Raw genomic sequence first — 51488 nt, 5'->3', positions numbered from 1 at the left:
CTCCTTTTTCTAAATTACTCCGTCGGCCCTTCCCCAAAACATAATGCTCGTATTGGGAAAAACGGGCCCAATAGGACGGGGGGGCCCCCATGGCCGGTTTTTATCTTTGGCCCCCATCGCAGCTTTGCCCAGAGATAAACCCCCCCCCGCCCTAGCTACTCTCTGACTAGGTAAACCTACCAAACCAATTGGCCCCAGTTTCCCCCCTTTCGCCTCTAAGATCTAAAAGAAAAGCGCGTCCGAGACCAGGTCCATGGGTTAGGCCTGACCGCTTGGCCTCCCCCTTTTCCCCCTTTTCATACTCCCCCGAGGAACCCTGACGCTTGGAGACGTTCTCACCCTGGCTGCACATTAGAATCACCTGGGAATCTTTTTAAAACCTGATTCTGGGCCTCCTCTTCCGGAAATTCGTGTCTTTGTTACTAATGTTGTGGCCCCACCCCATAACAAAGAAACAGAATTCTGGAAGATGAGGCCCAGAAATCAGGATTTTAAGAAGATTCCCCAGGTGATTCTAATGTGCAGCCAAGGTTGAGAACCACTGGCTTAGGAGAAAGAGAGATGTACATCTGAGAAAGAAAGAGGGAAGAAGGGTGTGGGCATGCTCCAGGGAGAGCTTGCACTGGCATCCATTGTCTTGAGGGTTTTTACCTCTGTTCCGTGGGCAGGAATCTTAGGGGAGGTCTCATGGGAGGGTCTCAACAGAATATTTATCAGCTTCCCAGATGTGTTCTTCAATATGTTGATGTATCAAAATGAGCGGGAAAAGGGGACCAGGGTAATTTTATGGTCAGCTTTACCATTATCTTGGATTTGTTTGACTCTGATTGTTTTTTTGTTTGTTTTTATTCCCTGACTTCATCCCTTTGTGGATTTGGCTGGCACTAATTGGGTTTCTGTTATCCATCTCCGTGACCAGGGTGATTTAGGCTATTTACTCTCTAGTTAGGGAGGAAGGTGTAAACCATTTGCTCTCAAATGTCCTTGCTTAGGGAAGATGAGATCCTGTTATTTACTAGCTGGCTGTAAATTGCTCAAATTATTTGGCCACATTTGTCTAACCATCTGTCTCAGTTTCCTTTTTCTCACTTGTCAAAATTTCTCCTAACATTTAACTATCCTGCCTTAATAAGAACCAAATAAATGATATCTGGAACTTAGTTTTAAAAATGCCTCAGTTATTAGGCAAATACTGATCCCTTCAGCCATGCAAAGCATTAGAATTTAGCCTAGGCCTTGGTTCTGTATCAGCCTTGTTTCTTTAGTACACCCCAGCAGTCTTTGTCCCAGCAAACATTAGGTTCTTTATTTACAATTTCTCACCTGTGGGTCCCACCTGAGTAGGAAAATGTTTGTGCCTTTTGTCTAAGATAAGCAACTTTATAGTCTTTTTCCCTAGGGACTCCATTCAGAGCTTCATCTCCCTCCAGCTTCTAAAGAATACAACTTACTGTCAGTAAAATAATTTCATTTTTGTTCTATGTTGACTATGTATCAGATGCTATATTTGATGATTCAGAGATAAAGGAGACATTGTTGCTACTCTCATATAGATCACTGCCTAGATGACAAAAAAAAAAAATAGCATGTGTCACAGGTGGAATATCACAGGTAAGCACAGGATCTAAGGGGACACACAGAAAAGGAACCAAACTGATAGGAAGTATTCTGGAGAAAGGTTATGCCTAAACTTAATACTAAAAAATGAGTATGGATAGTTTCCTTTGCTAAAAAGCTTTTGCACAGCAAAGGAAACCATAACAAAATGAAAAGATAACCCGGTGAGTAGGAGAACATATTCACCAATGATATATCTCATAGGGCATTAATATCCAAACTTTATAAAGAACTTATAAAACTCAACACCAAAAAACACAAACAATCCAATTAAAAAATGGACAAATGACCGGAATATATACTTTCCCAAAGAGGACATAAAGATGGCCAATAGATATATAAAAAGATGCTCAAAATCACTAATCATCAGAGATGCAAATTAAAATCACAATGAGCTATCACCTCACACCTGTCAGAATGGCTGTCATCAATAAATCAACAAACAACAAGTGTTGGTGTGGATGTGGAGAAAAGGGAACTGTAGTGCACTGTTGGTGGGAATGCAGACTGGTGCAGCCATTGTGGAAAGCAGTATGGAGTTACGTCAAAAAATTTAAAGTGGAACTGCCTTATGGAAATATATCTAAAGAAACCCAAAACACTAATTTGAAAGAATATATGCACCCCTATGTTCATTGCAGTGTTACAATAGCCAAGATCTGGAAGGAGCCCAAGTGCCTGTCAGTAGGTGAGTGGATAAGAAAGCTGTGGTACATTTAAACAATGGGATATTACTTGGCCACCAAAAAGAAGGAAATCTTACCTTTTGTGACAGCCTGGATAGACCTGGAGAGCATTATGCTAAGCATGCTAAGTGAAATAAGCCAGTCAAAGAAAGACAAGTACCATATGATTTCACTTATCTGTGGAATACAATGAACAAAATAAGCTAACAAACAAAACAGAAACAGATTCATAAATACAGAGAACAGACTGACAGCTGTCAGAGGGGAGGGGTTTGGAGGGCTGGGTGTAAAAGGTGATGGGATTAATAAAAACCAAAAAAGAAAGAAAGAAAATAAAAAGAAAACTCATCAACAAACAACGGTATGGTGATTTCCAGCGGGAAATGTGGGTGTCGGAGAAGTAGAAGAGGGTATAGGGGGGTTAGGCAGTGATGGAAGGAGACTTGACTTGGAGTGGTGAACGAACAATACAATATTCAGATGACGTGTTATAGAATTGTACACCTAACACCTATATAATTTTAGTAACAAATGTCACCCCAATAAGTTCAATTAAAAGGGGGGAGCAACTCAGATTAGCCCCAACAGAACAATAAACCCTATTTGCAAGGGAAAATTGTATTATATTAGAAAATGGGTAAAGTTTCAAGATACTCCCAAGGCTGCAGTACAGACCATCAATTTTTAAAAAACAGCCCAGAAAACAAGCTGCTATGTGCAGGAAAAAATGTGATATAACAATATCTTGCAGTTTGCAACATTGCTAAAGCCCTAGCTCTTGGGAAAGCTGGAAAAATAGACAATAGATGATAGAAACAAGTTAGAAACAAAGAATACGCTTCTTACAAAGAGTAAGAAGCCACATAGCTCAAATACTAAGTTGGACTAGATGTAGGACTTGAAAATATTTAACCTTCCTATCTTTAGTCATTGCATTGTAACTAATAAATCATATGTTACATTAAAATGAGTATGGATTTGATAGAAGAGAAGGTTTTTAATGGAAAAGAGCAGCGTGTGAACATACTACATTTAGACAGAGGCCAGAATATAAGAGGCAGAGTGGAATGAGAGAGGACCGGTCATGTCAGAGAGTACCCTTTCTAACTCTGTTGTTCTCTGTGAAAACATTTCCATAAGTGAGAGGAAGATGAGTCCCAATTCTAAATATGGAAGGAATTCCTACTAGCTACCCCTGAATGATCTTGCTGTTTCCATGAGGATGGAGATCAACCTACAAGAATACTTCTTTCCTTTCTATTACTCAATGTCCTTTTCCATCTGGCATCCTTCCCATACCCTGTACTGTGAGACTGACGATAGCCTGATATCCTTGGAGTTCCTGGGCATTGGCAAAGCACTCTGGGAAATGCGCCAATGTTGGATAATCTTCTCTTGTGCTTTCGTCCTGGGTATAATGCCTGAGATATTTTCCTTTTGCCTTATAAACAAAGGAACCTTTTGATTCTAAGGAGGCTGCATCATGCAGCTATCGGGGCCCACCCTTCTCTCTGTAGAAAGAGTGCCTTCTGCAATGTGATCATTACTTTAGGCTTTAACAGGCATGCTTCGAGTGCAGGACAATGATCTCCCAATCCTCCAAGGTATGCCACTGTAATAACAACATGGGGCTGGAAGGCAAGGGGTGGATATGGAGGAGTTAAAACACTCATCCATCTATTAAAAAACAATGCACTTACCTACAGTTCCTTCTGTCTCTATTGGTTGAAAAATGTTCCATTTAAAGCCAGGTCTTCACTTTTTTGCTGATGAGTTTTATATACAAACTGTCAATTTTCCTGTTTTAAATCCCGATCCTGGCATTAGCCTGAGTGCATGGAAGAAGAAGGCTGAATAAATCATTTGCCTTTAATCAATCTCTTAATTGAAGGGCACAAGGTATAACCTTAGTTTCCAGTGGAGATGCTCCAGTATGTGAATTGGTTGATCCAGACATCAGGAGTCCAGCTAGCAGCAGCACCTGCTAGGGAAAATGGTGAGGAGATAAAACAATGAGTAAGAAAAACAAGGAGAGAAAATAATACTTAAAACACCCAGGGCAGCTTTGCAATTCAAAGTAAATTTCCCAGATTCCAGGCCTGATCATTTGAAAAGAAGGCTGACCCTTCATTCAACAAAGGATGACTAGGAATGTTTCAACTACCTTCATTTGTCAACTACCCCACGCCAGGCTCCTGTAAAAAAATTACTGGGGCAATAAAGTGTGGAATGGAGTTTGACCAGGTGTGGAAGGCCACAGTAAGCTCCCAACTTTCTCCTGCATGGCACTCAAAGGAAATGTTTATATCCCAAGTAACACAGACATGGTGTCTTCTCCCTGAAGACTTAAAATGATGTTGGGAATTCCTTCCCTGCCTTCTAGGTTGGAAAGTAATCGGAGCCCCAAGAGAATGATAAGATAGGGGAAGATTCTCTGCATCATCTCTGGTTTCTTCTGCTTCTAGTAATAGTATATACCGTACACACACCCAAAACTTAGTTTAGAATTATGAACCATTATTCACATTTTTCCATTTGTGTTCACTATATACCCCCTGACTAAAAACTTGACTAGATTCTATTCAAACTCAATTTACTCTGGCGCATATGAGTTCTTTTGAATAGCTTCCTCTGCCCACTTTGCAACCTGAACTGTTGCATGTTCTGCTGACCTCAGTCTCAACACTTAATCCACTGTATTATTACTCTGCATTTTCATCTGTGTCCTTTGCCAGACTCTGAACTCCTGGAGCAGGAACTATATTCTGGTCACTGTATTTCCAGCACAAAGCACAGTGTCTGGCACACAGTAGGTGTTTAATAAATTACTAGTATATGCACTAAAATGCTCTGAACCCTAGACTTAAGGAACAGTTGCTCTTGTGAGAGAAATATCAGTTGTCATGAGCTGAGAGGAAGAGTACACAGGTCCCCCTGGAACTCAGTTTGGCTGAATTCCATCTTTTCTAGACATACTCCTTTTTAAGAAAACAAAACACCTAAATGGAAGCAAGGATGAGGCATGAGAAGTGTCATTACTTTAGGTTCTGGGGAAGAAGTGGGAGCAAAGACTGGTAGAATTGGCTGAGCTAAGATGAAATAAATTAATCTATAAATTAAACTAGAAGCTCTTAGTTGTTGAGCTGTAGAAGGAAGAGTTCTAAGCAGAAAGAGAGGTCATGAAGTCTAGGATCTAGTAAATCTCACTTACATGTTTTTATTTTTACTTTTAAAAAATATGTTTTTATTGATTTTAGAGAGAGAGGAAGGGAAAGGAACACCAATTAGCTTCCTTGAGCCTATAACCCAGGCATGTGTCCTGACCAGGAATTGAACTGACAACCTTTTGGTGCATGGAACATTGCTCAACCAATTGAGTCACACCAGCCAGGGCAAAGCATACATGTTTTTAAACTTTAAAGCAAAATGCAACAAAAGCAGTGCTAAGAGGGAAGTTCATAAAGATTAATACCTATCTCAATGAACAAAAATATCTCAAATAAACCTAAAGGGTGTCCCAAAATTCACGCAAGGAGTAGTTTTGATAGAAAACACAAGTTTATAATTGAAAATTGTAATTTTTTTATTGATTCATAAAGTATACAATACAGGGTTATGTATGGAATAGCATATCAGGTAAACTGGATAATCAGGTCACGGTGGCGAGCACCATTAACTGTTATTGCCTGAGCAGCCTCATTTTCGAAGAAGAATGGTCCGATGATGCCTCCAGCCCCAAATCCACACCAAACAGTGACACGTTGTGGATGCATTTGTTTCTCAACAATCACTCGTGGATTTTCTGAACCCCAAATGCGACAATTTTGTTGATTAACCAAGCCATCAAGATGAAAATGAGCCTCATCGCTGAAGATAATTTTGTTCGAAAAATCAGCATCCACTTGTTCCATAATCCATTCAACGAACTCTATTCGCTGTGCATGGTCAGTAGGCTTCAGTTCTTGAGTCAATTGAACTTTGTACGCTGTAGAGAGCTTCTCGAAATGTCCAATTCTTTTTTTTTTTAAATATATTTTATTGATTTTTCACAGAGAGGAAGGGAGAGGAATAGAGAGTTAGAAACATCGATGAGAAACATCAATCAGCTGCCTCCTGCACGCCCCCTACTGGAAATGTGCCCGCAACCCAGGTACATGCCCTTGACTGGAATCGAACCTGGGACCCTTCAGTCTGCAGGCTGACGCTCTATCCACTGAGCCAAACCAGTCAGGGCAAAATGTCCAATTCTTGACCACGGTGCCGAATTGATGTCCCTGGACTCTCAGCAACACTCTCACGAACTGCTTCAATGTTTTGTGTTGAACGACTTGTTGAAGGACGGCCAGAGTGTTTAAGATCACTAATTGATCCAGTCTCCCTAAATTTTTTAATTAATCTCTTCACAGTTGATGAAGTTAAATCACTACTCTGACCATATTTTGCACGAAAATTGCAAACTGTAGCTGCCAAAACTTCATTATTTTTAAAATATTGCTCAACAATGAAAACGCGTTGTTCTTTCGTGTAGTGCTCCATTTTTTTTTCAGTTGTGTGAAACCCCACACTAAGAGCATGTAAATATCCTGTTACGTAATGAAATTTTGTAGCTTAGTAGAATTTTAACAGTGTTTAAAGATGAATTGTGATAGCAATTTCTAGAAAATATTGTCAGAATTCGCTGTGTGATTAGAAAATGAAGATGGCTGCAGAAAAAGAGCCTACTTAGCAGATATTTTTTTATCCCATGAATCAGTTGAAAAACTCTGAAGGCTCTAGAGAAAATATTTTTATTTCATAATAAAATATTTTTATTTCATAATATTTTTATTTCATAATAATTTTGAATTTAAAAGGAAACTGAATTTTTTGGAAAAATTGTGTTGTAAAGAAATCTTGAAATGTTTCCACCTCTGCTGGGACTTGAGATTGAGTAAGAATATCATCATTTATTGAAAACCATCAGGTTGAGCTGCAGAAAAAATTAAATGATTTTTCTTCTCTTTGTAATCAAGAGTTTGGATGATAGACACTTTCTCGGAATTTTCTGTTCAGTCTGAGAACTTCAAGTTGATGCATTGTCTGATTATACACACAAAATGAGATTTACTGCTCAGTCACTAGGGAAGCTCTGGATTTTTCATATTTAGAGGAAACTCATGAATATTTTATTTTACTTCTCAATTTCTTACATGTGTGAGCGAGCTTATTCAACTTTAACAAGGATAAACAGCAAGGACAAAAACCATCTCATTTCAGTTGAAAATGAGATTTATATATGCTTAACTGAAGTTGGATTCATAATTGTACCTATGCAGCAAACTCAAGTATAGGTTTCACATTAAAAAGTAAATTTCATTTCTTTATTTTTAATTTCAAAACTTACAAGTTGCAAAAACTAGCACTATATAGTAATTGTGTATTTGTGAGAGCTGTATTTTAACCTGATCATGTCAGTCAGTAAGAATTTTTTTCAAAGTAAACAAAATTGTGTCAGTTAAAAATGTATGAGTTAAGGGCTATAGAGTAGGTACCCTCTGTTTGTATTTAAATTAGCATATTTCCCTGTTGTTTTTAATTCAATTCTATCTGCTATTTTATGGTCCTCAAATTTTTTTTAGCTAAATATTTGGTAATGGCACTCTTTTGTTTTCCTATGTTGTGAGTATATACTTACCCTCTGTGTGTTTGTAGTATATTTTTCTACATTGCTCCAACTCCTTTTGGATCAGAAAGCAGGTGGTTGCTGAGAGGGCTGAATTCCTCTTGGAGTTGGTAGTTCATTACAGTTTTACTTTCCTGGCTTTGAGTAGCCCACCTGGTATTTGACATTCCCCAGTGGCTGGATAGTTAATTTTGTGGAATTAGAGTTGCCATCTTTAGGGAAGAATTCTCTTCATTAAATTGTGCTAAAGCAATTGTGTATTCCTAAAAATAGATACCTGATTGTCACTACATATTTCTGAGGCTTTTGCATTATGAAAAATTTCAAATATACTAAAAATAGAATAGTATAATGAATTGCCAATTCATACCCAAGCCAATTTGATCTGTACCCCCACTCACTCTATTTTGAATCAAATTTCAGATATCACCCCATTTTCTATAATTTATTTTACTTTCAAATTGATCACTAAATATTTGATGTGATTTCTACCATAATAGGATTTTTATTGATGGGGAATACTGATGTTAAAGAGATATCAAACAATTATTAAAGGTAAAATGTAATTCAAGAATGTTACAATCCATTCATTCAATGGATTTGTCAAGCTAGTAGTTTCCTTATTTTAAATGTTTTTCTTCTGCTGTCTATTTACAGACAGGGAAAGTTTTCCAGGGTATCCTGAAAGGAAGACACAAGGTGCAGAATAGCATAAAAAAAGACACATGTAAATAAGATTTATTTGACATTTGTTAATATATACACAAAAATCACAGGAAAGATGCATAATAAAATAATGAAAATGGTTAATTAGGCAAGGGGATGTGGTATGGATGGGGTAATCTATAACTGTTTCGAGCCATGCATGTTTTATACTTTAAAAAGAAATGAAATATTTTCTTCTAACATGCTCTATTTCATGCCCAAATTAGGATATTCCTATTTGAACGTATTATAAGTTGCATACCAAAACAATTGTCAGTTGGACAAATTGCTATGTAATTTTTACAAATCACCTGACTTTGATATCATCTCTTTCGTGCCTACAGCTACTCAGGGGATAGGGCCCCTCTCTGGGAGACCCTGAGGTTTATGTTCCAAAGAAAGGTCCCAAAAGCTTCTGGGCAGCAGGGACCAATCAAACCTGAAAGTCGCGGGAAATTGGGAGAGGAAGACTGCAGAGTTCAGTCTGGGCCAAGAGGAGGGAGCCAGTATTGATTGGTGCTGACTTTGGGTCTCAGGGAGCAAAAGAGAACTAGGAGACAAGACTTTCTTGGTTCTTTAACGCATGGCCTACACCTTCTGGAGACTCCAAGACTCTTCTCCCAGCTTCAGAACCGAAAAGTATGAAGCTCAAGACGTCGCAAAGAAACTTAAGTCGCAGCGAGGTGGCATCAGGGAAAGACAGCTTTGTTCTTCTTTATGGCACCACCATTCCGAACTCCAGCCATCTAACTCGGATTTCACTGGTCCGCTCCATGAAGAAATAAACGTAGGGCGCTTAGTGGGTGCCAGACAGAAGCTGAGGCGACCCCTGCCTTCTGGAAGCTGTTCCGTTCTACCTCCCAAGAGCTTTGCTTCAGGGGAGTTTAGTTTGTTTTTGAAGATCTTTCCTGGAGTGAGAGGAGCTTTTCAGGGTGGTTGCATGCAGGTTGAGACCTAGTAGAGCACAGGAGGGAGCCTATAACTTATTGTCCCTTGTTGATATTTAGAGTCAGGATTTGGAAAGGGGAGGGGTGTCCAGAGGACAATGCTTAAAAAGGGGGCAGGAAGATATAGCTAGTAATTATAACCTAACTTTTCTTGTCAATTTGGTACTGTGGCTGAGAGGTGTCAGATGCAGGATGTAAGCCCCAATTCCTTTGGATGTGAGGGTTCGAGTCCCAGCACTGCTAGAGTTTTGTTCCATGCAGGTGCCCTCACTCCAGATATACATTCTGTAAATCCATGCAGGGGGTACCCCACTACCTGAATTTTCTGAACACTGAGCTCTGGACTGGAGGAATGAGGTCAGTGAATGAACGATTCACAGCTTCTGGCCAGGGAGTTCACAGGTAAGCCTGATACTCAGACCATCAGAAGACCCACTCCTCCTGATGTCTGTTTGGAAGGGCTTTCACAAGGCCTTGCCCAAAGGATGACATTTAAACTGGGGCACTCAGCGTCGACCTATGAACCAGGAGTTTAGGGTTCAATTCCTGGTCAAGGCACATGCCAGGGTTGTGAGCTCCATCCCTAGTGTGGGACGTGCAGGAGTCAGTGGATCAATGATTCTCATCATTGATGTTTCTATTTCTCTTTCCCTCTCCCTTCCTCTATGAAATCAATTTTAAAAATATTTTTAAAAATATTTAATTAACTGGGGTGCTCAAGTTGAGAGAGGAGAGGTAGAGAGTCTTGGAACCTTAAAATGCAGGGTGTGTCCTGTAAAGTGGGGCATTGGAGAGGAGCAAGGAGTGAAGTGAGCCTTTGTCTCATCACTTGCTCCTAAAAACTCCGAAAAATTGAGGCACTCAATCACATAACCTAAGAAAAAATTTGGGCAGTTGCACACAGCACCGAAAATGTCCCTATGGTCCCTGCTGCTGACTATCTCACAGGCCCTCACTGCATTGCTCACAGGATGTTCTGTATTTCTCCACCTGCTGCTGGACTCCCTGCTACAAGGGCACCACTCCCTTCTTCACTCCTCTCTCTCTTTTCATCTTTCCTTCCGGGGCCACCATTAGGAGAGTAAAGGAGATGGTTAACCAGGAAGCTAATTATTCAGGGAAGCAACTGCTCACCAGCTCAGGAAAGTGACTCAACTTCCAGACTTGAGCCAGCCAAGGAAGGCCATTCTAAATACCACCCAGCCCAGAGTCCTAGGATGAATTCCAAGTCAGTATTTGAACTCTTGAAGGAACATTCTCACTTTCTGATTTGAGGGTAATGCCTTTCCTGCCCCTCAGACATGGTACCCAGAAAGTTCATTGGGCTCCACCACACCCAGATTTGCACCTTCCTCAAGGCTTTGTGAAGGAGTCACTGGTTAATTTTATTAGGTGGTGCTTTTAATAGGTGGTTAATTTTAATGGAACCTGATTGGCCCATGGCCTAAAAAGGTAAGAGAAAGCCTGTAACCAAGGGGTCTTAGTGGCACTGACCCTCATTCTCCCAGGGGGAGGGGTGTAGTTCTCCCAGTCAGGGGTGGTGACACACTCATTCAAGGTCTCTCACTGTGGGTGGGTGAGCCACCTTGCAGTGGCCGGCACACACCAGGTGTGATCTGAAACATTTATAAAGGATGTGGAGCCAGAATAAGGGGTCCTATTTGGACACCACTGTTCCTGTCCCCTCTCCATTTGTCTCCAGTGCCATTCCAGGAAGCCACAGAACCATGGGCTACTTCAGGAAGCATCCATCTCTGCCCAAGGAATCCAGGCAATTGGGCAGAGGAGGGGAGACAAGCCCCCAACTGCCACAAAAGCTAGGAACCTATGGGTGTGGTCTTCCTGCTTGGCCCAATATTTTTTCTCCATCACTTCCCAATAAGCCTCACTGTGCCTGAAAAGTGAGCCTAGGTCACAATATGCAGCAGGGCCAGGTGGGAGGCAGTGGGGGCACTTTAGAACCAGAGAAAGAGGGGAGCTAGGCTCTTAGATGCAGCGTTTTCTGGGGAGCCTACATCTTCCCCCGTGGTGCCTGCCTGATGTCCGTTCAGGTTGGTTCTCCTCCTTGCCTTTTCTCTGCAAGGCCTCCGGGATGGGACATACACATCCATTTCTCCAATGCCACCCTCCCCTCCCCCTCTTAACTGCTTTCTGTTCACCGATGCTGGCCGCCAGCCCCCATCCTCCCTCTGTGAAAAGGGGCACAGGGAGGAGAAATAAGGCAACAGGTGAGAGCCTAAGCCCAGGCATTTTGAAAGTCACTGACCTGGGCGGGACACTGGGCTATCCCCGAGCCCGGGCATGCGCAGAACTTCCTTCAAGGGAGGCTTCCATCATCCAGGCGTGTTGGGCCTAGGGTACTCCAGTGTCTCTACCTCTGTCACTTGCAGAAAAAGTCATGCCCCAGATTCAAGTGTGGATTCTTAGGTAACTTAGTTGGTAGCGTCAAGGATTCTTGACTTCCTTGGGTTGCTAGTTTGATTCCCGTCGAAGGAACTCCCTGCTGCTTTGCACATCCTCAGTAGCACAGGCGAAAGCCAGGGAAGCCCTACGTGTGTGGTCAACCTATGAGTGGGCTGGTGCCAGGAAACAAACCTCTCCTTCTTCCTGTAGCCACACACACATAGTTTTCGGTTGCTGTACCACCTTACCCACAGACCCAACCAGCCAGCCCCAACATCCTCTTCAAGTTTATTCACCCACAGCTCAGCTCCAGAGAGCTGGCTGTCACCACTACCACTTTGCTTACCATGGACAGATCACTGCCAAACAGGTGAGCAAGAGGAGCCCTGAACAGGGAGTCTTGAAGGCCCCCAAGCATATAGGCCATTACATGTGTCAGGAACAATCATGGCATCTTTCTTGTACACGTTTCAATCTGTTATTCTCTGTATCTATCAGCACCCTTCTCACTTTTTTTCTGTTTTTGTTTTATTCTGAATCTGACTCTGAAGCCACATTTGACCTGAAGAGACAGGATATGCTCAACCAGCCTGCTTAGCACAGTGTTTCTACAACATTGCCCTTTGAGCCTTTTAAGAAATTGGAAATTTTCTATTGCACTTTGGTTCACATTTGTAGGATGAAAATGTAGCTGTCTTGTAACTGTAGTTTGAGCGACGATTATATCTACTTAAGACGAAAGCAAATTACTTCGGGAATCTCAAACTACTGCTGTCTGAAAACTTGAAATTACAAAACTCACATTTTTTTTTAACAATCACGGGCCAAAGGCATTCAGATTTCACACATTAAAAAACTATGCTGTATGCCTTGGCTGATGTGGCTCAGTGGTAAGAGTGTTGGCCTACACACTGAAGGGTTGAGGATTTGATTCCCAGTCAAGAGCATGTACTTGGGTTGCAGGTTCACTTCCTGGCCCTGTTGGGGCACGTGTGGGAAGCAACCAACCCATGAGTCTCTCTCACCTCTCTCTCTCTCTCTCTCTCTCTCTCTCTCTCTCTCTCTCTCTCTTTCCTCCTTCTCCTCCCCCTCCCTCCCTCCCTTCCACTCTCTCTAAAAATCAATGGAAAGAATATCTTAGGTGAGGATTAAAAAAACAATAACCCTGCAGCTTTCAATGGCTCAAAAAGTCAATAAAATATCAATACTACTTCTACATAGTAAAAAATCAGAAGGAATTGCATGGTTTGCCACATAATTTCAGTTATATAAGGTCATTGAGTATCCATACATAATTCAAGTATGATATCATATCAAAAAGTACCCCTTTTTAATCCTCGTGCACTTTTGGTGGGAATTCAGAATGGTGCAACCACTATGGACAACAGTATGAAGTAAAAATGTAACTGCCTTATGACCCAGTGATTCCATTTCTGTAAATATATATGAAGATTCCCAAAACACTAACTTGAAAGAATATATGCATCCCTGTGTTTACTGCAGCATTATTTACAATAGTCAAGCTATGGAAGCAACCCAAATGCCCATCAATAGACGAGTAGATAAAAAAGCTGTGGTATGTATATACAATGAAATATTACTCAGCTGCAAAAAAGAACAAAATCTTATCATTTACAAAAGCATGGATGGACCTAGAAGGTGTTATGCGAAGTGAAATAAGTCAGTCAGAGAAAGACAAATACCAAGAGATTTCTCTTAAATGTAGAATCTAAAGGACAATATAAATGAACAGACAAAATAGACTGATAGACTGACAGAGAACACAGATGGTTGCCAGAGGGAAGGGAGGTTGGGGGACTGGGTGGAAAAGGTGAAGGGATTGAGAAGTGCAGATTGGTAGTGGCAAAATTGTCATAAAGATGTAAAGTACAGAATAGAAAATATAGTCAATAATCTATACTAATAAAAGGGTAATATGCTAATTAGACCGGGCATCTTCCGGATGTCCTTCCGGACAAAGCCACAGTGGCAGGGGCGAGGCAGAGGTGATTAGGGATGATCAGGCTGGCAGGGGAGAGCAGTTAGGGGGCGTTCAGGCTGGCAGGGGGTGATCAGGATGACAGGGGAGAGCAGTTAGGGGATGATCAGACCGGCAGCGGGGAGCAGTTGGGGAGTGATCAGGCCGGCAGGCAGAGGCAGTTAGTGGCGATCAGGCTGGCAGGGTAGCAGTTAGGGGGCGATTAGGCCGGCAGGCAGAGGTGGCTAGGGGCCATCAGGCTGGCAGACAGAGGTGGTTAGGGATGATCAGGCCAGCAGGAAGGTGAGCAGTTAGGAGCCAGTGGTCCCAGATTGTGAGAGGTATGCCCAACTGCTGGTTTGGGATTAGGCCTAAGCCAGCAGTCAGACATCCCCTGAGGGGTTCAGGATTGGAGAGGGTACAGGACAGGCTGAGGGACCCCCCACCCCATGCATGAATTTCATGTACTAGGCCTCTAGTCTATAATAATAAAAGCGTAATATGCTAATTAGACCTGATGTCCTTCCAGACAACCTTCTAGATGAAACCGGGGCTGCAGCCATGGGATCGAGGAAGCCACTGCGGCTGTGAGGGATCCAGGTAGCCGCAGTGGCTGCGAAGGCCTACTCTTACACAAATTTCACGCATCAGGCCTCTATGCCGGAAGCCAATTCCAGCATGTCATAATTGCAAAAGTTTCATCAAAAGGTTGATGGAACTTGGGGACTCAACAAGGGCTGAGTCACATATGTTGTCACCTGTTGGGAATGGCTGAGTGCATTTCCCCAAACCTGAAAAGGATGCATTAAATGATTGCTTGCTGCCAGACAGCTCAGGGCATCTTAATCTACATGTTATTGCCTCCTACTGGCCAAACACCTGAACAGCCATAGGCAAATTCTTCCAATCTGACAATGCATTGTGTACATGAAATCCTACCCTTTGATGTGTATATCTCCACCTTGCCTTAGAACAATTTGTGTTAATAAAAAGCAAGGGGTCCTGAGACAAGGAGAACTTAGTTCTTGTAGCTAAGTCTTCTCTGACTCCCTATAATGCCTTTCAAAATTATGTTTCGTTTCTGGACTCTTATTTAATTTATGCACAGTGCCTTCTCCAGATGTCTGAACCCTTCTAGATGCTGGATCAGAACCACCGACGTTAATTGGCCCCCGAACAGGGACAAATTTGGAGATGAAGTATTCACCTGAGTGGGTAAAACAGCACCAGTGATGGCGGTACGATTAACTGTGCGTAAAGCCCATGTCAGCTTTGGAAGCCTGTGGATCTGTAAGTGCGTGGGTGATACTTTTTGTTTAAGTCAGATTATAATGGGGAAGAATTTGATTAAAAGGCAAAATTATAAATAAATTGGAATATTAAAAGGTACTTTTTAAAATAAGGCTGAAAAAAAGAGTGCAGTGGTCATCTTTAATGTGGTTTCTTGTTCAAATCATAAAATACCTAATTTGTTTTGAGGATCGAAAATCTATAATTTCTAAAAGGCTGCCGGAGCCTCAGTTTCTGATCTCAAAAGCAGCTGGAGAGGGCGGAGCTATCAGCTTTCCGGCAAAAAGACTACCTAAAGCTTTGTTTAAGAATTATAGAAGAATGCCAAAACTGGTTTGGCTCACTGGATAGAGTGTTGGACTGCGAACTGAAAGGTCCCAGGTTCGATTCCGGTCAAGGGCATGTACCTGGGTTGCGGGCACATCCCCAGTGGGAGATGTGCAGGAGGCAGCTGATCGATGTTTCTCTCCCATTGATGTTTCTAACTCTCTATCTCTCTCCCTTCCTCTCTGTAAAAAATCAATAAAATATATTTTAAAAAAAAGAATTATAGAAGAACGCATTGGGAAAAGCAAAATTTGGCGAAAATCAACTTAAGTCTAGTCATTACTTTGAAAAGCGAAATAGGAAAAAATTTAAAATCTGTTTTTTTCTATTAAACATGCCTTTAATTGGGAAAAGAAACGTTGCTGAAATCTCCCCCAAAGCAAGCAGGATGTGGGGGAATGGAGACACGTGGCAATCCAATATGGACGCCCACTCCCTGAGAAAGCTATTTTAAAAAGTCTCATTCTCACCATGAACAGTTTTAAAAAATTTAGAAATGTGTCTGTAATTTCTGTACTCATAAAGAGAGAGGCTAGCTTAAGACAAAATGCGTGCACAGTCCGATTTCGGATTTTAAAAAGTTTTGAGCTAAACTCAACTCTCTATGGATGGTGTAGAAAAACCAAGACTGTTTTTTCCTCAGAAAGATGGCGGAAAGGAACCAAAAAGAAAGATGCAGGCTGGTTCTAGCAACAAGATTGGTATTTCTATAATAAAAGGTAATTTATTTAAATACTAATAAGGAATCACACTCAAAAGTTAACATTAAAGCCTCCAAGAAAATCAGTAAACTATCTCTGTTACAAAATTTGCCTAAGAAAATGCCTTAAAATAATGATAATTAGCTCTAGAATCTGAAAATTGTTGAAACATAGATAAATAATATATTAATTATAAAAATCTAAGTAGCCCAGGTAAAAACTGGCTATGCCCTTTGTTAATTAAGAAGGCTGGCTTTTCCCAAGACAATCTCTAAGAAAAGAATGTGGCCACCAATTTACATAAAAATAGACCAAGCTAGGCCAGACCTGTTTTGCTAGCCTGAAACGTGGTTTTCCAGAGCTGCTGGAAACTTAAAACATTAAAGTTTGCTAAATTAAATAAAAAACTTATTCAATAAACTAGGTATTTTGAAATGACAAAATATTAAAATATTAATCTGAGTATGCCTCATATGAAATCTAGAAGACAAAATTAAAGCTATTAATTGATTATGTCTTGTATTTTTGAAATTTATTCTTAAAAATATAAAGGTGTTACTAATCAAGAAATGCTAAATATTTAACTGCTAGCTAAAATTTAAGTCTTCTAAAAGAGTTTAAGGTTCAAATTAAATTGGGAGAAATTATGTAATTGTAGTAACAAAATGCATAAACTATAGAAATTTATTTTTAAGAAAATTATTCTTGTATTTTATCTAAAGAAATGAATAGTTTAAAATATATTAATATGCTAAGTATGGTAATATTTCAATCTAAAGCATAATATTTTATTGGTATAATTAAAAAAGAAGGATTGATTCTGTGATCCCAACCGAATTTTTTTTTCCTTTTTTTTTTATAATTAAATCTTTATTGTTCAGATTATTACATTTGTTCCTCTTTTTTCCCCCCATAACTCCCCTCCTCCCAGTTCCCACCCCACCCTCCGCCCTCACTCCCCACCCACTGTCCTCATCCATAGGTGCATGATTTTTGTCCAGTCTCTTCCCGCATCTCCCACACGCCTTTCCCCCCCAAGCATAGTCAGTCCATTCCCTTTCTATGTCCCTGATTCTATTATAATCACCAGTTCATTCTGTACATCAGATTATTTATTCACTTGATTCTTAGATTCACTTGTTGATAGATGCATGTTTGTTGTTCATAATTTGTATCTTTACCTTTTTCTTCTTCTTCCTCTTCTTAAAGGATACCTTTCAGCATTTCATATAATACTGGTTTGGTGGTGATGAATTCCTTTAGCTTTTCCTTATCTGTGAAGCTCTTTATCTGACCTTCAATTCTGAATGATAGCTTTGCTGGATAAAGTACTCTTGGTTGTAGGTTCTTAGTATTCATCACTTTGAATATTTCTTGCCACTCCCTTCTGGCCTGCAAAGTTTCTGTTGAGAAATCAGCTGACAGTCGTATGGGTACACCCTTGTAGGTAAGTAACTTTCTTTCTATTGCTGCTTTTAAGATTCTCTCTTTGTCTTTTGCTCTTGGCATTTTAATGATGATGTGTCTTGGTGTGGTCCTCTTTGGGTTCCTTTTGTTTGGGGTTCTCTGTGCTTCCTGGACTTGTAAATCTATTTCTTTCACCAAGTAGGGGAAGTTTTCTGCCATTATTTCTTCAAATAGGTTTTCAATATCTTGCTCTCTCTCATCTTCTGGCACCCCTATAATTCTAATGTTGGTACGCTTGTAGCTGTCCCAGAGGCTCCTTACACTATTTTCACACTTTCGGATTCTTTTTTCATTTTGCTTTTCCAGTTGGGTGTTTTTTGTTTCCTCGCATTTCAAATCTTTGACTTGATTCTTGCGCTCCTCTGGTCTGCTGTTGGGAGTCTGTATAATATTCTTTATTTCAGTCAGTGTATGCTTACTTTCTAGTTGGTCCTTTATCACACCATCGAGGGTCTCATTAGATTTCCTGTACATCTCATCAAGTTTATCGACAGCCTCTAGAAGCCTCTTGAGAGACCTCAAAAGTGTGGTTTTGAATTCTATATCCAGTAGCTTGCTTTCCTCCGGTTCTGTCCTTTGTGGCCTGTTTCTTTGTCTTGGCATTTTTTTATGCTTCGCTGTGTTGATAGAGTGGCTTTCCGTGTTAAGTGTCCCAATTACCTGAGGTAGACACTCTTGGTGCACCCCCTTGTGGTCTCTGTGAGCAGTCTTGTTGTAGTCAAGCCTTGATTGTTGAAGGTAATTACTACTTGACCTCCAGGCCAACTGGCTGTGAGAATCAGCTGTGTTTGCAGTGGGAGAACTTCTGTCCTCTAGGGAGGTGCTAATCTAGCCTTTGCCTGATGCTATCTGGCAAATGGCTCTGTGCAGGGCTTGGGCGGGGTGGGTCCCACGGGATCAACAGGGCGGAGGAGGGAGCAGTTATGGCTCCTCTTAGTCGTCCCCAGGGGCTCTGCCTCTCTGTCCCAGCAACCGCTGCAAACCTCGGAGGGAACGAAGCCAGACAGTCCCGCTTCTCCCGTTTGAGTCTGGGTCCCTAGAGACTCGCCTGGATCTGGAGCTCAGAGTCTGAGGCTCCCTCCGGATTGAAAACGACAACCGCGGCCTCAGCCACCAGCCCGCGCTGCGCGCACTCCTCACCTTAGTATTTTACTTCAGCACTGCGCCTCCTCTGATTCTCGGTTCCTTCTAGTTGTAGAACTTCCACTCAGCCAGCCTTCCTGTGGTTCTGGATGATGTCCATTCCGTCTTTTAGTTGTATTTTTGAAGTGGTTGTTCGAGGCAGCAAACTCCAGCGTTAACCTATGCCGCCATCTTGGTTTTCTCCAGAGGTCCAAAATTTTTCTTAAAACATTTCTTACGTACCGTTATATTGGCTGGGCCTCGAGTTTGACATGCTTGTTCTACAGCAGTGATGGTGAACCTATGACACACGTGTCAGAGGTGACACGCGAAACTCATTTTTTGGGTTGATTTTTCTTTGTTAGATGGCATTTAAACATATAAAATAAATATCAAAAATATAAGTCTTTGTTTTACTATGGTTGCAGATATCAAAAAATTTCTATATGTAACACGGCACCAGAGTTAAGTTAGGGTTTTTCAAAATGCTGACACGCCGAGCTCAAAAGGTTCGCCATCACTGTACTACAGACTCCCGAATTTTTTAATACAAAAAACAGTTTAAATTTAATTAATATCTTTTAAAATAATTATAAAAAGTATATAATCTTTAAATTACATATATATATACATATATATTTGGTGGTCTTTCCAAGTTAAATTTCAAGGCTTTAACCCAGGGATAACTTTGGAGCATTTCAAGGGCCTGAAATGTTTTCAAAGGTTTGTTCTCTCCTAAAAAAATTTTTTTGAATTAAGCCGACTTAATATACTTGAAATCACATGGAAAGCTTTATGCAAATAAAAATTAATAACTATATTTTACTTATATACATATACTTTAAATGTTAAGAAGGTTTTGGCCCCTAAGGAGGGCAAAATAAAGTAGCTTAAATATTTCTTAAAATTCAACAGCAGAATTTTAAGACGGAATTTTAATAACAAAAGCCTCTAGCAGCCTGCATTTTAATTAGGCTGGAGTTGGGGCAGCATTTGTGCCTTGTGAATCAGACGTGTAAGTTTACTAAACTTGCTTTGCTTTGCTTTTTTAATAATAATGCCTACTTTAATTACTTAATAAAATTGCTGTTTAAAATATAATCAAGGTCTCATATAAATTAAGTTATATGAGAAGCTAATATTTTTATAAACAATTGAATCCTAGTAAAGTCTAAGAAAATTACTTCCCATGATCCCTCTGTATATGCAAATAAGCCAAAGGGGATACTCTTTAAAAGTAAATACTAAGCTTAATAAAAAGGAGAAATTTTATAATTTTGTAATCTCTTCTGCTAATATATACAGGTAAACTAAAGATTGTTGTTAAAGTACTAAATCTGACAATAATAGTAGCCAACATAATCTAAAGAGAGTCATTGAAATATAGCTATTCGACCACATGACCCAGTATGCAAGCAGCAGCCCTATAGGTTGCTTGGTGTAAAAAAGAAAGGCAAAGATTTTTTTTTTAATTAAAAATACAAGAAAAGTAAATAATTTGTGTTTTTGCCTCCCTGACAAAGCCTATGTAAAGGTACTCAAAGACTAGTAGCAGAAATTTAATTAATGTCATGGCCAAGGATAAGAGGTTAAAAAAATAAGCCTTATTTCAGGATTGATTTAAATTGGCTAATTGAAATAAGTAATTATTTTTTTCCTGTGCAGAAGCTTTTTATTTTGATGTAGTCCCATTTGTTCATTTTCTCTTCAGTTTCAAGTGCCCTAGGATTTGTATCAGTGAAGAAATTGCTTCGGCATATGTCTGAGATTTTGTTGCCTTTGGATTCTTCTAGAATTTTTATGGTTTCCTGTCTTACATTTAAGTCCTTTATCCATTTTGAGTTTATTTTTGTGTATGGTGTAAGTTGGTGATCTAGTTTCATTTTCTTGCATATATCTGTCCAATTTTCCCAACACCATTTATTGAAGAGACTATCTTGGCTCCATTGTATGTTCTTGCCTCTTTTGTCAAATATTAATTGAACATATTGGTTCGGGCCAATTTCTGGGGTCTCTATTCTATTCCATTGATCTATATGCCTGTTCTTGTGCCAGTACCAGGCAGTTTTGAGAACAGTGGCTTTGTAATACATCTTGATATCTGATATTGAGATCCCACCTACTTTGTTCTTTCTCAGGATTGCTGCAGCTATTCGGGGTCTTTTTTTATTCCAGATGAATTTTTGGAGAGTTCGTTCTAGATCTGTGAAGTATGCCGTTGGTAGTTTAATGGGAAGTGCGTTGAATTTATAGATTGCTTTGGGTAGTATGGACATTTTAATGATAAAAAGAAACCATCAACAAAACAACGAGAAAACCCACTGCGTGGGAAAACATATTTGCCAATGTCATATCTGATAAGGGCCTAATCTCCAAAATTTATAGGGTACTCATACAACTTGACAAAAGGAAGATAAACAATCCAATCAAAAAATGGGCAAAGGATCTAAATAGACACCTTTCAAAAGAGGACATTCAGAAAGCCAAGAGACATATGAAAACATGCTCAAACTCACTAATCATCCGAGAGATGCAAATCAAAACAACAATGAGGTACCATCTCACACCTGTCAGACTGGCTATCATCAACAAATCAACAAACGACAAGTGCTGGAGAGGATGTGGTGAAAAAGGAACACTCGGCCGAAACCGGTTTGGCTCAGTGGATAGAGCGTCGGCCTGCGGACCGAAAGGTCTCAGGTTCGATTCCGGTCAAGGGCATGTACCTGGGTTGCGGGCACATCCCCAGTGGGAGATGTGCAGGAGGCAGCTGATGGATGTTTCTCTCTCATCGATGTTTCTGACTCTCTATCTCTCTCCCTTCCTCTCTGTAAAAAATCAATAAAATATATTTAAAAAAAAAAAAAAAGAAAAAAAAGAAAAAGGAACACTCGTGCACTGCTGGTGGGAATGCAGACTGGTGCAGCCACTATGGAAGACAGTATGGAATTTCCTCAAAAAACTAAAAATGGAACTCCCATTTGACCCTGTGATCCCACTTCTAGGAATATATCCCAAGAAACCAGAAACACCAATCAGAAAGGATATATGCACCCCTATGTTCATAGCTCAATTCACCATAGCTAAGATCTGGAAACAGCCTAAGTGCCCATCAGTAGATGAATGGATTAGAAAACTGTGGTACATCTACACGATGGAATACTATGCTGCTGTAAAAAAGAAGGAACTCTTACCATTTGCAACGGCATGGATGGAACTGGAGAGCATTATGCTAAGTGAAATAAGCCAGTCAATGAAGGAAAAACACCACATGACCTCACTCACTCATGGATAATAAAGACCATTATAAACTTATGAACAAAAATAGATACAGAGGCAGAGCTGCCTCAAACAGATTGTCAAACTGCAGCAGGAAGGCCAGGGAGGTTTGGGGGGCAGGAGGGAGGGGGGTAAGAGATCAACCGAAGGACTTATATGCATGCATATAAGCATAACCAATGGACATAAGACACTGGGGGGGTAGGGGAGGCCGGGGGATTGTTTAGGGCAGGGGAAAAAAAAAAAGGACACATATGCAATACCCTTTGTAATACTTTTAGCAATAAAAAAAAGAAATAAGTAATTATTCATAAAAACTTAATTGTACTGGCCAGGAAACTGTTCCTAAAGCATTAACTACATTTTTTACTGATGGTTCATCTCATAGTAAAAACTTGCTTAACATGCAATAAATCCAGAGCAGTCATATTTCTATACAGAAAATTGAAATTAAAAGTTATCAAAACTGCATTACAAGATTCCCAAAAGCCTCCTAATAATATTTAAATAATAAAAGGGGGATAGTGGAATAATGCCCTTTAAGTAAAAGCCTTAATTGCTTTGAAAATTATTTTTCATTTGTAATGCTGATGACAAGACACCCATAAAAACACACATGGTGTCAGAATAAGCCAAAGGATAAGCCAAAGGATAATCATTTGGGCAAAAATGAAAGGATCCCAAGTCTAATTTATAAAAAGATTCCTTTATTAACCTTTGGTCAAGAATATGTTTGTATATTTCCAGAAAACTCCTCCATTCCTGCAACAACGAATCCAGAGAGGAACTGACCAGGTGGCTCCAACCACAGAAATAGCAGTGGCTCCCAAGACAAGAGGAGAAACAGTCCAGAAATAAAGATGGTGAAGATGCCTTGCCATACTAGTAGTCAGCATCTGTGCATCGCTGCAGGTTGCCCACGACCAAACCAGAGAAGGTCAGACCTGCATTGCCAGTGTTTGTCCACCAACCAGAACTGAAATATCATTGCTGGCATGTACACATAAGGAACTGTTGGACATTGAAATTGGGACTCAAAGAACTGTTGGCCCAGAAAGAAACATACTGCAAGCTGATTCCTTTAATGGCCGACAGCGATTTAAAGGGACATGATAGAACTCTATCCTTTCCATTGAATTTAAAAATCTTAAAACATACATTCTTGTTAAATTTAAAAAATAAAAAGGGTGAGATGCCTGAAGCCAATTCCAGCATGTCATAATTGCAAGAGTTTCATCAAAAGATTGATGGAACTTGGGGACTCAACAAGGGCTGAGTCACATATGTTGTCACCTGTTGGGAATGATGATGTGTATATCTCCACCTTGCCTTAGGACAATTTGTGTTAATAAAAAGCAAGGGGTCCTGAGACAAGAAGAACTTAGTTCCTTTAGCTAAGTCTTCTCTGACTCCCTATAATGCCTTTTAAAATTATCTTTCATATCTGGACTCTTATTTAATTTATACACAGCATCTTCTCCAGATTTCTGAACCCTTCTAGATGCCGGATCAGAACCACCGGCGTTACCTCTAGTATTATATTAACTCTGTATGGTGCCAGTTGGGTAATGGAAATATCAGGGAAACACTTTGTAAAGTTTATCATTGTCTAAACTTTACTATGCTGTACACCTGAAACTATTGCTGTTGAAGAAGTACAAAACAGACCGCCCCAACATGTGCCACTTTGAATTATTTTGAGCAGATGGCAATCCAAACCCTGCAAGTTCATGGGAAACGTGTATCATTCTCTGAATCTAAATTAGAGGCCTTGCGCTTAATAACAGTTTTCACAAGAAAGAACTTTTTATGACCCACCTAGAGTCATAAAGTTCTAATTACTGAACAGCTGCTCTACTTATTGTCCTTCAGAGAATGACCTTCCTGCTCTCTGAAATCCCAAGGTGCTAAGCTTATCCCATCCTTTCCTCAGAATGCCAAACATACCTCATTCTCTCTCTCTCTCTCTCTCTCTCTCTCTCTCTCTCTCTCTCTCTCAGTAGGTAGGGTCTCTGAGTCTCTTATATATGTGGGGTTCCCATACCTATGTAATTAAAGTTGGTTACTTTCTCTTGTTAATCTGTTTCATGTCAATTTGATTATTAGACCACCTGAAAGAACCTTTGAAGGGTAGAGACAATTTCTTCCTCCCCAACACCATAGGAGTGGCAACTTTCAGGAAGAACCTATTGCCATGTGGCCATGAACAGTCTCCTGCCTTAAATATCACCATCTGAGGAGACCAGTGGAAATGAACCAAAGATAGAACCTTAGGCCTTCCGTGGATTCACCACCAGATGAAGCTCAACTTCTTGGCAATCTAACTTTGGCTCTATGGGAGAACAGAGAGACATAATCAGTGAAGGAAAGATCTCTTTGGTATGACTTGCCATGCTTTTGTGGGTGGGTGAGCCACCTTAAAGTGGCAAGCACACACCAGGTCAGATCTTACACTTTTGTAAAGGACCTGGAGCCAGGGTAAGAGGTCCTATTCGAACACCAGTTGCCTCTGCCTTTCTCTATTTGTTTCTGTTGCCTCTCCAGGAAGCCACAGAATCTTGGGCTACTTCAGGGAGCTGTGGCCTCTGTCCAAGGAATGTATCTTGAAAAGTTGTCATCTTGTAGGCCTGGGATTCCCAGAGGTGACTCGCCTGTCATGTGGGAGTCTTGCCTGGCAGGCTTGGACTTCTTTGAGACCTAGCTGTCTCTCTGTGCTCTAAATCTGGAGTTGCAATGGTTTGCACATAAGGGACAAGTCACCAAGTTGGATCTATTTTAATAACTTGTGAACTTTTCGATTTAGAACCTCTCCTGGCTGGTTCTGGTAGTGAGGCTGTGAGCCCAGGAGTTAGTGGCCTACAAATCATGAACCACAAGTTTAAATTTCAAGGGGCTAAATTATGCATAAATTGCCTGGTGTTTTCAACTTCTTCATCACATTCTCCTGTTCTGGATCCGAAACAGTGGGGTAAACTTCTTATTCAAGGAGATTTTTCAACTTAAGGTTTTGGCTAGAAAAAATAATTGTAATGCACTCTCCTTGCCAAATGAGGCAAGTTGATTGTGGTTGGTGATGTGAGAGATCCTTGGCTCACAACTATATTTTCAAATGTTTAAGGTATAGGGAGTCAGGATCATCAGTGCAAATGTAAATAAAATTATGTTTTTTACCTTATGAGGGATACATGAAATGGTGGGAAACTTAATGACAAAATTTAATTAAAAGTTTAAGTACAGCCCTGGCAGGTGTTCCCAGTGGTTAGAGCACTGAAGGGTCGCAGGTTTGATTCCTGTTCTTTGTGGATTTATATAATTTTCATTTTACATAATCATTTTCTCATTTTTATTTCTTATAATGGAAATATCCAGTGCAATAGTGGTTAGGAAATAGCAAGGATCCTAATATTATTGAATTTAAAAGGAAACTGAATCTTTGGAAAAATCGTGTTGTACAGGACATCTTTAAATGTTTCCACTGATCCTTGGGCTTAACATTGAGTAAGAATATCATCATTTATTGAAAACCACCTGAATGAACTGCAGAAAAGATTAATCTATTTTTCTTTCTTTTCTGAATGAGAGTTTGGATGAAGGACCTTTTTTCTGAATTTTCTGTTCATTCTGAGAATTTGACACTGAGTCACTGTCCTATCATACACACAAGCTGAAATTTATTGATGTGCCCCTAAGTAAGTTCTGCATTTTTCATATTTAGAGGAAATTCATCAATATTTTGTTGTACTTATCAATTTCTTACATGTGTGAACAAGATTATTCTGCTTTAACAAGTATAAATAGCAAGGATAAAAGTCATCTCATTTCAGTTAAAAATGAGATTTATGTATGCTTATCTCAAGTTTGACTCATAATTGAGTATTTATGTAGCAAACTTGAGTACAGATTTCACATTAAAAGATAAATTTTATTTTACTTTTAATTTCATTAATTACATGTTGCAAAAATGAACACATTTGGTAATTTTATAATTGTTAGATATGTATTTGAACCTTATTTGTCCTTCAGTAAATATTTTTTCAAAGGGTATAAAATTATGTCAACTAAAATGTATGAATTAAGGCAGTGGTTCTCAACCTTCTGGCCCTTTAAATACAGTTCCTCATGTTGTGACCCAACCATAAAATTATTTTCGTTGCTACTTCATAACTGTAATGTTGCTACTGTTATGAATCATAATGTAAATATCTGATATGCAGGATGGTCTTAGGCGACCCCTGTGAAAGGGTTGTCCAACTGCCAAACGGGTTGCGACCCACAGGTTGAGAACCACTGATTTCAGGACTATAGAGTAGATAACTCTTATTTGTATTTTATATTTTCACTGTATTTCTCTGTTCTTTTTAATTCAATTCTATCTATGTTTTCTTTCTCCTCCTGGAAGTTCCTTTTATATAAAGATTTGGTAATGGCACTCTGTCTTGTTTTCTTATGTTGTTATATCCTTACTCTTTTAAAACATGAAAAGGGGAGAAAGATGAGAAAAACGTTTTCATTTTAAGGAATTTGTCATAATGAAAAAGATAGGCTCTTGCTCTCAATGTATTATTTTAATTGCATTTACTTATTTTGAACTGTGATTCTGTTTCTATGTATTTCTATATTGACTCTACTCCTTCAGAATCAGAAAGTAGGTTGTTGCTGGAGGGTTGAATTCCTCTTGGAGTCAGTAGTTCATTATTTTACATTTCCTGGCTTTGAGTAGCCCACATGGTGTTCAACATTCCCCAGTGGCTCAATAGTTAATTTTGTGGAATTACAGTTGCCAGTCTTAGGGAAGTATTCTGATATTCATTAAATTTTAATGAAGACATGATATATTTAGAGTCTTTTAAAAAATATATTTTTAAATTTATTTCAGAGAGGAAGGGAGAGAGGGAAGAGATAGAAACATTAATGATGAGAGAGAATCATCGATAGGCTGCCTCCAGCAGGTTCCACGCTGGGCAATTCAGGCACCTCCTAGTTCATAGGTCGCTGTCCAACCACTGAGCCACGCAGGTCGGCTAAAAACTTAGTCTTTAATTAGATACCTGATACTTGATCTTCTAAGTCCAAGTGTATTTTTTTTCCATTTTCATCTGAGGACATTTTTATTGATTTTTAGAGAGGGGAGATGGAGAGAGAGAGAGAGAGAGAGAGAGAGAGAGGTCTGAGCCTGGGATCAAACCTGCAACCTAGTGCCCCAATCAGGAAATAAACCCAAAACCCTTCAATGTATGGGACAATGCTCCCACCAAGTGAACCACAGTGGCCAGGGCAGTCCAAGTGTATTTTTCATCATGTCCATTTTATGGGTTTAGCAATGTGGAGTTCATACCCTTGATAGTAAGTAGGATGCAAAAGACCTATATTCTCCTTTGAACCTTAATCAGAGACCTAAGATTGTCTACCAGGATATGCATCCTACTATCCTCCACTCTATCAACTGAGCTCTGGAAGGTTGCATAATAAACTCTATGCAAAATTTCTTTTTTTTATAACTCTAATTATCTCCCAATACCAGAAATTAGATACTGTGTTGGTGAAATCTTCTCTGTTTTTACTGATTTTTTGTCTACTTGTTAAACATTTACTGAGAGAGGATTGTTCAAATATCCAATGATGATTGTGTATTTCTCCTCTTAGTTCTGTCAACTTTCACTTCTTACATTTTGAAGTTACATTATTAGATACTTAGAAATTCAGAAATAGTATAGCATTTTTAAATATAATTTATTTTTAGAGCAATTTTAGGTTCACAACAAAATTGAGTAGAAAGTACAGTTCCCATATACCTCCTGCTCCCACATATAAACAGCCTCCTCCACCGTCAACATCCCACACCAGAGTTGATACATTATTATCACCCCAAACCATAATTTACATTAAGGTTCACTCTTGGTGTTGCACATTCTATGGGTTTTGACAGATGTATAATGACACGTACCCACTCTATCAAATAGACTAGTTTTACTCTTCTAAAAAACTTCTATTCATCCCTCCCTCCCCCTTAACTTTGGCAGCTACTGATCTTTTCCTGTGTTCATAGTTTTTCCTTTGTCCAGAATGTCATATAGTTGGAATCATACGTATGTATGTAGGCTTTTCAGATTATCTTCTCTTAGTTAGTAATAAGCATTTAAGTTTCCTGTCTTAGTCAGATGGGGCTGCCATACAAAATACCATAGACTGGGTGACTTAAACAACAGAAATTTATTTTCTCACCGAACTGAAGGCTGGAAGTCCAACATCAGGGTGCCAACATGGTGGGTTCTGGTGAAAGCTCTCTTCCCTGCTTGCAGACAGCCACTTTCTCACTGTGTCTTCACATGGCAGAGAGAGAGAAAGAGAAAGCAAGCTCTCTGGTGTCTCTTTTTATGGAGCTAATCCCACCAGCAGGGCTCCATCCTCAACTGTCATTTGATAAATGCTGATTTGACTATTAGAAGACAAAAGCAGTAATATAGAGAGGAACATACTGAGACTACCTTCAGTTTTATTTGAATTTTTAAGTTGAAAATAAATTGTGCTAAAATAAAAAGGGAGAATTTCTGTAAGGACTCCGGAAAGTCTTAGAGATTCCAAGAGTGGAATACAATGAGGCCTCTGGAGCGGGCCATACATGGGGACTTGGAAGGTATCCAGGCTCCCTTTCTCATGATCACTTCTCCTCTTTTATGTGCTTGGGCATTCTGTCACTTGTGCTCTTTCTTATAATGCTTCTTCTGCTTCTCGGTCCATGCAGTAGAATATGATTGATGATATAGCTACTATAATGCCAATGTCCTTTCTAATAATTGTGGCTAATTAATTTGGACCAACCTCCTTGAGGAAACATGGTAAAAATATTGGATAATATTTTACCAAATCTCCTTAAAAGCACTGAAGTACTAACATGGTAATAAACAACTGATAGGCTATAATCTTAGGGGAATATGGAATCCAAGCAATAAGGGAAGCATTGGCATTTGCAGCTCTGAGGACATTTGCTAATTACTGCAAACCTGAGCTATAGTTTTGGCTGCCTCTTTGGGTGAGAGAAACAAGAGGGACAGATGTCACCACCAGCAACGGTGGAAAGACTAGTAAGACACTCTCCCAAATATTAAGTTTCTACTCCGAAGAGCTATTCCCATAAGGTAAGGATGAACAAGAAGTAAACCTACCTTTATCCTCCCATTTCCAATAATTGTTGTGAAGCTCAGCAGAAATCAGCTGAGTTTAGCAAAAGAAAATAGAAAAGATAAGCTTTCAACTTTTGCTGAGAAACTGTAACCATAGATCTGCATTATCCCCAGGGACTATGTGGCCATGAACATTTTTAAGGTTCTTTTTGGGTTGATAGTGCTCTAGGTGCCTATGAGAAACCACACACACACACACACACACACACACACACACACACACACACACTAGTATATGTATATGTATGTATATTTTAGTAAGACAGCTTCATTTTGACCTCAAAAATTCACTGCATATAATTTTGCAAAGACATCGAGCACTACACATTCAAAGATGACCATAAGGAAACAAAGTGACATGAGTAAGAATCAACTGAAACAACAGATAAAATAATATTGAGATTATCGGTTATAAATATTAAAACAACTAGAATTACCATGTTTAAAGAAATAAAAGATAAGTTGGCACATATTTGCAGGAAATAGGAAATTACAAAATTTAGCCTGTTGATGGGACAGCAAACTGGTACAGCCACTATGGAAAACAGTGTGAAGGATCCTCAAAATATTAAAAATAGAGCTACCATATGATCCAGAAATTCTATTTCTGGGAATATATCCAAAGGAAATGAAAACACGAACTCAAAAAGATTATCTGCACTCTCATGTTCACAAGCAGCATTATTGACAATAGCCAAAACATAAAACTAAGTCTCCATCAACAAATAAATGGATGAAGAAGTTGTGATATGTATATACTAGTATAATGGACTATTATTTAGCCATAAAAAAGAGGAAATCCTGCCATTTGTGACAACATAGATGGACCTTGATGGGCATCATTCTAAATGAAATAAGTCAGGCAGACAAAGACAAACACTTATGATATCACTTATATGTGGAATTTAAAACAAAGCAAAACAAAACCCAACCTCACAGAAAAAAGGATCAGGTAGCAAAATCTCAGACATCTCTCGTAGCAATATGTTTAAGGATATACCTAGGGCAAAGGAAACTAAGGAGAAAATAAACAAATGGGACTACATCAAAATAAAAAGCCTCTGCACAGCAAAAGAAACTATTAACAAAATGAAAAGGGAGCCCACTGTATGGGAGAACATATTTGGCAAGGATACATCTGATAAAGGGTTAATATCCAAAATATATAAGGAATTCATACAACTTAACAAAAGGAAGACAAACAACAATTAAAAAATGGGCAAAGCAATCAATGAAGGAAAAATACCACATGATCTCACTCATTAATGGATTATAAAGACCACTATAAACTTATGAACAAAAATAGATACAGAGGCAGAGCTGCCTCAAACAGATAGTCAAACTGCAGCGGGAAGGCCGGGGAGAGTAGGGGGGCAGAAGAGGGGGGAGGTAAGAGATCAACTGAAGGACTTGTATGCATGCATATAAGCATAACCAATGGACATAAGACACTGGGGGGTAGGGGAGGCCAGGGGATTGTCAAGGGCGGGGGAAAAAGGAGACATATGTAATACCCTTTGTAATACTTTAAGCAATAAAACAATTTTAAAAAAAATGGGCAAAGGACCTAAATAGACACTTCTCCAAAGTGGACATACAGATGGCCGAGAGACATATGAAAAAGTGCTCAAAGTCACTGATCATCAGAGAGATGCAAATTAAAACAACAATGAAGTATCACCTCTCACCTGTTAGAATGGCTACTAGCAACAAATGAACAAATGACAAGTTCTGGGGATGATGTGGAGAAAAGGGAACCCTAGTATACTGCTGGTGGGAATGCAAACTGGTGCAGCCATTATGGAACACAGTATGGGGTTTCCTTAAAAAATGAAATATGGAACTGCCATTTGACTCAGTGATCCCACTTGTAGGAATATATCCTAAGAAACCCGAAACACTAATAAGAAAGAATGTATGCATCCCTATGTTCACAATAGCACAATTTACAATAGCTAAGATCTGGAAACAGCCCAGGTGCCCATCAGTAGATGAGTGGATAAAAAAGCTGTGGTACATTTATAACATGGAATACTATGCAGAAGTAAAAAAGAAGAGTCTCTTACCATTTGAAACAGCATGGAGGGACCTGGAGCGTATCACACTAAGTGAAATAAGTCAGTCAGAGAAACACAAGTATCACATGATCTCACTCATATGTGAAATCTAATTAACAAAATAAACTGATGAATGGAAGCATGGAACAGAGTGCAGAATCTCAGGGGGAAGGTAGGTGGATAGGAGGTAATCAACCAAAGACCTTGTTTGCGAGGAGCAGGGGTAGGCTGGAGGGGGTCAATGGGGGAAAATGGGAACATATGTAATACTTTCAACAATATTGATTTAAAAAAAAGAAAAGGAAAAAGAATCAGATTTGTGGTTATCAAAGGTAAGGGGGAAGGGGAATAGGAGAAAAGTGGTCAAAAGATACAAACTTCCACTTATAAGAAATAAGTTCTTCAGTACATGTAATGCACAGTGTGATGACTATGAAAATAGTTAACACTACTGCATGGTATATATAGACATTGTTAAGAGAACAAATCCAAAGAGTTTTCATTTCAAGGAAGAAAGATATTTTTGCTTTCTCTTTTTATTGTATCTACTAGAGGCCCAGTGCACGAATTTGTGCACCAGTGGGGTCCCTCGGCCTGGCCTGTGGGATCGGACTGAAACCGTCTCTCTGACATCCCCCGAGGGGTCCTGGATTTCGAGAGGGTGCAGGATTGCGAGAGGGCGCAGGCCAGGCCGAGGGACCCCACTGATGCACAATTGGGCCAGGAGGGACGCAAGAGGGCTCCAGGGTGTGTCGGCCCATCTCACTCAGTCTTGATCAGCCAGACCCCAGGAACAAGCTAACCTACTGGTTAGAGCGTCTGCCCATTGGTGGTCAGTGCATGTCATAGTGAGTGGTTGAGCGGCCTTAGCTTTGATTGGTTGAATGGACGACTGAACACTTAGCATATTAGGCTTTTATTATACAGGATATAGATAATGGATGCTAGTTAAACTTACAGTGGTAATCATTTCACAATATATGTAAGTCAAACCATTATGCTGTATACCTTAAACTTATATGGTGATGTATGTCAATAACATCTCAATAAAACTAGGGAAAATTGGCCTTGTAATTTTGAAAAGGAATCAAATTGAACCTCTAGAATTAACAATGGACTCAGTGGGTAGATTTAACAGCTGATTAAACACAGATATAGAGAGAATTAGTGGATTATAAGTAAAAACATGTAATTCAGAATGTAACAATGAAAGACAAAAACAGAAAATATAGAAGAAAGGTTAAAAGTAGAGGACATGTTGTGAAGATCTAATATATTTAATTTCAGTTTCATAAAAAATAGAGCAAAACAACATTTGAAAAGACAATGGCTGAGAATTTTCCAGAACTGGAGAAAGACAACAATCTACAGATTTTAAGAAATCCCATACCCAAGAATCTAACATCTTAACCATTGGAAAAACATGGTATTTCCTTATAGGATCATTTAGTCCTTTTTTGCACTTCTAAATTGAAATCTTCCCTGGATGCATTTGATTGGTGGAACCTAGGTCACATGCCCACTCCCAGCTGCCAGTTGGGAAAGCAAATTTTCTAGGACAGACTTACTTATATGTGAAATTACCAAATGTAAAGAGAATGTTTTTAAAAAAATGTTAGACACCCACTCATATGACAAATGCATGAAGCAAGGCTGTTCAGAATGTTCCTATTCAGGCCTCTGCTGTTTTTTTCTTTGTACATTCTTCTTTCAAGAACACAACTCTCTTAGCTCCAACTCAATGGATGATCTATGTCAGTGATTTTCAAACCAATGTGCAGCTAGCATTTTAAAAACATACAAACTAATTTAGTCAGGGGCACTGACTGCTTTTCCCTTAGATTCTCAAAAAAAAACAAACAACTTATTTTTTTTTGTCAGATTGGGAAAAAAAATGTTAATATATTTTTTGGCGTGCCACAGAATTTTAGTAATTAGTTTATGTGTGCCATGAGATGAAAAAAGTTGAAAATCACTGATCTACCAGTATGTAATTTGAGCTAACCTTGACCTATCAATCTATATAACTCTAGACACAAGAGTATTCTAGCTATTGAACAATTCTCATAAACTCCTCCATCCTCATCTCAAATTCAGCCCACCTAAATCCTAGCACACCTCTGCCCTCCCCAGATACCCATTTCTCTAGACTTTTTTTTTTCCCTCAGCAACTATCATCTTGCTTCTTCAAGGTATATTTGAGAGTTCTCCCTGACTCTCTCCTCTTTATTGTCCTTTATAACCTCTTTATTCATATCTAACTTCAGCAGAAACTGTCTTCCCTATTTCTCTTTCACTCATTTTTTCCCCTTTCTAGTCCATAACTGTTACTTTCTTGCAGCTTTATGTTTGAGCATCTGCACCTGGCCAAGCTCTGGTGTTTCCTTGGCTCTGGTTTCTCTTCCCTTCCTTTCAATTCATTCTGCATATTCATGCCTGCTGAGCTTCCATTTTCAATTTTTCAAAGCGTATAACTTCATTCCACAAATACGTCTCCTACTAACCTTTCCTCACTTTCAGGAGGGTGGGGCTCTGCCCCAGATGATACTGTTGTAATTAGCCAGGAAAGGAGCAGGGGGAAAGACCAGACTTATAGGCATGTTCTCTGTAAAACACGGGGGGAAGGACCCAACAAAGGGAAGATAAACCCATGCCCAGGAGAGTTGGAGTGACATAGGGAAGGTGCTTGTCTGTCAGTCACACCTAGGAAGAGAGATCATTAGCCAGAATGGGCGTGGCCACTGCAAGCACCCCATGATGGCTCACACTTGGCTTCCTGGCATTCTCCCATGTGGTCCATGGCCATGCAGGCCCCCAGGACACAATAGATGAATGGACTGCAGCTAGCCTGATGCTGAACTGGACTTGGCTCCAACATGGAAAGGACACTCTGGGCTCTGCCTCTGATGTTAGCCCTAGTGAAACCCCAGCTACACTTCTTCTATGATTGGACTAAGGGAAATGGGACTAAGGGAAAGCCAGAGGTGTAATTCTAGGAAATAAAGCTTTCTACCATATCTCATCCTCCCGTGGGGGCTTCCAGAAATGCTTATCCCAGCGGTACCCCCAAGAACTCCACTCACACTAGCAATGGGGGGAGACAAGGCACGTTTTCACCTCAGTCTTTCTCTCAGACTTTTCTCCTAACGTATCTTTTACCAGAGATCACCCCGCCCCCAAATTTGTGTCTTTATCTCCCTTCAAACTGTTGCTCAAGTCCATCCCCGCCAGCGGGCCTGCATTTGTGATGGCTCACTCTGTAAATTTGTGAACCTTGGCTGTCTCAACTGCCCCCTGACACCAGGCACAGCTACATTAAAAAAAATTATCTTGTTGTTGAAAGTATTACGTATGCCCCCTCCCTTTTGTTCCCCTTTGAACACCTCCACCCCCCGACACCCATCCTAGGCACAGCTACTTTTATTGTTCTCTTTTATAAAAAATCAAAGTTATTTTATTACACAAAACTATGACAGTGACTTCAAGGCAAAGAACACATGTGGATGCCTTGTTCCTAGTGAGAGCCTGGCACAAAATTGGAATTCAGTGTTTGTTGAATAAAGGGATGAATTAAATAGCGAGTTAATGAATGCCTGCTCCGGCGCTGAGACTCGAGCTGTGAGAAAGGTCCCTACGTCTAAGGAACTTAGGGCAGGCGGTTGCAGGTCGGTGGATGTCCTGAGTCAAGTAGAGAACCGAGTGCAGATGTCCCAGTTTCAGCTGAGAGAACTGTGGTAGGCAGGCAACTTGTCCTCTATGCAGGGTTTTCATTCTTAATTTGGACAATCTGCAGCTGAGGGGGTGGGGGAAAAAGTATTTCACTGCATTGGATTGGGCATATTTTTCTAGCGGTCTCTGTCACTGACTCCCATGTTGTGCTATCCCCAGTAAGAGCCTGCAGACTGAACTCCTGTGTGTAGCTGGGAAACAAATTGAAGCGACATTCAGGTTTTGTTTACTTCCAACACTGATACTCTAACAATCGCCCAGCATAAATATCTTCCTTTATTAGTAAGAACAAGAGGACTACATTGTAAGGCCCTATAGCTCAGGGGTTAGAGCACTGGTCTTGTAAACCAGGGGTCGCGAGTTCAAATCTCGCTGGGGCCTAGCAAGTGTTTGTTTACTCTTTTTAATTCTTCCCACCACTTTCCCTCACGTTCCGATAACCTTGACCCCACCACAAATTCTGCCACAGCCCAGATCTCCGGCATAAACATCGCCGAGCCGATCGGCTTCCTCTCGGGTTCCTGTGCCAGTGCTGCTGCTTTTGCTACCGAGGGTGTCGCGGAATCCACTCTAAGCTGCGGGAAGTGCTGCGGGCCGGACCCGCGCGGCGAGAGCCGGGAGGGTGGCCTAACCCGAGCCGGGAGGGCGGGTAGAGAAAGAGAATGGGATCGAGCCTCGGCACCCGCCCTTGGCAGGCTTGGATCCCAGAACCAGGCCCCCCTGCCGGCGCCTTCCTACAGGCAGTCCCGTAAGGTTTCACGTTTCAGTGGGTTTTCCAACACGTCCGCGTCCCAGCGGGGGAAACGCAGGCGGAGACTTGGACTCAAAGAACTTGTGGCTTTCTCTTTAGAAAACCTCAAAGTATTCTCACCAAAAGTCAGTTCTCACAGAAACACTGGGCTTATATTCTCTCTTCCACACCCACTGGGTCCCCGAGTCTGCGGACGTGTGAGAGGGACAAGAGCTCCAGCTGGCCGGTGCCCACGCGCCTGGGGGTGCGGGGAGCGCAGGGAGTGAGGACATGAAAAGGCTCGCACCCTCTCCGCGGCTCGGAATTGCGCGCTGAGAATCATGTGTCCCACCGCCTCAGTCCCTGGTTCTCTGATGCCCGAGTGGCTGCTCCCAGGTTAGACACACACCGAGCAGGGAGGCTCGGGGCCCGCGCACTACGTCAAAACAGCAGCTCACCCCACTCCCAACCCGGGGGAGTGGCCCCCGGTCCGCCCGAGGCCTCGGCATGCACCGGGACTAGCGGCGCCTGTGAAGACCACGGGTCGGCCCTGCTTCTAAAGCAGGAGAATTCAGCTCTAGAAGGGTTGTCTCCGAAACTGTGGACGTAGGGACGTTCTCACAAGATGCTTCCTGCGTGGTGTCCGTTCGCTAGCAATCAGGAACCGTGTCATACCCGCTATGTTTATCTCTGTCTTGAATAGGGAATTCTAGAACACATGCTCACGTGCTCCCTTCGATAGCTCAGCTGGTAGAGCGGAGGACTGTAGTCACTTCCTGTCTAGCTATCCTTAGGTCGCTGGTTCGATTCCGGCTCGAAGGAGAGACTGACGTTTTGGGCTAGCTTCTTATTCCCGGTGTATCACATCTACAAATCTTGCCTGAGAGGCTTGTTACACAGTGAGAAATAGGAGCTTGCACCAGTTCAACTAACCAACTGGAAAAGTTCATAGTTATCATATGGAGATGTGCTGTTTTTTTTGGTTTTTGTTTTTGGCTCCAGGATATTCCTAGGTTGCTCCCTGAGGCCCAAATGTCGGCGACATTTGTTGGTACAGATTATTGTATAAATGTACGTTTGTGCTCTGCAGCCTTCGCGACATTAATTTGGGGAACAAACCCCTTAACTGTGACCTTCAGCCCGAGTGTCTGACCCCATTCTATACACACATCCATGCAGAAAGAGGGCCTTTTAATTTATTTAGCTTTTAATATATTTTTATAATTCCATTAAAAGATTTTTGAGCCGCAGCAGGAAGGGGGAATAGGATTTGACGTGAGCCGGGGTGAGACTGGGAGAGAGAATTCCAAAGAGAGAAAACAATTTATGCAAAGGTGGGGGAAACTTGACTCCCATTTAGGAAAACTGCAAGGGTCTGGAATATGTCAACACGCGCCAGACTGGCTCACCACCAACCAGCTCCGGCTCCCATTACTTTGATGCCCACCGGCCTCGTCCCTAGATTTTACGCTCCCGCGGGGTGGTATCAACGCGGTAGATACACTTCCCGCGCGTCTGTCCTGGGGCTGAGGACGCTACAGCCTTGCAACCCAGTGCGGCTTGTGCCCTCGGTCTCCGTCCCGTTTCCCTCCAGACTGGAGCTCCCGGCTAGACCTATCCCGGCGGGACTCGGTGGAACTCAGAAATGTGGCCTGAAGTCGGCAAGGCTGCCTCTCCTCACCCCACTTGGGTCCAGGACGTGGTTTGGGGAGAGTAACCGATGCTAGGCCCAGAGTCAGATGTGAGATTTCACGAAGATGGAGAGAAAAATTAAGCCGAGCAAAAAATAACAGCCACAAAGAACAAAACTGAGTAGCCTTGTAGAAAAGTGAAATTCAGAGGAAACAGAGCGGAGTTATAGGCATCGTGGCTCGTTGGTCTAGGGGTATGATTCTCGCTTTGGGTGCGAGAGGTCCCGGGTTCAAATCCCGGACGAGCCCACGCTTTTCAAACTTTGCTTTTCCACATTTAGGACCTAATACATAAAGTTCTGTTCCGTGACAACTTTCTGTTGTTCCATAGTCTGCAAACCAGAGGTGCACTGAACTACCGCGAAGCAAATGCAGGCTGATGGCCTGTATTAGAGCCCGCATTGCCTGGCTTCCTGGTCTCTAGGGTCCCCATTGCTTGTGGGAGCAGCAGCCGGTGTCCTGTGGGGCTTCTGCAGGCAGGGCGGGTGTCCCGAGTGCTGCTTTCGCTGACCGTGTGTCTCCAACGCTGATCTCCAGGGTTCGCCGGAGGGCCGGGCAGGGACTCTCTCGCTGCGCCTGAGGCTGGGGCTGGGACTGGGGCTGCACAGCGGGTCCCCCTCCAGCGGCCACGCCCTGAGGTGATCGCTGCAAAAGCACAGCACAGAAAGCCAAGTAAGGCAGAAGAGAATGAAAGAAGTAGATAATCTTGAAAGTATAAAAGAAAAATGGGCTTGTGAAACAGGATTTTGACAACCAACCTCTTAGTGATAATAGACAACTTGTGAATATTTTGTCGACAGTCTTTTTGAGGAAGGGCAGAAGGTTGGTGCCAAATGCTTGTCTCCCACTGAACAGAAGAAACAGGTAGATAGAAATATAAAATTATGGAAAAAATGGATTCACGGTTAATGAGGATTTCTGAAGTTATTCAGTTGGTGCAAGTCAGCAGTTTCTGAACTTCATCAAAAAGGGGATTTTTCTTTGGGATTACAGGGAACATTTGATAAGGAGGAGGTGGATGTAAGAAACACAAAGTATGTGTGGCAACGAAATCTGTGTTCCAGCCATTCTCAGGACAGGGTCACTGACTGGGAAGTGCCACACCAAAAATTTATTTCTAAAACAAAAAGTAATGAGGTTGAGAAGAAAATAATTTGTCTACTGTCCCAGTAAACAACCTGGAACCCATCACTAATATGCAGATCTGGTTAGCCAGTGGGGAAAGGATTGTTCAGAAATTTAATATGTCTCATGGCATAAGCCACATCAAAGACTTCATTGAGAAATACCAAGAATCTCAAAGAAGTCCTCCCTTTTCCCTGGCCACAGCTCTTCCTTACCCCAGGTTGCTAGATGAGGTACTCACGCTGGAAGAAGCGGACTTACAGAATGCTGTCATTGTTCAGAGACTCCACAAAACCACGGAACCTTTTAAAAATATATATATATTTTTTTATTGATTGAGTTATTATGTGAAGGCAAACCCCTATTCTGTAAAACTACTGTTTGGAATTCTCTGCCATTCTTTAGAGGGCCTCTTATTCTGAAAAAAGAACTTTGCTTTCTAGCCCGCTTTAGCTTGCTTGAATAATGGGGGAGATAAACGTAGCTGTCTGACGTTGTAGGCCAGAGACTAGATACACCCAATGCCATGCCAGGTGCATTTTTAATTGGATAGAACTGTGTAGTTTCAAGGCCGCCAGCAAGCACACAAAGGGCTGGCTCTTCCATAAAAAGGGAAGTTCTGCTTGTAGCTTTGCTTAGAATTTGGATTCATTTCCCTAAGCCCACCTCGGTGAATAAAGTGTAACTCCAAACTCTCAGAGAGTTGCTTGGTTCTTTTCCGGTTTTTCTGTAACAATTACATATGTGTCCTTATCCCCACATTACCCCCCATCACCCCCACAACTCATGCCCTCACCCCCCTGTTGTCTGTGTCCATTGGTTAGGCCTATATGCTTGCATATAAGTCCTTTGGTTGATCTCTCCCCTTTACCCCCAACCTCCCCTACCTTCCCTCTGAGGTTTGATGGTCTGATTGATGCTTCTCTGTACCACAGAACCTTTTAGAGAACTTTCATAACATTGATCTTGGACACACTAAGTGGAAAGTTTGCAGGGAAGTGATGGTTTATAAGTGAACATGCAAAACCAAAATTGGGGAGGGGGGAGGAGTCAGATTCGCTGAACTTTTGGTTCAAGACCTATTTAACTCCCTCCGGATGGAAGACTTTTAAGTAAGTACAAATTAGGAGAGGAAACTATGACTGGAAACTGTATTCAGTGCACTGTCTCCCAAAGGCTACTCAGAAAAATATGCTTCTTTTCAAATACCAATGATCCAACATAAGATATATTAAAGGACTATATCATTTAGTATCTTCATGTGGTGTTGAGAAAAGTGAGCTTGAAACGCAGGCAGATAGGGCAGGGTCCAGTGGAAAACAAAGGCAGGTGGAACATAGGCAGGGGCAGACATGGCAGTTTGAGCAGCCTGACCACAGGAACCAAACAAGCAGAGATAATAAAACGTTTCTGGACTCAAAGCGGGAGGCATGGGAAAACAAGGGAGGGCCTGCAACAATAAGGTGGACTGACACAAAGAAATAGAGAAAGTTCAGCTCAGGCACAGAGAAAGAAAACATAGAAATAGGGAAAGTGTAGGTCCGCTGCTGGGCAAAATAATTGAGGGAGTCAACCAGATGACCACACAGGTAGACATAGAACAGGCTTTTAGCAAATATATACCCCTGGACTACAAGACTTTAGTGGGCAGCCCATTATTGGGTCCCCCTCCCCTTGCAGGGAGTCTGAATGTGCTTATAATAAATTTTCCACACTTTTGCTTAAACCTTCTGGTCTGCATAGCTCATTTTTCGGCGTTGTGAGGAGACACAACCCCGGGAAAACATCTCGGCTCGGCTCACCGCTCCTGGTTGTCAGTATAAATTCGCAGATATGTTCACAGCTATCACTCATTTAAACATCATCCCCAAACAGCAGTGATTTATTTAAATGTTAGCTTGGCTCAGAATTTTTAAATAGCAATATATTAAAAATGATACATGGCAGGTTAAAAGCATCAGTGTCCTTATTTTATACCTGAGATACAATCGAAATGCTAGAAGGAACCCCTTCCACCACGGCTATGCCTAACCCTTGAAGTGTTCTCATCTGCATTCTCTAATGGCAAGGTACACTCAATATTAAGTTGGCAATAGTATCTAGAATTTTCATGTAAGAATAAAATTCTGTAGTTTAGTATAATGTCAGTATTAATCGGTCTACTCACATTTCTACATTTTTGAGAAGTATGATTTTTTAAAAAAAATATATATTTTATTGATTTTTTACAGAGAGGAAGGGAGAGAGATAGAGAGTTAGAAACATCGATGAGAGAGAAACATCGATCAGCTGCCTCCTGCACATCTCCCACTGGGGATGTGCCCACAACCCAGGTACATGCCCTTTGACCGGAATCGAACCTGGGACCTTTCAGTCTGCAGGCCGACGCTCTATCCACTGAGCCAAACCGGTTTCGGCAGAGAAGTATGATTTTTTTAAAAATATTTTTTTTATTGATTTCAGAGAGGAAAAGAGAGATAGAAACATCAATGATGAGAGAGAACATTGATTGGCTGCCTTCTGCAGGCTCCCTACTGGGGATTAAGCCCACAACTCAGGCATGTGCCCTGACCATGCCTGAACTGTGACCTCCTGGTTCACAGGTCGATGCTCAACCACTAAGCCAGGCCAGAAGTATAATTTTTTTTAAAAACTATGTTCTCTCCAGGAACCTCAATTCACTGCCTATTTTCTTTTCTTTCAAAAATTAGGAACTTATTTCTAGCTAACATTTGCATTAAGTCATTCATTTGAGACTGCTTACTTAGAATCTAATGTTGTGTTGTCACATTGCTAATTAATATTTTTAAGATGCCTTATGTAATGTATGGTTTTCTATTCATACATTAGAGTCAACTTGTGTATACATTCAAGGGTTATTTATTACAGTCTGATATCACCAAGGAAGACTTGCTTTGTTTCTTAGACTTTAACATTCACTGTCTGATTGCATCGCCTTGCCCAAAAATAAGTTTAGGAAGCCTTTTTGCAATTGATCTGTTGAATCATAATTAAAGTGAAATATACACTGAGTGTGCCAAGGAACTAAGCAGCCATGCCTGTCAACAGTAATGTTCACAGGGCACTGGACTTTTGCTGGAAGGAGCAGGTCTTAAACTGTTTGGTCTCAAGACCTTTTATTTATGTGGGTTATAAATGTGTTAAAAATTAAAAGTTACACATATTTATTCATTTATAATAATGAACATGTAAATATTTTAAAAAGAAGAAAAGAAAAAGAAAGTACTCCTGTAAAACTATCATTTGGCAAAGAGGATAGGAAAGCCATTCCAGGAAAAGAGGAAGGGCTCTGGCTTTAGTTGAAAGTGCAGATGTCAGGTTATAAGCAGGCAAAGGTAAGAGGCTGGTCAAGTTATTGTTGGAAGCATTTACCAGTGTGATTCACACATTAAAGTAGGTGGCTAAGAAAGTGGGCCAAAGCAGGCTGGCAAAACCCCTCTTTAGGAGTTTCCATTATACTATATTTGAGTAAAAAAGCAATTTCTGTAAATAGTTATTCTCAGAAGAACACCTTGAAATATTTGGGAAAGAGAGAATGGGCAAAAGCCCAGAGTTTGTTGAAATGTGAGTGATTACTTTTGTCTGTTTGGAAATAGAGCCATGTCAGCAGGCCTGTGCCCCATTCTCCCTCTATCAGAACTGTCTCCTCTTCCTGGAAGTGGAGGCGTGATCCTTCCTTTATGTGAGCATCATCCTCTTTTACTCATTACGTCTCTTCTTAAGTAAGTTTCATGCTGTGGCGAGCCAGCACGGCCATGGCATACTCAGCCCCAGGGTGCCTTATGTGCCACACCAGCTCATCCAGGTTCAGTGACCCTGAGATGGGGCGGTGAGGATGGAGAAAAGACAGACAAGAGAATGAGCTGGGTCTGGGTGGGACACTGCTCCCAGATGGAGAGACAGCGCCATGGACTACAAGCCGTGTATTTATTTTATAGCCAGATTCCATGAGGCAAAGTAAGGGTGTGGTCAAGATGTTTACAACCTTCTCATGGGTTTCGATCCTACTCAACTACATGCACCTGAACTCTATCAAGCCCACATCACTCAGGCACATGGGGCCACGTGTTCGGACCACAGGTTCAAACTTACAACTATAGCTGTTGGCTATAATTGTGCTGGGAGGGCCCTGCCCTCCAAGCTGGGACTTGCACTTGGCCATGAGAGGACTGTGCCCTCTCATTAGTCTGAGGCTTGAACCTGTCCAAACACTATAGCTGCTCTCCACATAAGCCTATAGATCAGTGGTTCTCAACCTTCCTAATACCGCGACCCTTTAATACAGTTCCTCATGTTGTGGTGACCCCCAATTTCATTGTTACCAATTGAACATAATTGAAGCATAGTGATTAATCACAAAAACAATATGTAATTATATATGTGTTTTCTGATGGTCGTAGGCGACCCCTGTGAAAGGGTCGCGACCCACAGGTTGAGAACCGCTGCTATAGATCAGAACTATGTAGGAGTTATAAAGAAATGTGGAGATTAAACTCTTCCCTCCACCACACAATTTTACTATTAGTCTTAAGGACAGAATTAAACATGTGCACTCTGTATAAAGGGGAAAGTGCACCAGCACTAGAGTCCTTAGAAGGAGAACCCACCCTTACCCTGTCTGTGCAGGGAAACTACTGGCTTGAAGAGGAGAGACAGAAAAACATTTCAGATAAAGGATAATAAGTTCCAAGTTCAAGCTGTCAGGACATTTTAAAAATATATTGAGTGTATTTTTTAGTTGGAAATTGTTTCACATCTATTGCAATCACTGGCAAAGATATAGAGTTTATTAATCATGGACTACAATTTCCCATTATATTTTAAAACACAAATGGATAAGACTTAGATGCACTGTAATAAAAATTAAAGGGTCGAGGCACTTTAATAAAATTTTAAACTTTTTTCTCAAAAAACCTAGTTTTCTGTTTCCTCATAACCTCATTGTGCCAAGCTGAAAAGAAAACAATTAGAATGAAAGCAACCATTCACCTGACTCTGCACTGTCAACTGTGTAGGCAGGTTGTGGATTTCCCCAAGGTTATTCAGTGAAATCCTAGAGGCAGAGAAGGGATGTGGCTGTGTTCAGAGGCTGGAGGCTGCTCCCGCCATCGCTGCCAAACTAATCCCAGAGGCTGATCTGTCTGTGTGAGCTGGGCTGGAACTGGTGGTTCAGGCCATGGGACTGTTTGTGTGTGAATGTGATATTGGAGTGGAGTCCCTTGTCTCTGTTGTTAGGCGATTCATCAGAGAAGGGTTGTGTTGGTCAAGTCATCTTGTCCCCAAAGGCTGTGGGAGGTGCTGCTGCCTCAGTGTCCTGGGACTGCTGAGGCAATCAGGGTGTTGGAATGGGCCTGGCAGCCATCTTCCCTAACAAGTGACTGGTTGATAAGTTTTTACAACTCACTTCTCAGTGTCTCTTGAAAAAGTGATATGTGATTACTTTAAAGTAGGTCCCACTCCCAAATAGCTTGTCTGCCCACAAAGGACAGTGAGGATTTGGGCACTCTGCTCGGTGCCAGTAGAGGCCCCACTCTAAGGACCCCATATCCTGTTACCTTTTTTTTGCTCCTAAAAGACATTGAACTTTGGTGTTTGGCAGAACAAATGCTCTGGTCAGAGACATGCCTGTCCCTTCCTCTCCAAAGGCTTCAATAACCCTGAGGCACCAAGTACTGAGGGAAAGCTGCTTATGGCAGTTTGCTTGGTCCTCTTCTCACTACCCCCAACTTTCTTTCTTTTAGCTCAGGATTTGGTTGGGGATGAAGGCAAGCAGGGAGAGGACGGGGGAAAGTGAAGCTCAGGCAGGACTGTGTCCCAGCACAACTGAAAAGCAGGGGACATTTGTCCCTTTTGGTTTCTCCATGCTGCCCATGTCACCTGCCCATGTCAGCAGGTCTGAGATGTGTGGGTTTTTGACTTCTGCAGGAAAGAATTCAAGTCACAAGCCCAGATGATTGTGAGAGTATGTTTATTAAAGGTTGGGACAGTGACACAAAGGAAGAGCTTTGGGTAGAAGAAGCAAGGTCAGAGTAACAGAAGTGACCCTAGACCGGGCTGCCTAACTCAGAAAAGGAAGTCACAACAACAGATGTGAGCCCAGGATGGGCTGCTAGGTCACTGAGAAGTAAGAGTGTGAGAGACAACAGTGAGCCAAGTGGGGACTGCTTTTGGCTCACTGAAAAGTTAGACAAGAGGAGGACCCTGGGAACTTAGGAGAAAGAAAGTAAAATAACACACCTGAGGAAAGGGTGGCATTGGTGAGCTCAGGGGAGAGCATGTCTTGAGGATTTTATCTGTTTTCTGTAGAAGGGAATTTTAGGGGAGGTCTCCATCAGAATATTCATCAGCTGTTTAGGCATGTATTTCAACATGCTTAGGTAGCAAATGAGTGTAGAGTGGGGTTTGGGATCATTCTCTGGTCATCTTTGGCTCTATCTTGGATTTGTCTGGCTCTAATTGGGTTTTTTGTTATTTATTCCCCTGACTTCATTTGTTCTTGGGTTTGGCACTAATGGCACCACTGGGTCTCTGTTCTCTGTCTCCCTGACTAGGGTGATTTTAGCTACTCTCTGTTTGGTTAGGTGTCCTTCCCTAACCAAGGACACCTGCTCCTATGTGTCCTTGGTTAGGTAAGATAGAGTCTTATGATTTACTAGAGGCCTGGTGCATGAAATTCATGCAGGGGAGTGAAGGGGGTGTCTCTCAGCCCAGCCTGCACCCTCTCTAATCTGGGACTCCTCAGGTGATGTCTGACTGCTGGTTTAGGCCCAATCTTTGCCTAAACCGGCAGCTGGACATCCCTCTCGAATACCAGGACCACTGGCTCCTAACCGCTCGCCTGCCTGCCAGCCTGATCCCCCTAACGGCCTTCCCCTGCTGTCCTGATCCCCCTAACTGCTCTCCTGCTGGCCTGATCACCCCTAACTGCCTCTGCCTTGGCTCCACCACCATGGCTTTGTCTGGAAGGACGTTGGTCTAATTAGCATATTATCCTTTTATTAGTATAGATAGAGGCCTGGTGCATGGGTGGGGGCTGGCTGGTCTGTCCTGAAGGGGTCCTGAATCAGGGTGGGGACCCCCTTGGGGAACGGGGCCGGCCTGGGCAAGAGACCACAGGGGATTTGTAGGAGGGCCACGCCCCCATCGGGGTGGGTGGGTCTCTGCTGGGGGTGGGGCCAGCCTGGGTGAGGGGCTGATGGCTATTTGCCAGCTGGTCATGCCCCCAATGGGGTGAGGGTCCCTGCTAGGGTGGGGTGGGCCTGGGCAAGGGCTGATGGCCATTTGCAGTCTGGCCACATCCCCATTGGGGTGAGGGTCCCTGCTGAGGGGCATGGCCAGCCTGAGTGAGGGGCTGATGGCCATTTGCAGGTTGACCACACCACCATCTGGGTGAGGGTCCCTGCTGGGGGGCATGGCCAGCATAGTCAAGGGGTTAAAGGCCATTTGGGAGCAGTTTGCAGGCTGGCCAAGCCCCCAGCTTTGTCTGGAAGGATGTCCGGATGGTCTCCAGAAGGTCTCTGGCCTAATTAGCATAGTACCCTTTTATCAGTATAGATTAGCTGGCTGTTGATTGCTTGGCCCTTTGTTTAAATATTTTGTCTCCATTTTCCTTATTTTCCAGAAAATTTCCCTAGTTTTTTATTAACCTGCTTCATCCACTTTTCTTCTTCCTTAAGTCCTCAGGCCCTTCTGGTTACCAAAACTGTTCCTAAGATAGGCTCTAGAGCACTCGCCCAAGCATAACCCACTGACAGCTGTTTAAAGAGCTAATCTCTCCTAGGAGAGAGTGCTTTGGAATAGGGACCAATACCTCCAAAGTGAAGGCATATCTGTGGGTTTTAAGGATTATTAGTAAACTAGAAGCAGAGCTTTCCTGGGACTCTACCTGCCTTGTTTGGTAACCACTACCAAACCCAATTGTTCTGGTGAGCCCTGAGAGAAGCCAAGAGAATTTGCATCGTTGGGGTCCCCAAAGTGAGATCAGAGAATGCATTTTTAGACCAGGAGGGATAATAAAAAGACGTTGGGGTCTAGGTGTCAGCCACTCTTTTAGAAACTAAGACTGTAGAGCTGATAAGACAGTTATTCTTCTCTCGGAAGGTTTAATCAGATGGAGAGACAATGAGATCAATTAACCATCTAAGAACTTATGCTTATCAGCGAAGATAATCAGTTTTTCAGCTGTGCTACAAGGAACAGAATATTGGGGGCTCCTGGTTAGTCTCCTGTGAACAGCTGAGGATGAAGTAAGGGAAGCCCAGGAAATACGGCAAGGATAGTTCTGAGGGTTAGTAGCTGGGAGGTTGAGGTCAAGGGCAGTGGGTACTAACAGCTGTCACATAACCTTCTCTACAAGTGCTTTCCTGGTTCTGTGAAACCTATGAATAACCTACTTATTGGCATGGCATCCTTTCATGAAACCAAATTATGTGGGTAAATAGACAGGGCAGGGGAACAGCATTCTGCTGGGAGACCACATTTACTCTGTGGGGTTCTTCCAAGGCAGTTGTTGGAGTTGGCCCATAGATCAAAAACAGCGTCTTCTGGATCCAGATCATGTATGTGCACAATAAAACCTTGGTCCTGTCATGGGCAAGAGTAAGAACCACGGACATCAGAAAAAGGGCCGCTCTGGGACAAAGGGCCATGCTTACCAACATCAAAAATTGCCTCTTGGAACAAATCTTTAATCTACTCCAGTGGGTAAATATTTGATCTAGTCATTCCTAAGAAAAAGGTGAATTTCCTTGTTTGCCAAGGGCGGTGTCCTTGATTTGCATATCTCTGGCAGGATTAGGGATCTTTTGAACTAGTTTCCCCACCCAGTTCATTTGATCGCTATATAATCAGACCCAGAGGGGTCCAGTTCACACAGCTGGAACCCATCTCCAGGCACCAAGAGCTGGAAACCATCTTCAGTTGGAGGAACTCTTCCCGATTTGGTAAGATTCTTACCCCTGGGTAATGTATCGCTGTATTTAAAAAAATATATTCATACTATTTCTAGCCATTTACCTATTTCAATGAAACCATTTTCCCCCCTTTAAAGCCTGCTCAACTTATGAACTAAGAAAAAATGAACCAGATTCTTGAAAGGGCGAGGGCTAGGCCCTCCACCCTGAAAGGGCGAGGGCTAGGCCCTCCACCTTGCCCCAGGGTGAGGGCTACGTCCTCCATCTTACCTTGGCCAGGTGTTTGGCGAGGAGCGTCTTCCGGAAGTCTAAGACTCTGCTAGCCACACCCAGGAACAGGACATCGGCTTGCGCCTGGCCAATCGGCAGAGCACAGTCCTTGCTCCTCCCCTTACTCCAACCTCCCCTTTATAACCGGTCTCTAGGCGGGGTTTGCTCTCTCTCAGCCACTCGGTTTGTGTTGGTGTCGGTGAGTCTGGTGGATGGGGAGCTCAAGCTAGCTTGAAATACAGATTCTTATGCTTTTGCATCGGATTGGCTGGCTCCCTGATGTGGTTTCTTGGGAATCCTGAAATCTGGGCATAACAATTCTAAAGCAGTGGTTCTCAACCTTCCTAATGCTTCGACCCTTTAATACAGTACCTCTTGTTGTGGTGACCCCCAACCATAAAATTATTTTCGTTGTTACTTCATAACTGTAATTTTGCTACTGTTATGAATCATAATGTAAATATCTGATATGCAGGATGTATTTTCATTGTTATAAATTGAACATAATGAAAGCATAAAACAATAAAGCATTAAACACAAAAACAATACGTAATTATATATGTGTTTTCCGATGGTCTTAGGCGACCCCTGTGAAAGGGTCGTTTGACCCCAAAAGGGGTCACGACCCACAGGTTGAGAACCGCTGTAAGTTTAAAAGGAAAGCAGATTTCTTTTGGTATTGTGTGTGTGTGTGTGTGTGTGTGTGTGTGTGTGTGTGTATGAAGGGAGATCAGTAAGATTGGGAGCAATTGGAGGTTTAGGAGGGATTCCTGAATTGTGATAAAATCTCCAAAGACCTGGGAGGCCATTTGCTGAAGGGCATCTGGATGCCCCCAGGGAACAGGCATTAAATGTGGCAGAGCAAGAAAAGAAACAAAAGACTGCTTTTAGCTGTTTTCTTCTAATGTTTCCTACTAATTTTTTTACTTAAAAAAAGTTTTGATTGCTCTTTAAGAGTCAAGTAGAACACATCCAAGATCAAAAGAAGGTATACTGGCAGGATGAAGGGAAGAAGGAAAAGAGATAAAGGGAGTAATATGCTTTGAGTGTTATGCTTTCACTTTGTGGGATATTGCCCTAGAACCGTGGTCGGCAAACTGCGACTCACGAGCCACATGCGGCTCTTTGGCCCCTTGAGTGTGGCTCTTCCACAAAATACCAACTTCTGCACATGGGCCACGAAGTTTCAATTGCACTGTACGTGCATGCCCGCATGTGGTATTTTGTGGTATTTTGTGGAAGAGCCACACTCAAGGGGCCAACGAGCCGCATGTGGCTCGTGAGTCGCAGTTTGCCGACCACTGCCCTAGAATATGAAAGTGTGAAACTACATGTATGGAAATTAAAACCATAGTTACTTATCATGGACTATAAGTTAAGTCCCTGGTGTGTAAAGTTGGACGAATCTCTTGAATACAAAACATTGCCTGTGGAGAGAGGAAGAGAATATGAATTCTTGTGAAGATTAAAGGTTTGGTTTGAGACAGATGATAAAGTTAGTCTGAAGAACACTGAGGACATATTTCACTGACAAAAAGCTGACTGACACTTATGTGCTTGACTATGGAAAGTTATGTGTGAGTGAGTTTGATGACCAGATGTGAGGTTCTAAACTCTTGTCCTAGGCATATTCACTTCCCCACCACAATAATCTGTCTCATACTTGTTATCTCCAAAACTTCATTTTACCTTTTTTGGGGAAATTTAGAATTGAATATATGAGTGAACAAGTTCTGAGTTGGGGAGCAGATATTAGAAATTGGTGGCCATGGTTGTACTGGCTGGGCTTTGGTTTCTGGATGTCTTAGGAATTCAAGTTTACAATAAACCTGAGAAAAATTTAGCTAAGTTCTTACAGAATCAATGTGTAAATTCTACAGGTTTGAAGCAAAGATTTTCCTTTACCTCTCCAGACTGGGATGGATCTCCACCAGCAAGTGGCTTTGTAGGATATGAAGCCCCTGTGTGGCATCAGTCCAGGGACTTAAGTAGAGGTGGTGTGGGCTTATATGCTGAGCCTTAAGAAATGATACGTCTCAGTGAGATTGAGTCTTAAGTCTTCTTATCTATTTCTTTCACCTGGTGCCTTCTGCTATCAGATAAACTTATACAAACTTGGTCTCTGTAATTTCACTAGACTTTTGCTAGTAAAACAGGAAAATATTCTCTTATGCTTAAAGAGAACCCTGGAATTTCAGATTTTAGAGTTAGCAACTCTCATTCTATAGGTGGACAAACTTAAGCCTGGAGAGGAAAATGAAGTCAATCACTAAAAAAAAATTAACAAAAAAAATGGAGGGTCTACTGTGAGGCAGGCACTGTGATTCAAGGTGAATAAGATGGGCTCTGCCCTCCTGTAGAGTGTACACCAGTAGGAAACACTGACAAGGAGACAGGTGATTGGATAACAACTTGGAAATGGCACCCGTGTGAATTTGCAATAGGTACATCTTTATTTTGTGATTTCCTTGTGAGCAGATCCTGAGCTTTATGACTTTTGCTTTGACACTTGTATCTAATGGGGTGTCCTTGGTCTCAATATCTAAGCACATAGTGTTTGGACAGATTCCACACAGGCTCAGCAGCTCAGACCCCCTTCTTTGAACATCAATATCCCCACAACCTGTAGAGCACTGGCACATCTTACAAGGACCATGGTCTCCACTACAGCATGGAAGACATTGGCAACATTTCTATCCACCACTGCCACCTAATGACTCTTTTGGCTACTACAGCTCTGATTCTACTTCCTGATTTTGAACTCTGGGTTTGTGGTCCCAGGCAGAGAGGTGTTGACTTGGTGACTCTAAGGTCCTGTTCCATCTTAGGGGCCTGAGATTCTGTAATTGCCTTTGACGTTACAAGACAATATTTGTCTATTGAAAAAGAAGACACCTAAATGAATCCAACTCAGTAAAACTTTGATGAGGTCTTCCACAAAACTAGAAAAAGAAAACACACCCAGAAGACTAAAAGCACAATGTAAATGTAAAGAGCTTGGCAAATGGGGAGCATGGCAGGCCAGCAGCTGTGCTGAAGCAGTGGCCATGTGTGAATACTTGTTATTCTTTTAGGGCTGGCTCTTCTCTTTTCAGTCATGTACCACTTTTTTTCTCAAAATCCAAGAACATGCTTTCACTTGATTCTATTATAAATTACTAGAGGCCTGGTACATGAAATTTGTGCCTGGGAAGGGGGTGTCCCTCAGCCTGGCCTGTACCTTCTCCAGTCAGGGACCCCATGGGGGATGTCCGACTGCCTAGATCGGGCCAAAACTGGCAGTAGGACATCCCCCTCACAATCAGAGACAGCTGGCTCCTAACCGCTCGCCTGCCTGCCTGATCGCTCCCTAACTGCTCCCCTGCTGGCCTGATTGATTCCTAATTGCTCCCCTGCCAGCCTGATCGCCCCAAACTGCCCTCCTCTGCAGGCCTGGTTGCTCCCAATAGCCCTATCCTGCAGGCCTGATCTCACCCCCAACTGCCTTCCCCTGCAGGCCTGATCTCACCTCCAACTGCTCTCTCCTGGTGTCCTGATGGGCCACAACTGCCCTCCCTGCAGGCATGGTTGACCCTAACTGCCCTCCCC

At 41.8% G+C, this 51488-nt stretch overlaps 3 non-coding genes and 1 pseudogene across 3 annotated transcripts; all 4 read left to right on the top strand.

Annotated features, from left to right (window-relative positions):
• The first annotated feature begins 35459 nt into the window (after positions 1-35459).
• TRNAT-UGU lies at positions 35460-35532 on the top strand. Its single transcript has one exon. It is a non-coding gene; the product is annotated as a tRNA-Thr (tRNA).
• A 1081-nt stretch (positions 35533-36613) lies between these two features.
• Positions 36614-36703, top strand: TRNAY-GUA. The gene is given in 2 exon segments: positions 36614-36650; positions 36668-36703. It is a non-coding gene; the product is annotated as a tRNA-Tyr (tRNA).
• A 1046-nt stretch (positions 36704-37749) lies between these two features.
• TRNAP-UGG lies at positions 37750-37821 on the top strand. The gene has a single exon. It is a non-coding gene; the product is annotated as a tRNA-Pro (tRNA).
• A 438-nt stretch (positions 37822-38259) lies between these two features.
• Positions 38260-39032, top strand: LOC102421967 (annotated as a pseudogene).
• Positions 39033-51488: the final 12456 nt, after the last annotated feature.

This window comes from Myotis lucifugus, unplaced genomic scaffold, assembly GCF_000147115.1.
Source record: "Myotis lucifugus unplaced genomic scaffold, Myoluc2.0 scaffold_38, whole genome shotgun sequence".
Classification (NCBI taxonomy): Eukaryota; Metazoa; Chordata; class Mammalia; order Chiroptera; family Vespertilionidae; genus Myotis; species Myotis lucifugus.
The sequence above is the reverse complement of the archived record's forward strand: the minus strand, read 5'-3'. Positions and strand labels throughout refer to the sequence as shown.